Genomic DNA, 69,897 nt, shown 5'->3' with positions numbered 1-69,897 from the left:
GGAACCAACATGTGTTGGAGGGGATGTGAAGAAAGGGGAACCCTCTTCCACTGTTGGTGGGAATGCAAGTTGGTGCAGCCTCTTTGGAGAACAGTGTGGAGATTCCTCAAGAAATTAAAAATAGAGCTTCCCTACGACCCTGCAATTGCACTCCTGGGTATTTACCCCAAACATACAGATGTCGTGAAAAGAAGGGCCATCTGTACCCCAATGTTTATAGCAGCAATGGCCACAGTTGCCAAACTATGGAAAGAACCAAGATGCCCTTCAACGGATGAATAGATAAGGAAGATGTGGTCCATATACACTATGGAGTATTATGCCTCCATCAGAAAGGATGAATACCCAACTTTTGTAGCAACATGGACGGGATTGGAAGAGATTATGCTGAGTGAAATCAGTCAAGCAGAGAGAGTCAATTATCATATGGTTTCACTTATTTGTGGAGCATAACAAATAGCATGGAGGACAAGGGGCGTTAGAGAGGAGTAGGGAATTTGGGTAAATTGGAAGGGGAGGTGAACCATGAGAGACTATGGACTCTGAAAAACAGTCTGAGGGGTTTGAAGTGGCGGGGGTATGGGAGGTTGGGGTACCAGGTGGTCGGTATTATAGAGAGCACGGCTTGCATGGAGCACTGGGTGTGGTGAAAAAATAATGAATACTGTTTTTCTGAAAATAAATAAATTGGAAAAAAAAATAAAACAGACACATAGACCAGTGGAACAGAGTAGAGAGCCCTGATATGGACCCTCAACTCTATGGTCAATTAATCTTTGACAAAATAGGAAAAAATATACAGTGGAAAAAAGACAGTCTCTTCAATAAATGGTGCTGGGAAAACTGGACAGCTATATGTAGAAGAATGAAACTCGACCATTCTCTTACACCGTACACAAAGATCAACTCAAAATGGATAAAAGACCTCAATGTGAGAGAGGAATCCATCAGAATCTTAGAGGAGAACATAGGCAGTAATCTCTTTGATATCAGCCACAGCAACTTCTTTCAAGATACGTCTCCAAAGGCAAAGGGAACAAAAGCGAAAATAAACTTCTGGGACTTCATCAAAATCAAAAGCTTCTGCACAGCAAAGGAAACAGTCAAAAAAACAAAGAGGCAACCCACGGAATGGGAGAAGATATTTGCAAATGACAATACAGACAAAAGGTTGATATCCAGGATCTATAATGAACTCCTCAAACTCAACCCACACGAAACAGACAAACACATCAAAAAATGGGCAGAAGATATGAACAGACACTTCTCCAGTCAAGACATACAAATGGCTATCAGACACATGAAAAAATGCTCATCATCATTAGCCCTCAGGGAGATTCAAATTAAAACCACATTGAGATATCACCTTACACCAGTTAGAATGGCCAAAATTAACAAAACAGGAAACAACATGTGTTGGAGGGGATGTGGAGAAAGGGGAACCCTCTTACACTGTTGGTGGGAATGCAAGTTGGTGCAGCCTCTTTGGAGAACAATTTCCTCAAGAAATTAAAAATAGAGCTTCCCTACGACCCTGCAATTGCACTCCTGGGTATTTACCCCAAAGACACAGATGTCGTGAAAAGAAGGGCAATCTGTACCCCAATGTTTATAGCAGCAATGGCCACAGTCACCAAACTATGGAAAGAACCAAGATGCCCTTCAACGGATGAATGGATAAGGAAGATGTGGTCCATATACACTATGGAGTATTATGCCTCCATCAGAAAGGATGAATACCCAACTTTTGTAGCAATATGGACGGGACTGGAAGAGATTATGCTGAGTGAAATAAGTCAAGCAGAGAGAGTCAATTATCATATGGTTTCACTTATTTGTGGAGCAAAACAAATAGCATGGAGGACAAGGGGTGTTAGAGAGGAGTAGGGAATTTGGGTAAATTGGAAGGGGAGGTGAACCATGAGAGACTATGGACTCTGAAAAACAGTCTGAGGGGTTTGAAGTGTCGGGGGGGTGGGAGGTTGGGGTACCAGGTGGTGGGTATTATGGAGGGCATGGCTTGCATGGAGCACTGGGTGTGGTGAAAAAATAATGAATACTGTTTTTCTGAAAATAAATAAATTGAAAAAAAAAGTCATGTTTGACTGGGCAGGGAGTTCTGTGAATGAACCATAAATAGTAGGAGGGGAATGATAGCTTTGGACTGTCTGTATACAATGACTCATTCCTCAACCAGGCCAAGAACCTCTATCTTCATGAGTTGCTGTAGGAAGTACTGATTTTCTTGTGGGACATGGGGCTTTTAAACCAAGCTGTAACGTGTGGGTGGTTAAAAACTGTATTTGTTGAGTTCTACAATGCATCAAGATACTGTAGTAGGCAACGGACCTACAAAAGGAACAAGACCAACACAGTCTCTGCCTTCACGGGACTTTCTTCATAGACAAAAACCAACTTAAATTCTGGAGCAGGATACCGTGCCTGAAATCTTAAAAAAAGAATTCTTCATCTGGGATTTTTGAGAAGTCCTCCCATATAAGCTGCAGAAGTCCACACCTGACCTAGGATTCCAAAATCTAGATCGTGTCATCCTTGAATGCTGGATGGAGCTCTTGTCACTAGGGACTTACTAACAAACTCTGAACAAGCCATAATAACCCAGTTTTTGACCAGTCTGATCCAGTTCAGATGCCATGTTAACCCTCCAAATAACCCCAAGATCATTACCATCTAATTGTAAAAACAAAAAACACACCCACCAGCAACAGGACAGACCCCACTGTGCTCATTTAAGAGAACAGAGGTGGCACTCTGATTCCTAGAAACCTCTTCCCCCTCCCTTGAAGCTCCCCACCCCAAATCAGCTTGCTTACCAGTCCCTTAATTACCCAAACCCTATAAAACCCTAACAATGACCCAACTGGGGAAAAGGTGCCTTTAGAACGTAAGCTCCACCCCTGCTGTTCTCTGGCCATTGAATATATCACCTGCTTGCCATCAAATACTGTTTTTGTTGTTTGGCTATTTGGTGAATGGTATTGAGTCGGCAAAGAACCTACCCCTTCGGTAACATTCTTCCAGTTCTGCCCTTTCTCTCTCTTTTGTTGGTGGTGGTGGTTTGTTTTGTTTCATTCTTACATCTACCTTTAATCTAAACACCTTCTGTTGGCGGATGTTTTTCCAGAGCAAGTGAAGAGAAAATATTCAGATAGAACATTCAACTCCATGTAGAAAGTCACACCCCAGGATCTGATTGGCATGGTGAGGAATAAAGCTGAAGAAGACAAGGGAAATCATTATGGAAGTCATCCTTGGAGGGGAAAAATCTAGCCTTTACTTCCTGAAATGTTGTGCTCTCAATAAATGTGTGTTTCATTGGATTTCTCTTCACTGTCATGTGTTCAGCCAATTCTTGTCCCTGGATGCCCAAACAATGGGCAAATACTCCCTTGATGTTTTGTACACAAGGAGGCCCCTTCCAAAGCCTTTCCTCACATTCTTATACTCACTCATCCTGACCTTGCTCTTTAAACTCATCCAATCCTTCAGACCACCAGTTTCACCCAAACCATCAGATTTATCTCCTTTCTTATACAGGCTAAATCTCATGATCAACCATGTCAAATGATTTTCTTCCATACTTTCAACACCTTGCTCCCTCATTCTGATTCCATAACTACCTGGAAACACCTCAATCCAGAAACAATCCAACAATGGCAGGACTGCAGATTATCTGCTCAGCAGTCTCCACCAAACATATGCTCCTTATTAACAGAACCATCGTTGTTTGAAGACTCGGGACAGCAATATGCTTGGACACGGGGGCCAGATGAGATTGGTTTAAGCCCAATTAGTCTCAGCTAGAAGTGATCCCCCCAGTAGGGACATCTGACAATGTCTGGAGACATTTTTTGTTGACACAACTAAATAAAGGTGGGGAAGGCTACTGGCATCTAAAGGCTAGGAATGATGCTAAACATCCTACAAGGCACAAGACAGCCCCTATATACACACAACAAAGGATTATCAATCCCTAAACATCAGTAGTGCTGAGGCTGAGAAACCCTAGCCCAAACTAACCACAGAGACTGTATTCCTATTTCCTAGAAATTGTTGTAGGATGGGTGAATTTGGACCAATTCTAGATAATGAGATATAAGAAATACCTACTGGAAAATACTTTTTCTCCTTGATAAAAACAAAGACAGATCAAGAAGAGCCTGTTCATGTCTTCCTGTTTGGTGCTATTACACAATAATATGCTTGGAGAAAAGGTACCATGTAAATACTGAGGATGGAAGAGTGAAAAGATGAAAATAATCTGGGCTTTCATGACATTGTTGAGCAGTTCAATCAAACCTTGGACTTCCTCCTCCTATCTCTCCTATCAAGCCCTTATTTTTAAGCCACTTTGGGTCAGGTAATGGCACTTGCAGTCCAAAGCATCCTTCTTTATGAACAAACCACATCTCTTAACCACTTCTCCATCAGGGCAGTGAGATCCCAGACTCACTCATCTTGGAGTTATTATAAATATGTGCTTTCTGATCTAAACAAGACTTTCCGTGCTATCTGCAACTTGCTCTTCTTATCCTTAGTCAACTTCCCCTCATGGAAGGTTACAGTTTTTCACTTCCTCCCTCAATCCTCATCACCTTTCTCTTTATGTGAGGCAGAAGACCTTGTCTCCTACTTCACAGAGATAATAAACACCAGCTGATGGAAACTACCTCAGCTTCCTAATATTCTTTACAAATATCCACATCCATACCCACCCTTGCTTTCTTTCCTCAAGTCAATGCCGATAGTCCTCTCTTCCATTCTTCTACAACAGCAAAGGACTCTCTCCTCTTTTTTAAGGTTAATCCTTCCATCTATACTTTGCTCATCCCCTCCTGCCTGTTTGGGGACCTTTCTCCACTGGTACCTCCTCGCTCTGTCTTGAGTCTTCCCCTTCTCTGACGTCCTCTCTCCTGGTTCTCCCAGTGGTATTTAAATATGCTAAAAAGAGGTCAGGAAACTTTTTCTGCAAAAGGCCAAATAACAGATATCTTTGACTTTTAAGGGTATATATGTGTGTGAGTGCCCCTTAGAAATATAACAACCATTTCTAGCTCACTGGCCATACAAAAACAGGCTGCACTCAGGATTTGACACCCCCCCCAACCAAGCTATAGTTTGTTGGCTCCTGTGCTAAAGAAAGAGAAACAATAGATATTTCTCAAATGGCCACTTGTACATTTCTCAATTCCTCTCTACCCCCTACACTAACATAACTACTTCTTTGAAGCAGAAGTCTTCTGGGACCAATGACAGCTGGGTAAGAATGAGGGTCGTATCTCTGGGGGATCCCCAAAGGAAAATCTGGGGTTGAAATGTCTCCACTGTGCACCAGGTGGAGAGTCCCAAGATAAGCTGAAGAGTTCTCTAGACTGAAGACTAGACACCAATCATTCCAGGAAGAGTCTGGCACACAGGGGTCCATGGACCTCCTGGGATAGGCCAGCAGCAATCCCGTGTGTGTGTGTGTGTGTGTGTGTGTGTGTGTGTGTCTCCCCATGTGTGTGTGATCCCTCTTGTCTCCAAGAGGAATCCTTCTCCCAAATCTAGAAGGGAGCAAGGAGGTGCCAAAGAGATGGAGAATCCATCTCCTTCCATCACTTGGGAAGCTGCCCCTGCTTAAGAGTTCTCAAGCCCCAGGTTTGAGCCCCAAAAAGAAATGACAACATTGAGGGGTCTTAGCAAGTGGAAAAAGGATGGACCAGTATACCTGACACCTATCAAACAGAGCTGCGGGAGTAGGTAGACAACTTAAAACAAGGTAATTCCAATAAGAATTGAACTCAATAAGATAAGAACATAAGGAGATTTGAGTACAGCACCAAAACGCTTTATGGAACTAAACAAAAAGGGAATAATTAAAAAGGGAAATTTTTCTGGTTGGATTAAACAAAAGCGTGGTCACTGTCAGGAGCCTCATTAGTGGCTTAGAAGACCACGTGGAAGAAATCTCTCGAAGCAAATAGCAAAATGCCAAAAGACGAAAATTAGGAAGGAAAAAAAAAAAGTTTGTCTGAGAGTCCCAGGAGATCTGACATGAGAATAATAGGGGGTTGGGAAGAGTAGGAGGCAGGCATTCTAGTTCCTTCTACCCAAAAAATCCTCTCTGCTGCAATTACCTCTCTTTCTCCCTTTCTCTCTCTCTCTCTCCCTCTGCCTCTCTCTTCACAGTCAAAATTCTAGAAAAGTTGTTTATGCTCTGCTGTCCCCACTTCCTCCCACCCCCTCACTGCTCAGCTACTATGGTCTCATTTCTGCCTCCAACACACCCAGGAATGGCTCACCTTCCCAAATGCGTCCTCAGTGGTAAGGGTGGAGGTTTCTCAGTCTCTTCTAACTTGACATTTGGGTCACAGTTGACTCCACTTGTCCTCTTTATTTTATAATCAAGTATTTTTTTCAGGTTTTCCAGATTTATTTTTATTTTTTCCAGGTTTTTTTTTCCAGATTTATTGGCACCTCCTTGCTTCCCAATCTCCTCGCTCCCCATTTTAATTAACAGATAAAAGTTGTACAATATTATTTGATCTGCATATGCATGATCCCCTTTTCTTCTGGAAGCTTTCTCTTCTCTTGATTTTCCTGGGATTGCATTATCCTATAAGGACAGTCAACTCATCCCAGTCTGCCCAGCACTTGCCATCTTTAACACTGAGAGTCCCATGTCCCAGGAACCCCTCCATCCCAGGCAAACCAGAACCACAACACAAGCCCGTCTTCTCCTGTTCCAGAGTGTCTCAATTTGGGTTCCCCCAAGAGCAAACACTGAGACAATGATTCAAGTGTAACTAGTTTATTTTGGAGATAACCCCAGGAAACACCAGCAGGAGGGTGAAGAAGTGAGTCAGGGAAAGAAAGGCAGCCAGTACAAGATGTGTTCAAAGATTTGTTATTGAGCAGGCTACCACAGTAGGCAATGAAAGTTCAATCCCGGGGTTGGGGTGGGATACACAGGGGTGTATCCCCTGTGCTCTGGGTAAGCACAGGGGATACACCTCAAACTCATCTCATCTGAGGGGTGAGGAAGCTGGGGGATGTGTACACAGAGTCCAGGCTGTGGTTGAGAGCTCTTCCAGAAAGCATTTCTCTGCTGGCACTTCTCACTTGCCATGTGCCAGACCAGGAGGACTCTGGTGGCAAATGCTGGCCATTAGAAGTAGCCGAAAATGTGAGGATCAAGGACCTAAGTATGCCATGACCACCACATCTGCTGTACACAAGATTCCATTCTTGAACTTCAGCAAGAGTTCATGAACCACCTAAATCTAAATGCCTTCAGGGGCACCCAGCTGGCTTAGTTGGCAGAGCATGTGACTCTTGATCCCAGAGCTGTGGCTTCGAGCCCCACACTGGGTGTAGAGATTACTTAAAAATAAAAAAAAAATCAGGGCACCTGGGTAGCTCAGTGGGTTAAAGCCTCTGCCTTCGGCTCAGGTCATGATCTCAGGGTCCTGGGATCAAGCCCCCGCATCGGGCTCTCTGCTCAGCGGGGAGCTTGCTTCTTCCTCTCTCTCTGCCTGCCCCTCTGCCTACTTGTGATCTCTCTCTCTGTCAAATAACTAAAAATAAAATCTTCTTAAAAATTAAAAATTTTAAAATTTAATAAATAAATAAATGTATGGGGGTACCTGGATGACTCAATAGGTTAAGTATCTGAATCTTCATTTCAGCTCAGGTCAGGAACCCAAGGTCCTGGGATTGAGCCCTGTGTTGGGCTCCAAGTTCAACAGGGAGTCAGCTTGAGGTCTCTCTCACTCCCTCCGCCCTTCCCCCCTGCTTGCTTGTATACTTTCTCTCTGTCTCTCTAAATAAATAAATCTTTTTTTAAAAAAATTAAATAAGCAGGGACACCTGAGTGGTTCAGTCATTAAGCATCTGCCTTTGGCTCAGATCATGATCCCAGGGTTCTGGGATTGAGTCCAGAAGCAGGCTCCTTGCTCAGAGGGGAGCCTGCTTCTGTCTCTGCCTGCTATTCTCCCTGCTTGTGTTCACTCTCTTGTTTTCGCTCTCTTTGACATATAAATAAATAAAAAGTTTTTTAAATTATTAAATAAATAAATGTGTTCATAAGCATTTTTTTCTTCTTCAGTTCCAGATAATAACAACTCCATCTTTCCTGTTAATTAAGTTGAAAACTTTGGAGTAATTCTCTTTTTTTTTTAAGATTTTTATTTACTTATTTGACAGACAGAGATCACAGGTAGGCAGAGAGAGAGGAAGGGAAGCAGGCTCCCTGCTAAGCAGAGAGCCTGATTCAGGGCTCCATCCCAGGACCCTGGGATCATGACCTGAGCTGAAAGGCAGAGAGGCTTTGACCCACTGAGCCACCCAGGTGCCCCTGGGGTAATTCTTTACTCCTCTCTTTCACACCCCATTATCTGATCCATCCACAAACCCCATTAGCTTTATCTTCAAATGGATTAAATTTCTTCCTAGCTGGTCCCTTTCCTCTCTCACCCGCATTATCATAATAGTCCCAGGAGAGCCACACAGATTATTATCAGTAGACCCAGAACTCCATTCCTAGTCTCCTACCTCAGTCCAAGACGTCTGTTCCACCACACCACACTTGTCCCTTCCCATAAGTGCCAGCCAAGATAAGAGCGACAAGATTGGAGTCTCAGGAATAATTCGGGTTTACAGACAGTCCCTTGAAAGGTGGCAGATGGTGCAGAAAGAGATCAAGTATTGTAGGCACAGACTGAGTCCATGTAACAGCTCTGCAACATATTCACTAAATGACAATGGGCAAGCCTCAGTTTCCCCAGCTATAAAATGGCGTTGGTAATTGTTCCAACCTCACAGAGTCATTGTGAAGATTCAGTGGGAGCTCTTGTGTCTATCTAGCACACCATACATGCTTGATAAACTGTGGTTTTTGTTATTTTTATCTACCAAGAATGCCCAACCTTTGCTCTCCTGGACCCAAAGTGGTAAAGGGGACCTCCTTCACATGTATCTCTCTACCCAAAATTAGACAATCATGAGAGATGTGGAAGGGAGATAGGTTTGAACCAGCTCCACTGTGGAACGCCCCCAGCATGACTCAAAGATGTGACCACAACCTCATTTCCCCATTTCTCAACACACTGGGGGAAGATGAAGTTTCCTCTTCTGAGACGCAGAAACTTCCCCTGACCCAGATAAACAGTCACTTGGACCAATGGCCCCCTTGGGTAGAGGGTTTAGAACAGGATGCCCACCCACTCTGCAGTCTGTAGTCTACTTGGGGGGCTAGTTTCAGTACTGGTGAGTTGGGGCAGGTATGGAGGTGGGAGGAGACAAGTAGAGATGGAACAGGAAATGAGGTGAATGCTAACCTCCCCCCACCACCCTTCTGCTCAAAACCTCCTTGCCATGATCCCCTGCTCTCAGTCAATGCAAGAATTTTTCTAGTCATCAAGGATAGTTGTTGATCAATAAATTGATCAGTTTGGAGAATGTCAATCTACCTTTGGATACAATTCTGGGATTGTCCAAAGGGATTTCCATGTCAACTTCTGTTCAGGGGCAGGATAGTACCAGCCCTCTAGGGTGTGCTTCTCATTATCATAATCAGTGGAGGAGCACCAGTCAACTAGTGGGTATTAGAGGCTGAACTGCATCTCCCCCCAAAATTCATGTGTTGAAGTCCTAACTGGGGTATGTCAAGAATATGACTGTATTTTGAGGTAGCGTCTTCGAAGAGGTAATTAATGAAAATAAAGTCATTACAATGGGCCCTAATCGGATATGAGCTTCCAGAAAAGGAAGACATTAGGACACAGATACAGACAAGGGGAAGTCTGTGTGAAGACATGGGGAGAGGAAGGTCATGTAGAAGTCAAGGAGAGACGCCTCACCAGAAACCAAGCTCTTCAACAACTTCATCTCAGACATCAGCCTCCAGAAGAGTGAGACAATAAATTCCTCTCATTTAAGCCAGTCTGTGGTGCTTTATTATGAAAGTCCCAGAAAACCAACACAGTGGCCAAGGACCACACTGTGAGCTGACATTTTGAGTTCTAACATTTCAAGAGCTGATAGCCCAGCAAGGTCTGCTCAGAAGTCAAGTGAATTACTTCCTCAAAGATCTTTACAAACGACAAACAGCCTAAAGGCACAGGCAGGTAGATAGCTATGCTCAGTCCTGGGAATCTGACCATACACTGGGCGCAGTCCTGCCTTTCAGCTGGTCTGCCTTTCTAGAAGTTTCACAGGACACATCTTGGCAGAGGCCTGATTCTACCACATAGGTTGGGCAAACTGCACCTGAGACCTTGAGAAAGTTGCCTGTCAAGAATAATTTTTCCCCACCTGCTTCCCAGAAGCTGCTCCACATCAGACAGGCTCTCCTACTGGGAGCCCTGTCCAGGCACACCACGGTCCAGAGGAGTCAGGGAGTTTTCAGCTCCAACTCAGTCATTGTCAGACCCAGAGCCCCCAGGCCAGCACTGCTTCCTAAGAGCCATGATCAGGGACTTGGTGAGTTTCCTCAGACCTCAGAACTTGGAGACAATTTCTAAGACCTTGTCCCTCTCCAGTAAAGTACCTGCTACAGACTGCATTATGGGCCCTCACCCAATTCATTTGTCAAATCTGAACCCACAGTGTGATAGGCCTTTGGGAGGTGATTAGGGCATGGTGGTAGAATTCTTGTGCCCTTATAACAGGGACCCTAGAGAGCTCTCACCTCTTCCAGCATGAGAGAACACGGCAAGAGGATGGCCATCTATGAGTCAGAAAATGGACCCTCGTTACACACTATACCTTGATCTTGGACGTCCCAGCTTCCAGAATTTCAATAAATAAATCTCTGTTGTTTATAAGCCACCCAGTTTAGTTTTTTGGTGCAGCAATCTAACAAACTAAGACACCATCCTATTGAAGAAGCCCATGGGCATCAGGGTGGTTCAGTCAAGTGTCTGCCTTCAGTTCAAGTCGTGATCCCAGGGTCCTGGGATCAAGCCCCGTGTGGGGCTCCCTGCTCAGCAGGGGAGTCTATTTCTCCCTCTGCCTCTGCTGCTGCTTGTGTGCACTCTCTCTTGCTCACTGTCTCTCCCAAATAAATAAATAAAATATTAGAAACAAAAAAGAACAAGCCCTCAAATCCTCAACGTAGAAATGCTCTCACTTGCACCCAAGGGGCCTTATAATATCCAAGCTCCTGGTTCCATCTTAGCTATATCCATGTCGGCTCATGGAAAGGTGGTCCTCCGTGGAAGGGCAGAAGGTTTTCAGCTCCAAGAGCCAAGGAGCACCGGATAAAGAGTCACACCCACCCTCAGCTGTGAGGTTCAACAGGAACATTTCCGCTCACAGATCCAATACGTAGTCTTGTCACAAGAGAGGTCATTCCAGGTGCCACCTTTGTTCATGCTGGCACAGTCCTCATCAAAGAGGTTGTTGGGTTCCTCTGGGTCCCAAAAGCTGGAGGAAGGAAAAGTGGGCATGGGGAGGGATGAATAGGTGGAGCTCAGGGGGGTTTTCAGAGCATGATATGTGATACTGTGACAGTGGATACATGATGTCACACATTTGTCAAAACCAGCAGAATGAAGGGGAAAAAAAAAACAGTAAAATGCACAGCACTTAGAGTAAACCCTAATGTAAACGATGGACTTTAGTTCATAATAATGTATCCATATTGGTTCATCACTTGTAACAAATGTGCCACACGAAATGCAAGGGGTTAATAATACAGGAGACTGTGTGCAGGAGAGAAGGAACACAGGAAACATTTCTCTGTACCTTCTGCTCAAATCTTCTGTAAAAAACAAAGTCTATTAATAAAAGAAAGAATACGGTGGGGGCGGGGGGAGAGGAGGAAAGGCCTTCATGGTTCACGTCTCTTCCATCCTAATCATCTCTTCAGCTTTTCAGAATTACCTGAAGCTACCACATGATCCCCTTCACCCCAGCTTGTCCGCCTTAACTCAGCCCCACCTCCTTCTCGCAGGGGTTAATCTCCTGCTCCTGAATTCTGTTCCCGCATCTGGTCAGTTTCTGCCTCTTACAAAGAATCCTTCCTTCGCCCCTGCAATCCTTCCAACCTTCCAGGTATTGTTGTGTCTTAGATCACATTCCCTTAAAGCAGAGCCTGATTTGGTGATTTAGGTGCATGGGATTTATTAAGGGATGTTCTCAGGAGAGGACTGGCCAGAAGCAGGATGGGGCAGGAGGGGGTGTGGAGCTGGGATGTGGGTTCAGTCCGATCTAGCCCCAGCCTGATCCAACAGGCAGCTCGGGAATAGGAATAGCACCACCGAGTTATCTCAGTGTTTGACAAGGGATCAAGGCTTCTTTCATTGGCTATGGGCTGACCCCACTGGGAGTGGAGTAACCTTCTAGCTGAGCAGGCCCCCCATTCCCTGAGGACAACTCTCCAGAGAGCGTAACCCTGAGCCTTTAGCAGTCAGTGCCCCCTGCTGGGGGAGGGCTGCACCAGCCCATACAAGTCGTCTGAGCTGAGTACCCACAGCATCACACTTTGCCTTCTCTATTCACAGAGCTGTGCCTTCCTCCAGGAAGTTTGTTTGTTTGTTTGTTTGTTTGTTTGAAGATTTATTTATTTATTTCAGAAGGAGAGAGAGAGAGAGCATGAGCAGGAGAGGCAGAGAAGAGGGAGAGACAATCTCAAGCAGATTTCAAACTGAGTGTGGAATCAGACAGGGGGTTTAGTCTCATAACCCTGAGATCATGACCTGAGCTGAAACCAAGAGTCAGATGTTTAACCACTTGTGCCACCCAGGTGCCCCATTCTTCCAGGAATCTTTAATAAAAAATGAGATCCCCATCAGGACACTAATATCTCTAATATATACAGAGTCCTTAGAAATCAATAAGGAAAAAAATCCCAATATAGGGAAGCCTGGGTGACTCAGTCAGTTAAACGTCTGCCTTTGGCTCCAGTCATGATCCCCGAGTCCTGGGACTGAGTCCTGTGTCGGGCTCCCTGCTCAGTGGGGAGCCCACTTCTCCCTCTGCCTGCCACTCCCCTTGCTTGTGTGCAGTCTCTCTCTCTCTCTCTCTCTCTGACAAATAAATAAATAAAATCTTTTTTTAATTCCCAATATAAAAATATGCCAATGATATGAATAAACATGTCACAGAAAAGTTAATACCTGTGGCTATTAAACATATGAGAAGATACCCCATCTCAGGCATTATAAGAGAAATGCAAATTAATACTATATTGTGATTCCATTTTCACCTATAATTAAGCTATCAAAAATTACAAAAGCTTGATGAACTCTTGGAGAAGAAAAGCATAGTGAAGCCAGTGAAAGAATAAATTGGTATAACCACTATGAGGGGCAGCTTGTTAACATTTACTTAAAATACAAATACATGCACTCCTTGAAAAAGTAAAGTATAATGGCTAAGAGTATAGACTTTAAAGATACGTTGGTTGGCAGTGCCACCTGCTAGCTCTCTGACCTGAGGTAGGTTGGTTAACCTCTCTGTGCCTCAGTCTCCTCATCCTGAAAATAGATAATGATAAGAAAATGGAAAATGACAAGAAATAAGATAAAATAAAATGGAGTTGAAGGGCGCCTGGGTGGCTCAGTGGGTTAAGCCGATGCCTTTGGCTCGGGTCATGATCTCAGGGTCCTGGGATCGAGTCCTGCATCAGGCTCTCTGCTCAGCAGGGAGCCTGCTTCCCTCTCTCTCTCTCTGCCTGCCTCTCTGACTACTTGTGATTTCTCTCTGTCAAATAAATAAATAAAATCTTTTTTAAAAAATGGAGTTGAGGGGCGCCTGGGTGGCTCAGTGGGTTAAGCCGCTGCCTTCGGCTCAGGTCATGATCTCAGGGTCCTGGGATCGAGTCCCGCATCGGGCTCTCTGCTCTGCAGGGAGCCTGCTTCCTCCTCTCCCTCTCTCTGCCTGCTTGTCTGCCTGCTTGTGATCTCTGTCTGTCAAATAAATAAATAAAATCTTTTTAAAAAATGGAGTTGAAAACAGTACTTTCCTTACAGGATTATTAAAAAGATTAAACAAATGGGTTAATGTATGTAAAGTCCAGAGAGTCAGAGACAGACACAGAGATCCTGTTCATCCTCTTGGCATATCAAAAACTTCCTCTTCCTCCTGCCCTGTCACCACCCTTCCTTTGTTTCTTTCCCCCTTACCCACTGGCCTGGGGACCTGACGTATTTGAGCAGTTGTGCCAAAAGGAGATGTTGCAATGGAGGAAAATTTAAAAGGTACAGGGACCAGAAGCCCTATCCGCAAAAAAGCACCCTTAGGCCTCCTCTATCCGCCCTCGCCTAGGATTCTAGAGAATCTTCTGGCTCTAACTGCACAAAGACCCACAGGGAGCAGAGACCCCAAGAGCCCTCAATACTTGCCTCAGAGTGACAGGTGACCCATCCAGCCATTTCCAGTCCCCTTCACGGTCCCTGTCATTCAGCCCCAGCCAGTATACCCGTGGAGAGCCATGAGCCTTAGCCACAAAGTTCTGCAAGTACAAACTCCATTCAGCCATCAGTTTAATTACATCAAATATAAGTAGTCTAAAAACACCAACGAAGAGCTAGAAATTGTCAGATTGAATTTAAAAAAACAAGATCCAACTATATTCTGTCTACAAGAAATCCACTTGAAAATAATGACACAAATAAAATAAAATGATGGGGAAAGATAAACCATGCAAACATCTGGGCTCAAATCCCGGCTCTGACACTCGCTAGTTGTAAATGACCACAGGCAATTTTCTTAAATGTACTGTGCCTCAGTTGCCTCATCTGTAAAGTACAAATAATATGTACTATGTACAAAGCATTTTGCTATCTAACCATGGTAGCCTCAAATCATTGCAATTGCTTACAAAATGCCAATTCTCCTCCACAGGTGGAACTATTTCCCTACCACCTAGGAGGACCCATGTGACTTGCTTTGTGAGTACAAGTAAGTGGAAGCTTTCAGCGTTGCCTCTTCCATTTTCATCATTGAGCTACAGGGACTGTGTTACTTTAGCACAACATAACCTCTCCTGACTCACACCCTAACCTACAGGGTTGTAACTATGTTAATGTAAGATATAAGATGTTTGGAATAGAGCCTGGAGAATAGAAAGTGCTAAGAGATAGCCATTATTATATCTCCAGGTTAGAGTTAAAAACTGAGACTTAGCACAAGAAACACAAACAGGATTTAAACTCAAGTAGGGCGTGTCCTCACAACCTTGTTATTAAAAAAAGTCTTAGTGGCTCAAAAGCAATTCCAATTTCTCTCCATCCAGACCAGGGAAGGATATGTGAATCCCACTGATTCTCAAGGGCTTGGAATGGATAGATCACCTGTTCAGCAAAGCTACTGATGATGACCAAGTGAGAATAATTCTCCTGGCAGAACTTCCGGGCTTCATCCCATGACTTGGTGGTTGGGGAGAAGTAGTAACACTTTCCCTCAAAAGGGACCCAACCCTCCGGGCAGGTGACCCTGGTACAATCTGGAGACAGAACAGAATGCTGTCAGAATGGCCCCAGAGCCAGGGTCATGTACATGGTGTGCCATATAGAGTTGTGCAGGCTGTGTACTGCTCAACTCCAGGTAGCACCATTCAGATAGACTGCAGTGTGAATCAACCCCATGGATTTGTGCAATGTGCCAGCTCTGTCATGCCCCCCATCTCAGGGCAGTTCCCCAAGTCCCACTCACCTAATAAGCCCCGTAGTTCTCGGAGGGACTGGTTGGTGTTAGTTCTTATGTGGTCAATGTCTTTCTTCAGGCCAGCTATCCCTGCCATGCCAGTCACTGTTAGCAGAGATAGGCTGGAAGGTTAGAAACCCAAATCCCCATCTACCCACCCACCCACCAATGACTGCAAACACACAAGACAGAAGCAAGATCGGTGCTCCCCACTGCACCCTCTTTCTAGTAAGTGGTGCTAGAACTCAAAATGACATGTGCAGTGCCTAGAGAGGATCCTAGAGTGGCTCAGGGTCCTAGAGTGGTCCTAGGCATTGATCTCTGGGAGTTGGGGAAGAGTGGAGATGGTGGACTTCCTGGAGGAGGTGGGTTTTGGAGGAAGATGGTGATTCAGTATCTGTGAACAGAAGAGGGAGGCTCCACAGGCAGGCACCGCCTTGGAAGCCAAGGTACAGAGGTAAGTGTTTTGGGGAAGGCTGCTGTGGTAGAGATCAAGGTGCACCTCATGGAGCTAAAGCTCAAAATAGGGTGAGATCCAATGTCCAGGTCCTTGAATGCTAAGCCAAGAGTTTCGTGTTGGACTCTGGGCAGTGAGAAGCCATCACTAGGTTTTGAGCAGAACAGTGGCTTGATCTGAGATGTTCAGAGAAGGCATGCACATAGAATGGAACAATTTTCAGACTTCAACAAACATGGTGAAGGCCATGTCAACCCAGAAGACTTTGCTACAACTAATGTGTGTATTCTCCCTACTCCCACACAAACATGCCCTCTTCCAGCTTGACACCCTTCCCTCTTACTCACTGCCATTCCCGTCCATCTCCAGGTCTAGTCACTTTTACCTCCTAAATACTTTCTGCTCCACCCACTTCTCTCAATCCTCATGGCCACAACTCTCATTCAAGCCACCATCACCTCTCACCTGTTCAACTGCACCATCCTCCTCCCTTGTACTTATGATGTTGCCTCCTACCACTGGGCCTTTGCATATAACTGAAACCCTCAACATCTCACTTGATTAATTTTTTCTCTTCTCTCACTCAACTATAGCACTCTTTCCCTAGAGAAGCCCTTATTGAACCTCCCAAAGATAAGGTCAAGATCCCTAATTAGATTTTTTTAATAGAATGATTTTCCTTTGGACAATTCATTGAGATTTGAAATTTTATACTCATTTGAGTGATAATTTGGTAAATGGTTCTCAATACCTGACTGTGCTATCCAACAGAAATAAAATATAAACCACATACATAACTTTAAATGTTCTAATGGCCATGTTTTTAAAGAGTCAAAAGAATCAAGCAAAATTAATTTGAATGTTATTTCTTTACTTAACCCAATATATCCAAAGTAAAATTTCAATGAGTAATCAATATTAAAGATTCTTGTTATTAACATTGTTAAGATATCTTACATTCTTTTTTGTAGCAAGTCTTTGACATTGGTGTGTATTTCACAATTTCAGCACATCTCAGTTCAGAATGACTGCACTGCAAGAGCTCAATAGCCAGTGACTCAAGACTAATGGCCACCATATTGGATGGTGGAGGTCTAGACTCACATGCACATACACACACACACACACTCCACAAGAACAGGATCTGGGCCTGAGGTGCTCACTACCCTACCTATGCCCCAAAACCTAACACAAGTCTTGGCAAAGATGGGACTGGAAGTGGTCTTGGAGTTGGGTTTGAGGGCTCACATTGAGTGTTCAATATGTGTGGGATGAAGGGACAATTGGAACCACTTACCATTTGCTTGCCATGCCATCTGCTGAAAGGTTAATATCTTCAGCTCTTCTACCATCTCCTGGTCTACGAGGAAGAATCCATCTTGAGCTTAAGTCCTCCCATGATCAATGCTCTCTTTCTCCCCGTGCCCCATCCTCTTCCTACTCACACTTAATCAGGGTCACAGCCAGACCAGTGCAGGCCAGGACCAGGGACACCACCACCAGCAGGCACAGGTACACCACCAGTCTCTCCTCCTGATAGCACCCAGGACACCTGGACTTCTGACTGAGCTGGGACACTGGAGTTACTGGGGGACAAGGATGGAGACAGAGAGACCAGTATTAGTGCTTCAGAGAGTGAGGAAGAGACACTTGAGCCTCTCTCCAAAAGCAGACAGAGATCCATGGTCATGACTGTATCACCAGATGGGGTCAGCAAGAGAGGATCAGGGGGAAAGAACCGTGAAGAAGCCCAGAAGAGCACTTACTGTGCTCTGGGGCCACCCCTTCCCCAAATATAGCCCCTCCCCATCTCCAAATGAAGCCACATCTCCATTCCTATCTCCATTTCCAAATCCAGCACCATCACCATAACCTAACACAACTACAACCTAACCTAGAACACTAAAGAGAACTTACTGTGTGCCAAGCAACCTGTCACATCCTTGTTATCTTATTGGATCCTCTCCCTTATGACACAGATGTAATTATTATTCCCTTGCAAATAGGTAACCTGAGGGCTTGGGGAGGTCATGCATGACTTGGACCCAGTACTGCTTCAAACATTTATGATCCTTTTCTTATACTCTTCAGCAGCCCCTGCCCAAGCTGCTCCCCATTCTAGGACCTTTGCTTCAGAGGCAGAGAATGTTTCCCATACCTTATGCAAGTAGGAGGTGGAACCTAAAAATTATCAGTCAGGCACCCTGCATCCCTCAGGGTCTGGTCTAGACTCAGAGGGGAGGAGCTTCTGAAAGGACACATTTCTCTGCCCCCAGGGTCTCCCTCTGTGGCTAGAGGTCTGACTCAAGCATACATGCGACCATGAGAGGGAAGATAGGGATCCACAGGGAGGACATGAGGACTTACTAGCTAGGGATGGCTGGAACGGAGGATGCTCCAGACTGACACCTGGGAGAAAGGGGGAAAAAGGTTGATTCAAAGTTGCTGGGAAAAAAAAGCTGCTGAATTGGGGAACTGGAGGGAAGACTTCCAGGTGTCTCCTCTCAGGCTCCTTAAAAGGTCTTCCCACTGCTCACCCAGTTGAGGAGATGTTCGGGGGACAGGGGTGAGGTCCAGGCCTAGAAGGGGTCAGAAAGACAATGGTTATGCAGACCAGGGCTTCATCCAGGTAAGCCAAAAGACCCCAGTCCTAGATTCTCACCTTTGATCTTTGGGGACTTGCAGGGAAGTGGGGGGTTCTCCGTTTTATTTCCTGGGGGGAGGGGGAAGAATGGTTGCTCAGGCCCAGAGCAGGACAAAGCCAGCACTGGGTCTCCTGTACCCCCAGCCCCAGCTCACCTGCCCTCGGAGGCCTGGGTGGAGCCATTGAATCTGCAGAAGAGAAGTTCAGGATTAGAGCTGGCATGAGGGTCGGAAACAGATCAGAGGCAGGGATGGAACCAGGACTGGGATGAAATGGAAAGCTAGGGATAGGGTTGAGCATAAGAATGGAATTGAGGGTAGGGATGGGGACAGGGTTAAGACAGAGTGACCAACCATCCTGGATCATCCAGGACTTGCCCAGTTTTAAAACTGGTAGTCCCACATCCCAGGAAATCACTCATTCCTGGGCAAACTGGGACAATTGTTTACCCTAAGTTAAAGACAGGTGAGTTTGGGCTAGTGTTGGAGTCAAGGCTGTGGTTGGGATAAGAATGGGGTTGAAGATGGGCTGGGGACAGTGATGGACATGGCAGTAGGGTTGTGAGTCAGGATGCGATGGAGATAAAGATTGGGACTGGAGTTGCACTGAGTTAGGGGGAAGAAGTTACAGTTAGGTTTTAGTTCTGCTGGAGTAGGGTGATGATTTTGGATTTGGAAATAAAGATGGGGTAGAGATTAGGCTGCACTTAGAGATGGGGAGGGGGCTAACTTTGGGGAAGGAGTACTACTGATGGTCAGATGGTGTAGTCATCTTGGTGGTGGGTTTGAGAACTGTATTGGTACCAAGTGGGACCCGGGAGACAGACAAACAGCCAAGCGAGTTCACCTCCTCCCTCTGTCGGAGCCCCATGGTGCCTAGGGACCTCCCAGGTTGGTCTGATTCTGGATTAAGAAGTGAAGGATGCAGCACCCCACCCCACATGGAATGGCCCCTCTTCAAGGACACCAGCACAGCACAGTCAACCCTCAGAGGCCCTAGTGGGATTTGGCTTGGGGAAACCACAAAGCCTTCACTTTTTTTTTTTTAAAGCCTTCACTTTTATACCCACTTAATCAGATTCTTGTTGAGTCCCGGTCCAGGCACAAAGCACCCAAGTCTAAGATCTAGGTCAATCTGGGCCCAGAATGTGAATGCGAGGATGCTGGGGAGCCACTGGCCCACTCACAGTTTTATGAAACACCAGGCTTCATGTCTCAGGACCTTTACAACCCACCAGCTAGCTCTCTGCTGGACATCTCTTCCTAACTCATACCTCAAGTCCCACTCCAATAGCCCCTTCTCTGTGGCCAATCCTCCCACCACTCAATTCCCCCTGGAGATTTCCCCATTCTCTTTGTCCCTCCCTTCTCAGACCTGCTCCCCTGAGGCTGTGCCCAGAGCTGTCTCTCCCCTCAAACAGAGAGATCCTCAAGGGCAGCCAGAGACACAGATACTCCCACCAACATAGTGCCTGGCATGAGCTGGGTACACAGGAGGCTCACTGTGTGTCCATAATGTCCAGCTAACATCCCCTGGGGACCCTGATTTCCCCAGGCTATGAAACACACATTCCTTCACCCTGGCCTCAGAGAAGTCATCTTACCTGGCTTGGGAGGAAGGTCCTTGTAGGGTGGCGCCATATTCTCATAGTCATCACCGTCATCCTCCTCCTCCTCTCTGGTCCCTTCCAGAGGAAAAGCAGGTGAGAGTCCAGCCCATTCCCTCTTCTGTCCCTTCCCTCAGGCCCCCGTTTCCAGCCACAGGGTGGGGAATACTATAATCTGGGTCCCAACCATCCCTGACCCCCAGGTCAAGCCTGGCCAGGGCCATACCTGGCAGGTACTGGCCCCCAGAGTTGGTATACATGTACATGGCTGCAGCTAACACAGGATCCTAAGAGGCAGAGCCAGGGATGGACAGCTTCTGCCTCCTATGCCTCCTCCTCAGGTGCCTGTGGCTTCTCTCAGTTCCCTTTTTCATCAAAAGTCAAGTACATGCAAATCCACCTTAAGGGGAACCACCCAAACCACACACACACACACACACACACACACACACTCATACACCTTTTTCCCAGTTTGGATTCATGCATAAATGTGACAATGACAGCAACCCCTGCATTCAAGCACCAGGCCCTGGGTGGAAAAGATGGATAAGCTCCTTCCTTCATAGAACTTTCCATCAAGACAAGACAGACACTGAACTAGCCTAAACATAGAAATAAACAAATACAGTTTGGTTTTTTATTTCATTTCCAGCAGTCACTAAGCACTGTTTAAAAATAAAATGGAGTAATGCGATAAGATAGGGGCCAATGTAGAGATATAAAGAAGATACAAAGAGGTCTCCTGGAAGTGACAATTGCAACAAAATGTTGACGTGATAGGTGCTAAGTACTCCCGCATTCCACAGTGAGGTCAGAGGACACTGGTTCAGTTCTCTCTGACTGCGTAAGGACAGCAAGCACGTATTATTTCACAGTTTCTGCGGCTTGGAGTTCAAGAGTAGCTTGTCTGCGTGGTTCTGCCTCGGGACCTCTCATATGCAGTCAAGAGGCTCCCTGGGGCTGGGTCTCTGACGGCTGGGCTCCGGCTGAAGGATCTGCTTCCAAGATGAAGTGCTCTCCAGAGGGCTGGTTGAGCATCCCCCACAGTGTGGCAGAGGCCAAGCTGGACGCCACTGAGCCCTTTTATGATTTAGCCACCCAAGTCACAAACTATATCCTCTACTATTCTTTTCACATGGACCAGCTCAGAGTCATGGCGAGAGACAGCACAAGGGTGTTCACAACAGGATGTAAGGATCACTGGGGGCTGGTCACCACTGTCATACACACAGAACTTGCAAAGGCAAGTTTTTCACCCTGAGCTTGACATTGACTGGAAGTTATTTAAAAAGTGAAAATTAAAGACAAAAGTCTGTTCACCCCATGGGTAATGCAAGGGATGAGGTTTTGACTCATATCTAAAACAGCAAGAAGCAAAAGCATGGACTTGGGGGGGAAGGTCTACAAGAAGAGTGGCTTCTTCTTTGGGTTCATCACGGATGTGGGAGTTTCCTGTGAGCCAAGTGAAGGTGGTAGAATAACCAGGCTGGAGCCATTGGGAGAACTATTCCCAAGAGGGTAGCCTGCCTGTGCTTCTCCAGAGGACCGCCATCAGCCTTTGGGGCCAGCGGCCTTCGGATCATGCATCAGTCCTCTCTTCTCTCATTCCATGACTCTGGCAAATTGAATTTTTAGAAGATGGCAGCAGGGGCACCTGGATGGCTCTGTCATTAAGCGTCTGCCTTTGGCTCAGGTCATGATCTCAGGGTCCTGAGATCAAGCCCCGCATCAGGCTCCTTGCTCAGCGGGATGCCTGCTTCTCCCTCTCCTACTCCACCTGCTTGTGTTCCCTCTCTCGCTCTGTCCTCTCTCAAATAAAACAATAAAATCTTTTTAAAAGAAAGAAGAAGGCAGCTGCAACAGTATCTCTTTGTGCTACATGTTCTTATGCAATGTGGCCTTGCCACTCCGTCAAGAAGTAGAGTTCAGGGACTAGTGTCACTTGGGCACCCAACTCTTGATCTCAGCTCAGGTCTGTGATCTCACAGTTATGAGTTCAGGTCCTACATTGGGCTCCATGTTGGGTGTACAACCTACTTTTTAAAAAAATGTTTTTAATTAAAAGAAGTAAAGTCTTGTTCTCCCCACCCGCCTTTGAATCTGAGATGATGTTAGTGATTCTCTTATAACCGACAGAATGTAGTGGAAGTGATAGCTGGCATGCAGCCTCCACCTATCAGAACACACACTCCTTGCCACCATGTTGTGAGGAAGCCCAAGCCACATCAAGGCAACCCACTCAACAGTCCCGGCTGAGGCCAGACTTCAAGTCATCCCAGCCTAGGTGCCAGTCATATAGTGAAGGCACCTCCTGATGTTTCCAGACTTCAGGACAGTAGAGTCACCTCCAGCCCACTGATTCTTCCCGTCTGAAGACCCAGAACATTGTGGAGCAGAAACCAACTGTGAGCATACTGAATGTAAGGACCTAGTTAGCCAGAGCGACTCCATCTTGGTTAAAAGCCATTTTGTTGTTTGTGCAGTAAAACTTAAACTGACCCTGTCCCTCTCCCCCCAGAGAAACTTACGTTCCCCCCAGGGAAACCAGTAAAATATGGTCAGCTAGTTCCTAATAACAGAGCCCAGAATACAAGGCCAGGTCGGCCAGTTCTTGATAACAGAGCCCAGAATACAAGGACGAGTCAGGCCAGGTGGAGACAACCAATCAGTAAGAAACACACATACTTTTTCCCTAACCACCAAAGAATGTAAACCCCGCCGTTTGGGCACCAACCTTGAGCACCAATTCTGACCAGAGTAATAGGTTAGGTCGAACAGCTACTATAGGGTAAATTGTAATTCAATTGGCCACCTGTGTGTGACCTAACGTGACTACAATCTCATTGGCCACCTATGTGTGGCCAGGCTTTTGCTCTATAAAAGATAGTCTGGGGGCGCCTGGGTGGCTCAGTGGGTTAAAGCCTCTGCCTTCGGCTCAGGTCGTGGTCCCAGGGTCCTGGGATTGAGCCCCACGTCAGGCTCTCTGCTCAACAGGGAGCCTGCTTCCTCCTCTCTCTCTGCCTCTCTGCCTACTTGTGAGCTCTCTCTCTGTCAAATAAATAAATAAAATCTTTAAGAAAAAAAAAAGATAGTCTGTAAGATGGGGAGGGGTCGCCCTCTTCGGAGGTGGCCCTGACCGGTCAGTCAGTCAATTCTTGAGTCTAAGCTGGGAGTGATCGCTCTCTTCAGAGATGGCCCTGACCGGTCAGTCTGACTTCTAATGCTTAGCATAAAATAGAGCTTTGCATAACTTTCACCTTATTTCAGTCTTGTTCCCCTGATCAATCAGTCTGACTTCTAATACTCCTCATAAAATAAAGCTTTAAATAACTTTCACTTTGTCTCAGTCTCATTTCGTTTAAAGCAGACCTAACACTGAAGTGATTTTTTTTTTTTGCCACTAAGTTTGGGGTGATTTGTTTGATAGCCTAGATATTGGAAATCTGGCAACTCTGTTAGAAATTCTGGTTAGCTCTATCTTCATGATATACCCAACATCTGAGCCAGGCTCACCTCCCAGTCTGACCTTCAGCAGCTTTCACGGGGATTACAATAATAGCCTCCACCTGGTCTGCCTGCTTCTGCCTTTCCACATAGCAGGACCCAGAGAAGCAGACAGGTGGTCTCCAGAGGCTGAGGAAGAGAAAATTGGGTAGATGTTGGTTAAGGGGCATAAAGTTTCAGTTCTGTAAGATGAATAAATTCTGGAGGATTGGTGTACAAGAATGTGTACTGTGTACTCGAAATTCACTGTAAGGGTAGATCTTGAATCTTCTATGAAATGAAAGAAAGAAAGAAAGAAAGAAAGAAAGAAAGAAAGAAAGAAAGAAAGAAAGAAAAGAAAGAAAGAGAGGAAGGAAATAGAAAGAACAAATGAACTATCAGGTAATGGGCATGTTGATAGCCCCATTGTGGGGAATATTTCACAATATACATGTATATCAGATCATCAGTTTGTACATTGTGAAATATTCCCCACACAAATTTCCTGGCCCCCAGCCAGGAAACACCAGAAGCCCTGGAAGCAGCCATGTCCTTTCAGTGTCTGCCTCTGTGGTCACTCTGCTTCTCCCTGTGTGTGCCTGTGTTTCAAGCCTCTCTCTCCTTTCTCTGAAGTTTTATACCACCTGGTGGCTTTGGAGATGGAGGAAGGAGCCACAAGCCAAGGGATGCATCTCTAGAAGCTTGAAAAGGCAAGAAAACAGGTTCTCCCACTAGATCCTCTGAGGGAATGTGGCCTTTCTGATGCCTGGTTTCAGCCCCATCAAACAATTTGAATTTCTGACCTCAAGAACTATCAAAGAGTCCATTACTGTTGTATAGCCACTAAATTTAGGGTGATTTGTGATGGTAACCACAGGAAACTACTCCATACTGCAAGGGACAAGACCCCAATTCCCCCTCCGAGGGGCTTTCCACTAAAAGTAAATCATAATCACAATTCATAATGGGCTGAGCAACATGGAAATACCATCAAGACCGTATACACATTAGAATATTAGGCTGAGCTAATGTTCTGTTCTGTTGTTCTGTTGTTCAGAACAAGAGCAACTTAAAATAGAATTTCTTGCCTCACAGATCAATATAAGCAAACCACAGTCTCCACAAGCAGAAAGTCTTCACCAGCACATGAGGAAGGAGAGTGACATAGCCCTTGTTGAGGTTGGGGGGTGGCGGGTGGCAACAGACCAGCCTCCCTCTGCAGAGAAAGCTCACCCCAGGGGCTGGGCTTTCCCCTGTTAACCCTGCATGATGTCACGTGCAGAACCTCCCCGGCCTGCCTGAGGCGTAGATGCAGCCGTTCCCATTCTACAGACAGAGAAATGAAGACATCTGAGAAAGAAGGAGCCTGTCTGCTGAACACCCATAGGACCATCAGGCTCCAGATGAATGGGGGGGGCGGGGTCAGAGGGGAGGGAGAGGATGGAGGTGGGGTTATACCAGCCAAGTAGACTGATAGCATCTCTGTCCATCAGGGGCGCCCCTGGAGGTGAGTGGGCCCAGGGCAAGGAAATACAGTGATGGCTGGATGGTCTAACTGTGAAGGGGTAATGACACAGCCAAGGCCATCCTTCAGGACCTGCCACACAGTAGGTACTCAGGAACTAGCAGAGCAATCCAGTCCCATCAACTAGATATAACATAAGGCTGACCCCAGCTCTGCCCCATTCTTGCTGTGTGACCTCAGGGGAGTAGAACAACATCTCTGAGCAAACAAAGGTTGTCTGATATGTCCATGGGGAGTGTCGCGGCCAGCGCGACAAATCGACCAGGAATGTGAAGAGGATGGTTAAGAGACAAAGAGATGGGGGCAGGAGGAGCACTGAGGATGATGTCCACTGATTTTATTCCACATCTTATAATCATTTATAAGGCAGACCACAATAGGAGGAGTAATACATCAGTATCTAGTCAGATGACCGTAGGTTTCTATAACAAGTTTACGTTAACTATAAGCAAACCTTGTGATGTCAGGTAGTCTGGGCTAATGCTATTAGCAAGACAATCAACCAGGGAGTGGGTTATGCGAGGTACAGGAACAACAAGGACCAACTAAGAATTCATGACCCTCTATTTTTAATTTCTTGAGGAATCTCCACACTGTTCTCCAAAGAGGCTGCACCAACCTGCATTCCCACCAACGGTGTAAGAGGGTTCCCCTTTCTCCACATCCTCTCCAAACATGTTGGTTCCTGTTTTGTTAATTTTGGCCATTCTAACTGGTGTAAGGTGATATCTCAACGTGGTTTTAATTTGAATCTCCCTGAGGGCTAATGATGATGAGCATTTTTTCATGTGTCTGATAGCCATTTGTATGTCTTGACTGGAGAAGTGTCTGTTCATATCTTCTGCCCATTTTTTGATGTGTTTGCCTGTTTCGTATGTGTTGAGTTTGAGGAGTTCATTATAGATCCTGGATATCAACCTTTTGTCTGTACTGTCATTTGCAAATATCTTCTCCCATTCCATGGGTTGCCTCTTTGTTTTTTTGACTGTTTCCTTTGCTGTGCAGAAGCTTTTGATTTTGATGAAGTCCCAGAAGTTTATTTTCGCTTTTGTTTCCTTTGCCTTTGGAGACGTATCTTGAAAGAAGTTGCTGTGGCTGATATCAAAGAGATTACTGCCTATGTTCTCCTCTAAGATTCTGATGGATTCCTGTCTCACGTTGAGGTCTTTTATCCATTTTGAGTTGATCTTTGTGTACGGTGTAAGAGAATGGTCGAGTTTCATTCTTCTACATATAGCTGTCCAGTTTTCCCAGCACCATTTATTGAAGAGACTGTCTTTTTTCCACTGTATATTTTTTCCTGTTTTGTCGAAGATTATTTGACCATAGAGTTGAGGGTCCATATCTGGGCTCTCTACTCTGTTCCACTGGTCTATGTGTCTGTTTTTATGCCAGTACCATGCTGTCTTGGTGATCACAGCTTTGTAATAAAGCTTGAAATCAGGTAAGGTGATGCCGCCAGCTTTATTTTTATTTTTCAACATTTCCTTAGCGATTCGGGGTCTCTTCTGATTCCATACAAATTTTAGGATTATTTGCTCCAGCTCTTTGAAGAATGCCGGTGGAATTTTGATCGGAATGGCATTAAAAGTATAGATTGCTCTAGGCAGTATAGACATTTTAACAATGTTTATTCTTCCGATCCAAGAGCATGGAATGGTCTTCCATCTTTTTGTGTCTTCTTCAATTTCTTTCATGAGTGTTCTGTAGTTCCTCGAGTACAGATCCTTTACCTCTTTGGTTAGGTTTATTCCCAGGTATCTTATGGTTCTTGGTGCTATAGTAAATGGAATCAATTCCTCAAGAAATTAAAAATAGAGCTTCCCTATGACCCTGCAATTGCACTCCTGGGTATTTACCCCAAAGACACAGATGTCGTGAAAAGAAGGGCGATCTGTACCCCAATGTTTATAGCAGCAATGGCCACGGTCGCCAAACTATGGAAAGAACCAAGATGCCCTTCAACGGATGAATGGATAAGGAAGATGTGGTCCATATACACTATGGAGTATTATGCCTCCATCAGAAAGGATGAATACCCAACTTTTGTAGCAACATGGACGGGACTGGAAGAGATTATGCTGAGTGAAATAAGTCAAGCAGAGAGAGTCAATTATCATATGGTTTCACTTATTTGTGGAGCAAAACAAATAGCATGGAGGACAAGGGGCATTAGAGAGGAGTAGGGAATTTGGGTAAATTGGAAGGGGAGGTGAACCATGAGAGACTATGGACTCTGAAAAACAATCTGAGGGGTTTGAAGTGGCGGGGGGGTGGGAGGTTGGGGTACCAGGTGGTGGGTATTATAGAGGGCACGGCTTGCATGGAGCACTGGGTGTGGTGAAAAAATAATGAATACTGTTTTTCTGAAAATAAATAAATTGGGAAAAAAATAAATAAAAGGACACACAGCAAAAAAAAAAAAAAAAAAAAAAAAAGAATTCATGACCCTGACCACATTGTTCCCTTCTGTAGGGAGAGCGTGTGGGAAGTCACGAAGGCGAGCGCGCGACACCTAGCACAGACCCTTTCTCACTGTTACTCAACTTTCCTGTCCTTAAGCCCTTATCAAGGCATCAGGACTTTAAAGGAGACACAAGTCAGGGCCTGGTTTGATCCACAACTCCAACCATGCCGTAGCCTCCAACAGGGGAGTGGGGATTCAGTTGTGCATTCATCCATTCTACAGATTGTATTGACAACCTACTATGTGTTAAGCTCTAGTCTAGGTAGCAGGGATACAGTGCTGAACAAACAACAAACAAAAAAAAAAAAAAAAGAAAAAAATCCCTTGCAATAAAAAGGAAAATCACAGAATGGAAATCTTACTAGGCATGTTTTCAGACTAGAACCAAATTAAATTAGAAATCACAGAATGACATCTGGAAAATCCACAGGTATTTGGAAATTAAATAACACCCACAGATCAAAGAGGAAGTCAAAAATTAAAAATATTTTTAATTGGGGGTTCCTGGCTGGCTCAGTCAGTCGAGCCTCTGACTCTTGATTTCAGTAAAGTCATGATCTCAGGGTCGTGAGATACAGCCTCGTGTCAGGTTTCATGGTGGGCAATGGAGCCTGCTTAAGATTGTCTCCCTCCTTCACCCTCTGCCTCTCCCCTCCACTCATGTGCTCAATCTCTCTCTCTCTTTCTCTCTCTCTCTAAAAAACATGTTTTTAATTGAATGAAAGTGAAGGTGTACCATATCAAAATATGTGGGTGCAGCAAAAGTCATGTTAATGAGGAAATATAGGACACTAAGTCCTTATGTTTAAGCAGGTGATCGAGTATATTTGAAAACTGCTAAGAGTCCTTTTGTTGTTGTTTTCAAGTAACACTCTTAGAAACATCTGTTTTTACATGTGTCTTTAGCAGTTCTCTACTCATTACAGAATTGCCTATACATCCATTCACTAACACAGTTCACAACTGACCAAATAGGGAATACTCATAAAAACACACTTTTCCAAAAACAAAACAAAAGAAACAAACAAACAAAAAAAAAAAAAAGCCAACACACACAAAAAAAGAATTAAATGGCCCGTAGTGGATACAGTGGTGAAACACACACACACACACACACACACAAAACACATCTTTTCCCATGTGTCCTTAAATACATCTCTCCATGAATTACAAAATGGCCAGTCCATGCATTGGCCGATGTGATGCTCCTTCTGTTCTCCCTGAACAGTTAACACTTCCAGAACCATCTTTTTCGCATGTGTCTATAAACATTTCCTGACATGCATTACAGGATGTATGCCCAACTCATGCTCTCAAATAAGTCTGTGTTCAGAGACTAGATCTTAAAAATTCTCATCCCAAGGGGGGGGAAAAATTGTAACTCTGTGTGGATGTTAACGACACTTACTGTTAATTGCATATTTGCAATATAGACATGTGTGGAATCATTATGTTGTGCACCTGAAACTAATATAATGTCATATGTCATTTACAACTCGGTTTTTTTAAAAAGAAGGAAAAGGTGATCTAGAGAAGCCTGACAATTGAAATAGACAGGGGGTGCCTGGGTGGCTCAGTTGGTCAAACATCTGTCTTCCGCTCAGGTAATGATCCCAGGGTCCTGGGATTGAGCTGTGTGTCTGGCTCATGGTGGGGAGCCTGCTTCTCTTTCTGCCCCTCCCCCTGCTCATGAACTCACTCTCTCTTTCTTTCATGCTCTCTTTCTCTCTCAAATAAATAAATAAAATCTTAAAAAGAAATAAAGGAAGGAAATAGACTGAAGAGGTGGAGGAAGGCCATGGATAATATGTGGATATCTGGAGGAAGGGCATTCCAGGCTGTGCAAAGGCCCTGAGGACAGCAAATTCCTGGTGTGTTAAAAAACAGGAAATGTCTCCTTCTCCATGAGACTTTCTAAAACAACCAGCCCATAAACTCCATTCATTATAATTCTCCTTAATAGTTATTACCATCTGCCATTCCATATATCTCATTTCTTTATCTTGTCTATTGCCTGTCTTCCCCCCCATTAGCAGCTCAGCTCCACTGCCTGGCACACAGTAGGTGTCAAATGGGTATTTGTGGAATGAATGAGTAACTGTACAGCCTGCCAAGCTCTAACTAAGGCCACCCACAAGGCGAAGCCCCCCAGGCTCCCTCATCCCTCCAACACCAACCAGCCAACCTCAATACAGGCAGCTGCCATCCCAAGACAGCGCCCAGGCTAGATTAGATGCACTGTCCTGTCTGCCCTGTAGGCAGATTAAGGCCTTCCCCAGGGGCTTTCTAGGTCTTCCTGATCTTGTTTTTTCCTCCTCCCCCCTGAACTGAATTACCCAGAGCTTCCGATCTCCCATCCAGCAGACCGTGGTAAAGCGCAGATGCCACTCAGAATTTCCTTCTCCGCCCCCAGTCCCACTTGGGCCAAGGGTGTTCTGCTCACAAAATGTTAACATGGCACCTGCCTGGGGGCAGGCCAGATGGGGCCAGAGAGGAGGGCGAGGGAAGGAGGAAGGACGGGTGGGGAAGTTGTGAGCAGCGAAGCAGGGTACGTAGGGGGTGTGGGCAGGGGACACCGGAAAGTCTCCTTGTCAAATGACTGGTAGAGAAAAAAAAGGAAGGTTGGGTGGCACAGGTGACCAAGGCCCAGCCCCTTCCCCCACCCTGGCACAAACTGCCTGAAACCACCCTCACCCTCTTAGTTAGAGCTTGGCAGGCTGGACAGTTACTCATCCATTCCACAATGTCATCTCCTCCAGGTCCCAGCTCTGAGTATGGACAGGACAGACTGAGGCAATGGAGCGAGTCCAGGGACCTCAGGACAAAATGGGCCACGTCCGGCCACCCACCCAGAATCATCCGTGGCTTGGACCCCTTCAGCTTCTACCAAAATGACTGGTCCCAGGAGTATCTTGCTGTCTTGGTTGCCTTAAGGTTAACCTGAAAAAAAAAAAAAAAACAGCCCATTATTTCACAAGCAACGTGAGTGTGTTTGGGAATAGCAGAGAATTGCAACCTAAGATGAGCAGGCTGTGGTCATACCATAGGCAAGTCCAGAGAACCAAGTTGAAAACCACCCCTTTATAAAGGAAAGAGGGAGTTGGGAGGGGCTGTTATGAACAAAACTCCACTGGAGGGGCACGTGCACCCCAGTGTTTATAGCAGCAATGTCCACAATAGCCAAGCTATGGAAAGAGCCCAGATGTCCATTGTCAGACAAATGGATCAAGATGTGTTATAGCTATACAATGAAATATTATGTAGCCATTGAAAAATTGAAATCTTGCCATTTGCAATGACATGGATAGAACTAAAGGGTATTATAAGTCAATCAGAGAAAGACAATTATCATACGATCTCACTGATATGCAGAATTTAGGAAACAAAACAGAAGATCATCGGGGAAGGGAGGGAAAAATGAAACAAGACAAAGCCAGAGAGGGAGACAACCATAAGAGACTCTTAATCTCATGAAACAAACTATAGGTTGCTAGAGGGGAGGGGAGGGGGGATGGAGTAGCTGGGTGATGGACACTGGGGAGGGTAGGTGTTGTGGTGAGTGCTGTGTGTTGTGTAAGACTGATGAATCACAGACCTGTACCCCTGAAACAAATAATACATTATATGTCAATTTTTTTTTAAGTCCACTGGAATGAAATGGGAGTTCCAAGTAGTAGTGGCTTCTGAGGGGCTGAGTTGTGACTGTGCTTCACTGTCTGGGCTGTTGCCTCCACCCAGATGGGGTGGTAAATGCAAGATACCTCTTTTCCAGTATGGTCTGCAATTGACCAAGGATGGTAGGACATGAGAGCTCCCCCTGCTGGCCTCACCACTTCATTTTATTCAGCCTCAAACCTTTCCGTTAGAATGCAACCTGGACAAGAGAAAGAACAGCAAGCATGTGTTGGGCGCCTACTATATGCCAGGCAATGAGCGCTTTTCATGCAACCACCTAACTGACTCCCGCAAACCATTTCATTTATTCTTTTTTTGACTTGATAAGTGCTTACAGAGCACTCACTTTGAGCCAGCTCCGTTCTAGGTGTGGGAATACGACACTGAAGAAGACAAAATTCCCTGCTCCATGGAGTTGACATTCAAGAGGAGAGACAGACAGTAAACAATATAATCCAAAGGCAAAGGAAACAAAAGCGAAAATAAACTTCTGGGACTTCATCAAAATCAAAAGCTTCTGCACAGCAAAGGAAACAGTCAAAAAAACAAAGAGGCAACCCACGGAATGGGAGAAGATATTTGCAAATGACAGTACAGACAAAAGGTTGATATCCAGGATCTATAATGAACTCCTCAAACTCAACCCACACGAAACAGACAAACACATCAAAAAATGGGCAGAAGATATGAACAGACACTTCTCCAGTCAAGACATACAAATGGCTATCAGACACATGAAAAAATGCTCATCATCATTAGCCCTCAGGGAGATTCAAATTAAAACCACATTGAGATATCACCTTACACCAGTTAGAATGGCCAAAATTAACAAAACAGGAACCAACATGTGTTGGAGGGGATGTGGAGAAAGGGGAACCCTCTTCCACTGTTGGTGGGAATGCAAGTTGGTGTAGCCTCTTTGGAAAACAGTGTGGAGATTCCTCAAGAAATTAAAAATAGAGCTTCCCTATGACCCTGCAATTGCACTCCTGGGTATTTACCCCAAAGACACAGATGTCGTGAAAAGAAGGGCAATCTGTACCCCAATGTTTATAGCAGCAATGGCCACAGTCGCCAAACTATGGAAAGAACCAAGATGCCCTTCAACGGATGAATGGATAAGGAAGATGTGGTCCATATACACTATGGAGTATTATGCCTCCATCAGAAAGGATGAATACCCAACCTTTGTAGCAACATGGACGGGACTGGAAGAGATTATGCTGAGTGAAATAAGTCAAGCAGAGAGAGTCAATTATCATATGGTTTCACTTATTTGTGGAGCAAAACAAATAGCATGGAGGACAAGGGGTGTTAGAGAGGAGTAGGGAATTTGGGTAGATTGGAAGGGGAGGTGAACCATGAGAGACTATGGACTCTGAAAAACAATCTGAGGGGTTTGAAGTGGCGGGGGGGTGGGAGGTTGGGGTACCAGGTGGTGGGTATTATAGAGGGCACGGCTTGCATGGAGCACTGGGTGTGGTGAAAAAATAATGAATAATGTTTTTCTGAAAATAAATAAATTGGAAAAATAAATAAATAAAAATAAAAATATTTTTTAAAAAAAGAGGAGAGACCGACCGTAAACAATATAATCCAAAGGGATCTCAGGTTAGATGGGACTAGTATTATTGATCCCATTTACAGATGAATAAACTGAGTTTCCCAAGGTCATGCAAAGAAAGCAAGCTGGGATCATAATTTGCCCCCCTGGATCTCCTCCCAGCTCTGACCTCTGGGTAAGCAGTTGAAGCACAGAGAAAGGCGTTGGGGGAGCGGGGAGGAGAGACATCCAGAACAAGGCAGGGCTGCCTGGTACAGCTGTGCAGATTGTGCACTGCACAATTCCAGGAGTGTCATTCAGAAAGACTACAATGTGAATGCTGCCCCCTGGAGTCAGAAAGAGCACAAGAATCACAAATCTATGTCATGGTCTGGGGTCAGGTTCCAACTAAGACCTGGAAAGAAAGTTTCATTCACCATTGGTCCATTCTCCATAGGGCGTTTTTTCCACTTAATATCTTGTGGCCACTTCTCCGTGTCAGCACATGAAAATCTAACTCAGCAATTCTCCAAAGGGTGAACCCCAGATCAGCAACATGACCACAACCTGGAACTTGTTAGAAATGCAGATTCTGGGGCACCTGGGTGGCTCAGTCTTTTGAGCATCTGCCTTCAGTGGAGGTCATGATCCCAGAGTCCTGGGATTGAGCCCCACTTCGGGCTTCCTGCTTAGCAGGGCTTCTGCTTCTCCCTCTCCCTCTGCCTATTGCTCCCCCTACCTCTGCTCTCTCGCTCTCTCTCTCTCCCTCTGTCAAATTAATAAATAAATAAAATCTTTTTTAAAAAAAAGAAATGCAGGGGCGCCTGGGTGGCTCAGTGGGTTAATGCCTCTGCCTTCGGCTCAGGTCATGGTCCCCGGGGTCCTGGGATCAAGCCCCACATCAGGCTGTCTGCTCCGCAGGGAGCCTGCTTCCTCTTCTCTCTCTCTCTCCCTGCCTGCCTCTCTGCCTACTTGTGATCTCTGTCTGTCAAATAAATAAATAAAATCTTAAAAAAAAAAAAAAGAAGAAATGCAGATTCTGGGACCCTACCCCCATACTTCCTGAGTCAGACACTTTCAGGCTGGGTCCAGTTTTTATTCCATATGAAATGGGGACCCAAGGGAGGGTTTTAGCCAAGGAATGACATGATCTAATTTCCTTTCTGACAGGTGCACCCAGCCCCGCCAAGCACCCACTGAATGGTTTCTCTTTGTGTCCCCAGGCAGGTTTCCGAAGAGTAATAAATTAACACACCATTTGTTACAGTTGAATACTGAGGCTAAGTCCTATCTGGTAGTACTGAACAACCTGCTATACTCTAAAATTTGCATATATGTAAGCCCTAATGTAACAAGTGTGAAGTGTAATACCAATTCTTTACAGTGGCAATTAGAGGGATGATAGAATTGAGTCTTATTTTTACAAAAGTACCCAAAAGGACTTAAAATTTCAGCTTTAGGGGTCCAGGGGGAGGGGCCTCGGTCATCTGAGCGTTTGACTCCGGCTCAGGTCATGATCCTGTGCTCCTAGGATCAAACCCCACATAGGAGAAGTCTGCTTCTCCCTCTCTCTCTGCCCCTCCCCATGCTTGTGCTCTCTTTTTCTCTCTCTCAGATAAATAAATAAAATCTTTAAAAATAAAATAAGGGACACCTGGGTAGCTCAGTCAGTTAAGCGTCTGCCTTCAGCTCAGGTCATGATTTTTGACCTGAGTTTTGGGATGGAGACTGAATCAGGCTCCTTGCTCAGTGGGGAGGCTGCTTTTCCCTCTGCCTGTTGCTCCCCCTGCTTGTGCTCTCTTTCCCTAACAAATAAATAAGTAAAATTGTTTAAAAGTAAATAGATAATAAAAATAAAATTAAAATTCAGCTTTAAATAGTTTTATTTATAACTTTGAGTATTTAAATTAATCAATTAAAACATTTATTTTGAATAATTACATTTAAACTTTTGATGTTTGCTAATTATATCATCAGTACTGCGCAGGAGTTTTTTTTTTTTTTTTTAAGACAAATTCGAATGGGTTTTTTTGGTTATTATGTTGTTAGTCAACATATAGTACATCATTAATTTTTGATGTAGTGTTCAATGATTCATTAATTGAAATTTGAATGTTTTAAAAGAAAAACGGGTTTTTGAAAACACTCTATGAAAAATAACTTTCAGGCCACCTGGGTGATTCACTTGTTAGAAGTCTACCTTCCGCTACGGTCACGATCCCAGGGTGCTGGGATCAAGCCCCATGTTGGGCTCCCTGCTCCACAGGGAATCTGCTTCTCCCTCTCCCACTCCCCAGGCTTGTGTTTTCTCTCGCTGTCTCTCAGTCAAATAAATAAATAAAATCTTCGGGCGCCTGGGTGGCTCAGTGGGTTAAGCCGCTGCCTTCGGCTCAGGTCATGATCTCAGGGTCCTGGAATCGAGTCCCGCATCGGGCTCTCTGCTCGGCAGGGAGCCTGCTTCCTCCTCTCTCTCTCTGCCTGCCTCTCTGCCTACTTGTGATCTCTATCTGTCAAATAAATAAATAAGATCTTTTAAAAAAATTAATTAATTAATTAATTAATTAAATCTTCTCCAAAAATAATAATAATAATTTTCGTTTGTGCCTAGGGAGGGTGGGAAAATGCCCCCGGTCGACCCCTTCCTCGTCGCCCTCCCAGATTGTCTCCAGAAGCCGGAAGACCCTTTCTGGAGTCCACCTGATCTCTCCAGGGCACTGCTGCGCCTGTGCGGTCTCCGCCTGACCGCCAGGTGGCGCGAGAGAGAACGGAAGTCCTCCTGAGCCGTTTGTCTCCCTGATCCCGGCAGCAGCCTGTGCGACCCGGAAGCTGTGGCTTGCAAGGAGTAGTGCTTCCGGGTAGGAGCGAGGTGACCCCCGTCTGCTGCGGGAATCTGCGGCGACTGCAGGCATGGGGGCGCATCTGGTCCGGCGTTATGTGACCGATCCATCGGGGGAGCCCGACCCCCAACGGATGCCCACCTTTCCCCCCGACTACGGCTTCCCGGGGCGCAAGGAGCGCGGTGAGGCCCAGTGCGCAGGCGCGGCCCGCGGGAGTGGGACGCGGCGCCCAGAACTCCGGAATCGCGGGGTACCCAGGGTTGGGCTCGGGTTCCCGGCGCTGTGTCTGGGCTCAGCCCCAGCATCGTGGCCCGGAAGAGTCTAGAGGACTCCCGTGAGCCTGGCTGAGTATGGAGGCATCCCAAACAGAAGTCACAGTTGAAGCAAAAACCCCGGGGGCGAGAGTGGCAGTCTGGGGCCGAGAGGCGGTCGGAGCCGGGCTTGGTCCTGGAGGCAGTGGGGAGGCAGGGCAGGGTGTATCACGGAAGGGACGTGTCCGCTGTATCTCTGTCCAGATGGTACTGCTGTTCAGGTCATACACAAAACACAAGAGGGGCCCCCTCACGCCGCACATGTCCTGCTCGTTGCTCTTTTTGTGTAGCATTATCACAAGCATATCGAGAGCCAGCCTGGCCAAGTCTCAAGTTGGGCACCGTCCATACAGCAGACACTGACTAGAGGGAACTCCAGCCCTGTGGGAAAGATAGCGGAACCGGGCATATCTCGAGGGGGCGGCACCTGGGGTATCAAGGCAGGCTTCCAGGAGGCGGTGGCTGGAAGCGACGTCTGAGAGGGATACGTAGGAGTTGGCAAGATAAAATACAAGGAGAGGGGAGAGTCCGTGCTTCTAAGCAGAGGGACATGACCATACTTGCTTAGTCAAAAGATGGTGGCTGCTGCGTGGGGAGCGACAGGGAGACCTCTAAGCCAGTGGTATGCAGAGAGAACGTTAGGAGGTGGTGGACTCCTCCAGTGTCCCAAATCCTAATGGTCCGTCAGTCCCACGTGAACCTGCATCCGGTCAGCCCCCCCACCTCCTTATCATGTGAATCCTTTGCCCATAATGGCACAGGCCCCTGCTCCTCTTTCTTGCATGGCTAAACCAAAACTGGGGTCAGACCGGGCTTTCCTTGGCATCTATCCCTGTGCAGCCGAACATTACAGGAGAAAAACACGCAACCTGGCTGACTGCTCTCCCCATGCCTCCCCTTGCTGACCCTCACGCTACTGGTTTTCCTACTACCTTCTGTGGCACTAGGCTTGTTCTCGTGCCTTCCTAAACCCCATACCTTCGCTCTCAGAATTCAAGTACCTCCCTCCAGCTAGTCACTTATATCTCTTATTAAGAAAATACAAGCAACCAAAAGAGCTCAGCTTCCCTGCATCTCTGTGATGGCCTTTTCTCTCGTTCTACCAGATGATCTGCTCATGCACTAGCCCGGCGTGCGCCCCCGCCCTCCACCACTCCAGATGGACCCTTTGTGCCACCTGTCACATCCCCTTGCCTGTTGTCTGCCCCAGTCCTTCTCCTTGTGTAACACTGGTTTTCCCATCATCATGCAAACACACCTATTTCCACCGTTTCAAAATCCCTCCAGCTGAATCCCCACCACTTCACAGAAGGGGCTCCTGTCCAGCTTCCCACCCAGCCCCCACTCTGTCTGTATCCCTGAACCGGTTGTCAGTTCTCTGTTCTAACCCACTGCAACTGGCATCCAAGTTGATCGCTACCACTTCCTGGAAACCCCTCTTCACCTGGTGCCCAGGCGCCCGCATGCCCACACACCTCACTGATGGGCCCTCAGGATTCCTCCCCATGTCCCTTCCTTATAAATGGTGAGGTACCTTGCTGCTTGGACCTTCCATCTCCACCCACTCCCACCCAGCCCTGGGGGTCTCTGCCAGTCCCCTGGTTTTGGGTGCCTTGTGATGCTCCCAGTTTTTTTATCTCCAGCTGGGCCTAGACCCTTAACTCCAGATTCGTGGGCATCTCCCACTCAGCAGCTCCAGAACAGAATTCCTGACTTCCCCACCAAGCTTGCCCCTGGCTCTAGCTCCGGCCACATGCTTGTGTGGGGGGCCGAGATCCCTGGTGCATCCTGAACCTCTTCTCACCTCAGGGCCTTTCAACCTGCTGTCCCACCACTGGGAATGCTCTTCCCCCAGGTATGACTCACTTCCTCACCTTCAGATGCCTATCTAAGGGGTACCCCTTGCTTTACTTTTCTCCCTAATACTGAGCATTGCCAGACATTCTGTGATAAGCTGGTTCCACCTGATTGTTGTGTCTGCCTCCCAGGGCAGGCACCTTTGTCTAGCATGTTCCCTGCTGTATCTCCAACACCTAGCACACAGTAGGTGCTGTGTGACTCCTGCCTGACACCAGAGACCCCACTGCTGCTGGTGCCACACTGCTGTGCAAGCCAGCAGGGGGCTGCAGGTGGATACCCAGGCCTGGGGCTCAGATGAGGTTGGCGGGACCAAGTTGGGGCTCATTCACCTGTGGAGTGGGATTGAGCCACGGATGAGAATGAGCAGAGAGCTCCTAGCAAGAACCACTGGAAGCCACCATTTAATGTTTGGGCAGCCAGAGAGTGGTCCCAGGGAGCAGTGGGGAAAAGAGCATTCGAGAAAGCAGCAGGCAGGAAGTTGAGGAAGCATGGAGCCCTGGCATCTCTGGAGGCCCTGGTGAAAGCCATGTGTGGGCAGCGTGAGGGCTGGAAGAGCATGGGTGCAGGGGCAGGAGATGATGTCCGGCTGGGAGACAGAAAAATGGGACTGGAAAGCAGAGGGGAAGGAAGCCCACCAGCGGAAGGTGCAAGATCGCCGTGGACACCTTTTGGGGCTGATGGGGACGCCCCTGGACCAAGAAGATGTCGAGGGGAGTGGGGCTGGCCCTGTGGATGCAGGACGCCTGGGTCCAGGGCCCCATGTTGGGCTGAGGAGAGTGGGTGGTCATAGGCTGGGGTAGGTGTCCAGTCCTACCAGCCTCGTAAGGGTGATTTCACCCCATCGGATGTGCCCAGCGGCCATGGCACGAGGACCAGGAGTTCAGCTCCTCTGAGGCATGGGCCCAAGTGCTTCACATGTATTCGCTCACTGTTGACTCTGGGAACAGCTGGGAACATGACTCCACTTGTTAGCAGAGGAGGTGGAAGCTGCCGGCAGGGCGGGGCCAGGATGCAGGTGCCCCAGGCAGCGCTGGGGAGTGGCCCTCCGGGGGACAACACATTGAGAGAAGGTAGAGGTAGTTTCCGAGCGTGGGCTCTGCAGGGTGGAGCTGTCTGGAGAGAGCGCCTGGGGGAGGGAGCCCCAGGGAAGGGGACGCGGATGCACCCTGGGGTGATGGGGAGAGGGACCCTTTCCGTGTCTGGGCCTCAGCATCCAGAGTGGTCTTTGCGCACATCAGAAAGGACACTGCCAGAGGGTGGCCGTACTGCAGGCGCCACATGCCAGTGGGGGCTCCCGGGAGTCTGGTGTAGGGTTGGGGACGGGTCTCGGGCAGTTCGAGCCCAGCAAGCCTGCCCGCTCCTTGCAGAGATGGTGGCCACCCAGCAGCAGATGAACGACGCGCAGCTGGTGCTGCAGCAGCGGGACTACTGCGCCCACTACCTCATCCGGCTGCTCAAGTGCAAGCGCGACAGCTTCCCCAACTTCCTGGCCTGCAAGCACGAACAGCACGACTGGGAATACTGCGAGCACCTCGAGTGAGCCCCAGACCCGCCCCAGCAGGACACTGCCCCACAGGCGAGCCAGCCAGCCGGCTCCGAGGTTCTGGCCAGGCCCCAGCTTGGTTCGGAGGAATCTCAAGGGGCCGTCAGGAGGGCTGGATAGCTCTGAGGCCCCTGGAGGAATGGCCAGGCCGGGTTCCAGGTTGGAGGCCCAGCTTCAGCCCTGGGCTCACTGGAGTCAGCCAGGCAGCTCTGGCCCAGGCACACCCCACGCTTAAGCCAGGCACCAGGTCTTTCCCACTCAGAGGCTTCCCAGAAAGCTGTGGGGCACCTACTCCTGGTCCCTTCGGTCCGGGGCGTGGGAGGGCCTGGCTGGGGAGCCTGACCGCTGTTCACGTGCTCTGTTTGCAGCTACGTGATGCGCATGAAGGAGTATGAGCGGGAACGTCGGCTGCTCCAGCGGAAGAAGCGGCGAGAGCAGAGGGAGGCAGATGTGGCCTGAGGCCAGGGGTCCGGTGAGGTGGCCCCTGAGGTCGCCCTGTAGTGGGTCCGCCCCCACCCTGTGGACAAGTTGATAAATAAAAGCCTCCAGGCCCCTCTGCTGGAACCGGACCTCTTTCTGTGGTGTGGTCCCAAAACCACCACCCACCCACCCACTCCCCCCCACCCCGACCGCCACCGCCGCCCCAAAGAAAGCCTGAGTCCAAGTTTGTCAGGGAGAGGCAGGTTTTATTCCAAGTGCTGGAGAGCACAGTCCCCACTCCTCCCCCAGAATGACCTCAGAGCAGAGGGATGAGAGCCCAGGAGGCAGGAGCAGCTCAGAGCAGGAAGGGGATGATGGGCATGCGCAGGGGCGGGTAGTCTCGGAACTCCTTCAGGTAGCTGCGGTGCTTGCCCTTGGCCCAGATGGTCATCTGAGTGAAGCCCACCAGGGAGAAGAGGGCCACTGTGGGGCAGAGCAGGGGCATCAGGGAGGGGCTGCAGAGCCCTAGTGGGCTGGGCCCCAAGGAGCAAGGGACAGTGGGCTCACCTGGGAGACACTGTGTCATGATGGCAAAGCCAATCCAGGACCCCACCTGTGGGGAGAGCGGTCGGGGTGAGGGTGGTTAATGCCTGCTGTTCTGCAGACGCCTCGCCACCCCCCGGGGCCAACTCTTCCCCCCAACCCTTTCAGAGTGAGCAGGTAGAGATCAAACTCCAGTGCCAGAGAGGCCTTGAGTAAACAGGAACCTTATGAAGCCGCCCCCAGCCCCCTAGAGCTGCCTTAACCACGCCCCAGCACCCAGAAAGGCCAGCTTTTCCATCTCCATATGCTCCAAATGGCTAAAGCAGTTACAGAGCCAGGCACTTCTATTAGGGGCTGGCCCCTCCATGTGGGTGGGACCCCAGCCCCTGGAGGGAGAGGAGAGGAGAGCAGGGCAGGCCCTCACCTCGTAGGTATAGTTGGGACAGGACACCAGCAGGAAGAGCCAGGTGAAGGGGTTCTTGGTAGGGTAGGGGATCTTCCTGGTTTTGGACCCTGGCAGGCAGGACAGGAGGGGCAAGTGAGACCCTCTTGAGCAGCCCGCTCACCACCACCCTCTGTCTCGGACAGGCCACTCACCAGCCGGCCGCAGGTCCCGCAGAGCCATGTGGATGGAGAAGTTGCCAAGCTGGCAGATCTGTTGGAGCGGCAGGGTCAGCCCGGAGCCCCCCAGACTCCCCACCCCATTCCCCTCCTCCCGGCCTGCTTACCACGAAGATGGCGAGCGCCAATTTCACCTGCTGAGCTCCGTAGGCTGAAGGGGAAGCAGAGAAGGGAGGCCTATGAGGGGAGAGCCTGGTGGGGTGGGAGGCTCCAGGGTGGGGCAGGGCAGGTCCAGGGCCACTTACTGGGGGGTGTGTAGAGAGGGTGGTTGATGTAATAGGCCATCCAGGCAGCGAAGCCCCAGTAGTAGGTGCAGTTCTGAAAGCAAGCAGGGCTGGGATGAGGCCTGGCCCAGCAGAGGGTAGGACGGGACATGTCCCACAGCAGGGAGCGGGGGTGGGGGTTACCCCAGGGCGCTCACCTTGAAGATGTTGCGCAAGGGCATGGTGCCGTGGGAGAAGCGGTGCACGAAGAGCGTCTCCAGCAGACGCTTGACGTAGTGGAATGAGTGGCAGATGCAGGCGAGACTAGGGTGCGGGGGAGCTGGCTCAGCTGGGCAGGTCCAGCAGGCCTCTCCCCCGTCCCCCACTGCCCCCTTCCACCTGGCCCCACTCACTGCACCACTGTGTGCCGGCTGGACGTGAAGTCGTATTTGTGGCCATAGATGAAGGGCACCCGGAAGTAGAAGAGCAGGTAGATGAAGAGGGGCCCTGCGTACTCGGTCAGGAAGACCTGAGGGTATGGGGAGCAGGTGAGTCCCCCCAACGTGGCTGGCGGGAAAGGAGGCCATAAATAGGTCTGAGACTCACCGTCACCCAGCTGATCTGGGCCCCTAGGTCCCGGAAGTAGAGTGTGGCCGTGGTGCCCACGGGCAGCTTTTGTAGAACATCCTCATCCTTCAGGGACTTGCCCTCTGCAGAGACAGGCCAGGGCTCAGGGCTGCCCAGACCTTTGCCCACCGCCACCCGGGAGCCTAGGGGCAGCCGGGCAGACAGCTGTACTCACTGGGGTCCAAGCGGAGGGACTGGCGGGCAGGGTACCACTGTGGATCTGTGGGGAGAGCAGGGCATCACAGCACACAGCACAGCAGAGCCCAGGGACCCCACGTCTCCAGTCCTGGGACAAGGGCTCTGAGGCCTGTGCCTCCGGGACACAGCTGGAAACAGCCCAGGCAGAGGCAGGATGTTGTCCTTCCGAAAGCCAGCAAGGGCGTTCCTGCCAATGGCCACACAGGGACACCTGCCCCAGGCAAGCCAAAGAAACCTGGGCCACACTGGGGGCATCTCTGCAGAACCCTGGGGGAGAGGAGTGCAGAATCGGGTCCCACCCAGAGGCGCCTGCCCAGAGGGGTCATGGAAGGCAGCGCAAATGGGCCCTGGACTTACGGGTCTTGGTGAAAAGGTTCTTGATCTCGGCAATGGTGGCATGGGGTTCCACCTGGGGGAAGCACAGGCCGCAAACAAGTTGAGGCAGGGTGGGGTATGATCAAGGACCCTTCCTGATAAGGGGGTTGGACCGGGGGCCTAGGAAGCTGCTATGGGAGGGGGACGGGTGGAGTCCAAGCCCCCCCCACCCCATGGCCGAAAGGAGCAGCAAGGGCCCTACCAGAGCGGGGTAGCTGTAGGCCTGAGGCTTGGTTTTACCAAAGGCGGCCAGGATATCCCTGCTTCACTGGGCCTGCTTCTCTGCCTCTCCTCCTCACCCCACTGACAGCTCCCCTCAGAAAGAAGGCCTCTAGGGACCAGAACTCCCACCTTCTTCCCAGGCCCCAAAGCCCTACAGGGTCCACCAAGGCCGCTTCGTCTCCTCCCACCAGGAGCCAGCTCCTGGCCACACCCAAGGGCCATCGCTGCCCACTCCACCCCAAGCTGGCAACGACAGGCCTGGGGACAGTGTCCCTTGTATGCCTGAGGAGCAGGTAGGGAGTCCAAACACGTTGGAGGGGCACAAAGGGTCCAGCTGGACAGCTCCCATCTCCTCAGAACCAGAAGCCCCAGGAAGGAATAGGGACCCGGGCCCAGTGCCCTTGGCCCAATACAGCTGGCACCAGGGTCCTACCTTGTCCAGGAAGCAAAGCTTCTCCCGCGTCTTTGCGTCCAAAATCTCCACCTCGAAGAAGAGAACGGCCTTTTTAGGTTTTTTGGTCACTTTGGTGGGTGCGATCCGGGGGAGGCCATTGAGGCCGAGGCTGGGGCCCGGGCTGAGGCCCTGGCTGGCCTCCCGGGCCACCATGCTCATGTTCAGGTCCATGCTGCCCTGTTCTGCCCACCGCAGCCAGCGGCCCCAGCTGCCGGCCGTCAGCCCCCACCGCGGACCTCCCCACGCCAAGCGCTCTGGGCCGGGCCGGCGTGATCAAATTCTGCCGCGGTGCTGGAAGGGAGCCCGCGCCTGCCCTGGCACCGCTGCCTTCTGTGCCGCTGTAACCCGAGTGCCCCGCAGCCATGGCCCAGCTAAATATAAAACTGCCCCAGACTCAGCCCCCCAGGAGCCGGGCCACATACCTCCTGGGGGCAACCCCCGGGGGCTGGGACCCCTGAAACTGAGGCTCTCCAGTGGACACAGCCCCCAGGGGGCAGGGAGACCCCGAGGCAGGCACAGAGGCGCCTCCCGCCTGGGCCCAATACAGGGTGGATTCAGGTATGGGAGGAGGGTGAATGGCCCGAAGGCAGCCTGAGCCCCGGCACCCAGCTCCGGCCCACAGACTTCACTTGGCTTGGAGAAATCCCAGCTATTTTGAGAATCCGAGAGATAGATCATCCATTTCCCCTTCTGAGCTGTAAGAGACACTGCGGATTATTTTCCTTGTGCATTTATGTTCCCAGGGAGGTGACAGATTCCGGAATTATTGGTGCAGAGAGCCTCTCCCTAAGTATGGAAAGGGTCAGAAAACCAGGAAGTTTCCAGCTAGCATCCCGATCCTGGACTGATGAGCCCTCGGCCCCTGCCTCCCTGACCTCGCTCTCCACTCATTTCTCACTAGGTTCACCCAGGCCTTGTTCAAGGCCACCTCTGGGGCAGTCTTCCCACTGCATCAACCCAACAGAGCACCCCTACCTAGGCCCCAAACCCAACAGAGCACCCCTACCTAGGCCCCAAACCCCACAAAGCCCAGAGCACCAGCATGGTGCCTCACAGGGCCCCAAAACGTGGGGCCATAAGAGCCTGGCCACCCCATCCCCCACCCCCCACTGCTCTGCTCTGAGCCTCCAGAGTGTGACTGGTCTATAGCAGAGCAATGGAACAGAGCTGGCGGGGAGAGAGCCCTCAGGGGAATCTGACCCACCCGTCCCTAGCAGGTCAGAGAAGGCACCAGAAGGACCAAGAGGAGCAGTGAACACATGAACTGCTGGAGCTGGGGGGAGGCCCAGCAATGGCCAGCTGATCCCAAAAGGCCCAAGTGCTCCCGTGGAGGGCTTGGCACAGATGCTATTAGACATGGGGCCATGGCTGACAGGGCTGGGTCTGACCTCAAGTCAGCCACTGGCCAGCAGGTGCTGGTAGAGCCCCTGTAGCCTCACCCCTGGTAGAGCCTCAGTCAAAGGCAGCATGGGAAAAGGAGCAGGACCAGAAACCCAGGGCAGGGCCCCAGCCAGGGCTCTCTGAGGGCACAGCCCCCATCCACAGCCCAGGCAGAGGGGCCCACCGCAGCCAGCACCCCCAGAAGGAAAGGGCTCCCCTTATCCATCCCCCAATGACAGGAGGTGTAGTGGGCAGCAGACAGGACTGAGTCTGGCCCTGCTGTGCAGTCCCTGGGTGACTAGACCCTCCCTTCTCGCTGAGCCTCAGCAGGGGGCAGGTAGGAAGGCACGTACCTCCAGGAGCTATAAGTCTCATGAGACAATTCGAGTGAAGCACCAGCATGGTGCCTCACAGGGCCCCAAAAAGTGGGGCCATAAGACTGGGCATGAGGAGACCCGGTAGGAAGGGCACAGGCCCGGGTGCAGATCCCAGCCCCCCTAGTGGCTGGCAGCGTGTGGGCCTATTGGCCCACATACACTATGCCTGGCCCACACCATGGACAGGAGAGGGCCCAACACCCATCCCTGGCCTATGCCGCCTACTGATGCTGCACCAGATGGAGGGTACCTGCTGCCGACTGCAGGCTCGGCCCGGCTGTGTGGGCTTGGGGGGCATGTTACTGAGCCCCTCTGAGCCACACGGATAACAAAACCAAACAGAAGGGCCAGAAAAAGAAAATCGGTCCTACCACCCAGAGTGCCAGGCCCCACGAGGGGACTTATGGGAAAGGGAAGGGGCACATGCAGAATGTGCCAGAAAGGGCTAGAATAGCAGGGCCTTGGGCAAGCATAGGGCCTGCCCCGTGGCTGCAAGTATATTAATAGTTCCTGGGTCCCAGGGGGGCAGTGCCCACATGCCTCTGGAGCCCGTGTGGGGCGGGAAGGCAGCACTGCGCCTCCTGGGAGAGGAGGCCTCCGAGTTCCTGCTGAACCACTCAATAGCTTAAAATACAACCAGCCCCTCTCCCTGCTGGCCAGCTGCTGGGGGAGGGCTGAAATCCTACTCTCTCCCCCAACCTGGGCACCAGACCAGGGTCCCAGGGAGAGTCGGGGGCCCCCGACTGGCTGCCGGGAGAGGAAGCTGGGTGGCGGGAGGGGTGGCCGGGAGAGGGGCACACTCCCAGCCGCCGCAGCCACAGACGCGCCCAGGCCAGTCCCAGGCTGGAGGAGAGGAGACTGCGCCCTCCCAGAGGTAAGTCTGGCCCCTGGGGTGGCACCCAGGGGCCCAACCCACCAGGATGAGGGCTGCCTCTGCTCAGGGCCACTTTCTTGCCCCCAAATCCCAGGATCCAGCAGCCTTCACCCTGGAGGAGGTCTGAAAGGCCCTGAGGGGTGAGGGGAAGTGCGACACAGGACCTCGTTGTACAATTTCTGCAATTCCCCATATGTCTATAATTATTCCAAAATAAAAAGTGAAATAAGTTATGCTAGGTGGCAAAAAAAAGAAAGGAAAAAAAGTTATGCTAAGTAAAAGAAGGCAGACACAGAGTCACATATTTATGTAAAGTGTCCAGAATCGGCAGACACAAGGAGACAGAAAGACTGAATTGCCAGCGGCTAGGAAGAAGGCAGTGAGGAATGTTGCCTAATGAGAACCTGGTATCTTTTAGGGATGACAGAAATATTCTGCAACTAAATCGAGATGGTGGCTGCAGCGGGGCAACCGACAGTGTGAATATACTCGATGCTGCTGCACTATTTTCACTTTTAAATGGTTAATTTTTTTTTTTAAAGATTTATTTATTTGACAGAGAGAGAGAGAAAGATATCACAAGTAGGCAGCGAGGCAGGCAGAGAAAGAGAGGAAGGGAAGCAGGCTCCCTGCTGAGCAGAGAGCCCGATATGGGACTCGATCCCAGGACCCTGAGATCATGACCTGAGCCGAAGGCAGCGGCTTAACCCACTGAGCCACCCAGGCGCCCCTAAATGGTTAATTTTATGTGAATTTCACCTCAATCATTTTTAAGAGGAGGGCTAACAAACAGGCCCCAATTACCCATCTAAAAACAGGTCCCAGGGCAGGGAGCAGCAAGGGTTCCTCACCACATCCACCCACCCCTTCACCAAGGGCCGAAACATAGAGGACCTGGTCCTGTGCTTCCCAGGCTCCAGTCCCAGAGCTTACCCGTGCACTGCACCCCTCCCCACCCCACTGCCAACCCACCCCCTGCCCCGTGCTGAGCATGCCTCCCACGTCCTATGCTTCTCTCTCCCCCTCCCCCGGCTCCCTCGCTCTCTCACACACATACTCGCCTGCCAGGCCTGACGCCAGCCCGGGATGGGAACCCAGGGTAGGCCTAGCCCAGGTCAGAGTGTACAGGCAGCTGCCGAGCACAGCCCGTAGGCAGAGTTCCTGAGCAGAAAAGGGAAGGTAGCAGGCCCAGACCTCATCCCTGGGGAGAAGATAGGCCAGGGGAAAGGAGAGATCTGCCCTCCTAAGAGAGCTAGAGGCAGGGTAAGGGCTAGGTGGAAGGGGTGTTACATTTGATAGATGGGTGAGGAGGGTCACTGGCCCAAGGTCCCAGCACTGACAACAAGCAAGGGGTGTGGCACCAAAGCCTCAGGCACAATGGACACAGAGGACAAGGATAGGGCAAACGTGCTGGCCTGAGACACGGAGCGTGGCTCTGCGATGACAGTTCCACTAGCCTGGGAGGAATTCTCACCCAGGCGCCTGAGATTCCAGGGTCCAGCCAAGAGCAACTCGTGGCATGCCAAAAGGTCAGGGCATGGGGGGTGGGGAGAAGGAGCAGGGTAAAGGGTGGGAACACAGCCCACCCTGAAAGAGCCGTGGGGACCAGGCTGCAACATTCCCCAGCCTGGAGAGGAGCACTCAGAGCCACTGCTGAGCAGCAGGGCCCATGGCCTTCACTGTCTTCATGGAAATAAAAGATGTTGCAGATCAGCCCAGCACTAGCAGAAATGAGGGTGACATTTTCTGAGCCCTGTTCTGAGCCAGTACTGATGCCCAGGGCAAGACTCAGGGATGAACCCCACCTAACAGATGAGAAACCCAGCGCAGTGGGAAAGCAGAGCAGTTATGCAACTACAGGAGAGGCTCAGGGCCTTTGCACATGCTGTTCCCACTACCTGGACTCCTTGCCCCCCAGACCCTACAGGCCTTCTTCCTTTACATCCTCGGGCCTTCAGACAAATTCCCAAGTGAGGTCCTTCCTCAGAATAGCAACTCCCACAGACCAGCTCCCGAGGGCAAGGATTCTTCTCCATCATTTCCCAGCAACCAGAACAGCCCAGCAAGGAGCTAGCTAGGCTCAGTCAACAGCTGCATGAGGCAACTGGGCTTGCCCAAGGTCACACACACCAGGACCTAAAGCTCCCTCCCCACCACCCTCTGAGCCAAGGCCCTTCCCTGCTCTGCCTTTACCACAAGTCAAGGAGCCACGCCCACCTTGCCAAACCCCAGAGCGGAAGGGTGGAAGCTACTGCCTGGAGCTCTCCCTATTCTAGGACAGGACCTAGCTCCTCCTCTGTGAGGCCCACAGACATGCCCCTCCAACTCCAGTGACCCTGGGGAGCCCCACATTCTGACAGCTGGACCCCCCTCCCAGGCTCTGGGGCACTGCTCACCAAGGGAAAGGGTCAGTGACCAAGCCAGCTCCAGCTCCTGGGGAACCCTGCTGTCTTTCTTCACCAGCAACCCCAGAACAGAAGGGGATCCATGCTGACAGGCTCTACATGGCCTGGGCCCTTAGAGGCACTACCACAGGCCCAATGGCCCCCTCACAAGGAAGGCTCAAGGGCCTTCTTGGCTATTAGCACATTCCCCAGGATCTGAGGTCCAAAAGAACCACCTATTTCCTGGCTGTGTGGCCTTGGACAAGTTATTCAACCTCTCTGAGCCTCCATTTTCTCATGTATAAAGTGGGCTGCCCTCACCTGCCATCTCACAGGATTACTTTAAGATTTACAAAGCTAATAACAACCACAAAAAGTACATAAACTCGCCCAGCCTAAAAGTCATCCTGTGAAGAATAAATACTACTAGACCAATACTGGCAAATAGTACAGGCAAATAATCCTGACCAGGCCATGAAGGGGCCCAACCACAGGACTCCAAGGTCAGAGAGGTGGTGTGATAATGCTCCACCCAGCTGTTGACAGTATCTGGGAACCCTAACAACAGCAAGACCCCAGGGCAGGAGAGGGGCGGGGCTGCAGTGCTGTCCCTACAGTGGTTCCCAAACTGAGCTGTGGAGGCGGCCCTGCTCTCCACTGCCCCCTTGTGGCCGTGGACTCCACTCCCACCTGCCGGAAGACCGCCCCGCCAAGCAGGCAACTCCAGGGCAGGATGGGGGCAGGATGGGACCAGGACGGGACCAAGAGAGGGAGCACTAGTTCGGGCTCTGCCACCTACTACCTAAGAGGGTCTTGGCAGCCACTGTCCCACATACATTCATTCCTTCCTTCATCCATTCCTGCCTCCCTTCCTCCCGCATCTCAGGCACTGCAGTGAACAAAACCAAGCCCATGCCTTCACAGGACGGCCCCCCAGACTGTGCATGCTGTGAGGGAGGGGGGACAGACAACAGTGACATGTTCTGTCACCAACAGTTGTGGAGAAAAGCAGAACGGAGCAGGGGATCCAGGGTGGGGGGAGGAAGACCATTTTCCACAGTGGTCAGGGAAAGCTTCCCTGAGGAAAGGGCATCTGAGCAAAGGCCAGTGGACGTGAGGGAAGAAACTGTGCACACGAGGCAGAGGGAACACCAAGTACAAAGGCCCTGTGGCTGGGCCGGGCTTAGCACGTCTAGGAGCAGGAAGGCCCAGGTGGCCAGAACTGAGTGAGCAAGAAAGAGTAGAACATGAAGCCACAGAAGGGATAGGGCAGGTCACAAAGGGCCTTGTGGGCCCCAGGGAGGGCTCTGGCTTTTACCCAGAGTGAGGTGGGTACCAGGGAGGGTTTGTAAATAGAGGAAGGAGGGGATCGGGTGCTCGCAGGCACCCGCTGGGAATTGGCAATAATGTGGACGGGAGCAGGGACATGGCCATGGAGGAGTGAAAACTGCTGGAGTCTGGACAGACTGTAAAGGCAGAAGCACAGGGTCTGCTGATGATCTGAAGGGGGACAGGGGGGAGGCTGAAGTTTCTAACCTGAGCCCCAGAAGGAGGGGCGGCGGGAGAAGTAGGCACCACCCGAGCCCAGGTGTGAAGAGCCAAGTTTTGCAAATCCTGCTCCTGCAGGAGCTGGGGAGCCCAGGCACCACTGCCCACACGGCCTGCAGCCCAGGGGGAGATCAGTGTCCCTCGTCAAGCCTCAGTGTTCCCATCCCTACCAACACAGCCAGGCCCACTGCTCCCCAGTCCCCTCCCATCTGCGAACAAGACTCAGCGGCCTCAGGGCCGAGTCCACATCCCAGGGCCCCTTGGAACAAGGGGCAGGCACAGGCCTGAGGGTCGCCCTGGCTTCCAGATCGCCCTCATCCACTCCCACTTACACACCTGGAGCTTCTGTGCCTCCTAAGATGGGACTTGCCCAACAGGTCTGTGTCAAGAACAGCAGGCCTGGAGCTGCAGCAGCGTCGCAGGCCCCTCCCCTCATCCTCGCCTTCCAACCGCACAGCAGCCGAGGGAGCAGGGGCTGTGAGCTCCACTTCTTAGACGAGGAAGCTGAGTTCCAAAGGGTGAGGGGCACACCCACCTCAGCCCAGATGCACACTCCTGTGTATTCAAGGATGGCCAGCGCCTGCCACAAACAGGCCTCTGGGGCCACACCCCCACACAGCACACACTCTGCAGGGGCCCCGCGGAGAGATGGCACGAGGCAGCACACCCTGCCTCCAGCAGGCTCTCTGGGACCCCACAGGGGTCTGCCTGCCAGGAAGAGGCCATGCATCTGGGCCATCATTTGCGGGGCAGCCAGGGCTGTGAGGGAGTGTGTGCCCTGGTGGATGACATCTCCTGGGCCCAGGGCACAAGAGGGCTGCTGTGGGTGCAGGCCCTGCTCAGTGCAACTTAGGACTCCGGGCAAAGATGCAAAGGTCCTGAAAGGTCCTTCAGCTGACTGGCCCAGGCAACTGGTGGCCCCCACAGACCCCCACTCAGGGTCCAAGGGCTGCTACACCCAGAGGACGGAGGTCTGGCCCCCAAGCGGCAGGGCACCCAGCCCGCCCACCCATTTCACAGATGCAGAGGCTTGGACACATTTGCCTGGACTCAGCGACTCGAGACTTGCAGCTCACTTTCCCTTCCACTTTCCAGAAATATCGAAGTCACACTGCTCATGCCAGGGTAGCTGAGAAGACCCTGGGCTCAGCTGCCAAGAAGCCAGCACAGGCCGCACCTGCTCCGCCAGAAATACCTCCTTCCCCAGTGGCCTCAGCTCATGACCCCATTTCTGAGGTGCACAGGGCAGCTGCACCAGCCTCCCCAATGTGCCCCGGTAGGAACAGAGCATCACCAAGGCTGGGAAAGGCTGGGAGACCCTGACCCACTCCCAGGCCCTCAACCAGCCAGTTTCCATCTCCCACCCCCACTGGCCAGACAAGAGGAGTCAGTGTGTGACTGCCAACATCCCTAGGTTCTGGGATGGGGGCCAAGAGACGCTGGCAGAGCCCCATGCAGCCCAGCAGCATCCTGGAGGGCATTCTCTGGGTGCTCGTGTGACCCCAGGTTGCTTGCTGCAACCACACAAAGCCCCACCTGAAGGGGACACTGAACCAACATGGCAGGGACTCGATCTCAGGCCTGTTGACCAGCTGCTCACTGGCACCCACAGCCCACGCAGCTCCCTGAGCCGGCACAGGCCGCATCTCTCCGGCCTCCAGGGAGTACTGGCCCACCCAGAGCAGAGCTGCTAGGGCCTGTGCCATCTGGACGTGCCTCTGGAGTAATGTCTATCAGATGCCTACTTGTGCCAAGGACTACGCAAAGACCTTCACGTGCATAGCACACCCAGCCTCACACGGTCTGAAAGCTAAGGACTGTGACCCCCGTTAGGCAGCTCAGAAACAAGTGGGCCCTCCCCCCAAGGCACACAGCCAGGAAGTGCCAGAGCCAGTGCCAACCCGCCGGCTTGGGCCCAGAGCCCCCACTCACCACCACGATGTAATACCACGGCCACGCTGAAGAGCAGGGTTAACTGCTAAAAGGGGAAAGGGACAGAGGGGCCCCTGGATCCAATCCTCTGAAAGGCACCCCCCTCCCTGCTGACGCTCCAACGCCAGCACACTAGTCTTGGAAGGTCCAGACCCTACAGAACGTGCCACCTCCACCAGGAGTGTCCCCACAGGGATCCCAAAGGCTGAGACTGCTCCTCCCCAGGCCTCAGCCTCCTGTGGCCCCAGCACACTCAGGGTGCCAAGGCAAATGTCGCCTTCTGACATCACAGGAAGGGCCCAGGCAGGCTCGGCAGCTGTCTTAATGCTTCCCGCACGGTTTCCTGTCGTGGGCGGAGGCCATCAGGGGTGAAAAAGCAGGGCCTAGGAGGGAGCAGTTCCCAACACTGAGCAAGACATAGTTCTGCAGAGGCCTGGGGCAGCCCAGCCTTCCCTGCCTGAGCCTTGGCTTCTCCATCTGGTCAGTGGGAATGTGAGAAAGAGGACCTCACACAGATGAGTCCTGTGGCACATGTGGCAGAAGTTCTGCCCCGAGGTCCAGAACCCTGCCCGCGCATGTGATTCGGCTGAGGAGCCCTGGCCGGGGCAACCTAGGAGCAGCACAGGGTCTCCGACGGGGGAGCCGGCACCCAGAGCTTCAAAAGCTCCCAGGTGACTGATGGGGACAGCCACCTCGAGCAGGCCTGCCTTCCTCAAACAGGCCCTGCCCCCTGGAAGAAGCCCAACATCAATCCCTTGAGGGACTCGGCAGGCCCAGCCCCTCCCAGTGGGGCCCCAGCCTTTTCCCATAGTGGCTCCCCAACCCCTCCTTGCCCTGCCCCCGGGGGCTGTGAACACCAAGCCCCCAGCCATCGCCAGCTCACACTGACTCTGTCCGACTGCCACTATCAACTCCATTTCATACATAGGGAGGATGAGGCTCAGCCCCACAAGTCGCCAGCCCAGTGAGCCCTGGCGACAAGCTCCAGCAGCAGGACCCCATCTGTTTTTGCGCCCTAGAACTGAACGCTCTTCCTCCAGGGCTGTCCCTGGCCCCAGACCCTCGGGGAATGGCCCAGGTCTGCACCCCTGCACCGCCCGGCCAGTTGAGGTTGGTGACCATGTCTGGTCTCTGCATCTCTTGAGCAGGAAGGTGCCATCAGGACAAGAGGCCAGACGTGGCAGGAGACACAGCCCTGCAGACACAAGCCGATGGGAGCAGCAGGAGGAGTTCATCCAGGCCGACCCCCGACCTGCGTCCAGCACTTCTGGCCCAGTGGGGCAGGCAGGTTAGTCCACCCCGGAAGCTCTTCTGGAAGAGCCCACTCTAGGATCCCCAGGGCCAGCCTTACAAACACAGCCAACAGCTAATGCCTCCTGCGGGCTCACCATGTGCCAGACATATTCTCTACACAAATTATCTCTTTTACTACTAATCCTTTGGGGAAACTGAGGCTCATTCATTCAGTGCATAAATATTGGCTGAACAGTGGCTACATGTCAGGCACTGTTAAAGGTTCTGGGGATTCAGCTATGGAAAGAGATCTAAATCCTTGTCCATGTGCAAAGGACATTTTTTGGGGGGGACAAAGATAAATAAATTTACATGTAATATTAGAAGATGCCATTGCCCCAGGGAAAGCAGCACAGGAAAAGGGGACAGGCAGTGAGAGGGGAAGGGGGAGTGTACAGTTTTATATCAAGTGATCACGAAAGGCCTACAGAGGAGACGTTGAGACAATTCCTGAACGCACTGGGGAAAGAGCTCCTGAGAAATCTGAGGACAGCATCAGGCAGAGAAAGCACCTGTGCCAAGGCCCTGAGGTACAGCATTCTTGGTGTGTTCAAGCAACAGTGCAGAGGCCTGTGTGGCTGGAGGGAGTGAGCAAGAAGGGGAATGGGGCAAGGTGACAGGCTGTGCAGGGCCTCAGAGGCCACATTAAAACTTTGGCTTCTATTTCTTTTTTTTTTTTTTTTTTTTAGATTTTATTTATTTATTTGACAGACAGAGATCACAAGGAGGCAGAGAAGCAGGCAGATAGAGAGGAAGGGAAGCAGGCCCCCTGCTAAGCAGAGAGCCCGATGTGGGACTCGATCCCAGGACCCTGAGATCATGACCTGAGCCGAAGGCAGCGGCTTAACCCACTGAGCCACCCAAGCGCCCTTTGGCTTCTATTTCAAGTGAGATGGGAACCCTGAGGGCTCTGGGCAGAGCAGGGATATGACCTGACTTAAAGAATCCTTCTGGACTATAGGGGAATAGGGTGGAAGCAGGGAGCCCAATAATATCAAATTAAAAGATGGCTTATACCAAGGGGTCGGCAAACTATGGCCCACTGGCCAATTCTGGCCCACCGCCTGTTTTTGTACAAGCTAAGAGATCTTGACATGTGGAAATTACATGAAATTCAAACTCCAGTATCCACAAAGTTGTATCAAACACGGCCACACTCCTTGTTTAATGTATCATCTAGAGCTGCTTTTCTCAAAATGATTGAGTTGAGAAGATGTCACAGCGGTTGAATGGCCCACAAAGGCCAAAAAAAATACTTACCATCTGGCCCTTCATGGATAAAGTTTGCCGACTCCAGACGTGGGCCGGGGGCGGGGGGGGGGGGCTGCATTCCAGAAGTACTCTGAAGGCTGAGCTACAGATTTGCTGACTTCAGGACGCCAGGCATGGAGAACAAGCAGAGTCAAACAGCCTAGGAGTAGGGTGATTAGAAGGCTGAAGTGCCATTAACAGGAATGGGGAAAAGCAGGTTTGAGGGGGAATCTGGAGCTCAGGTTTGGATATTTAGTCTGAAACACCCATTAACAGCCCCCACGGAGCACTCCAGCTCACTGAGAAAGCACATAAGGCAGAGGTTGGGGGTCCTCTGGAAGTTCTACGAGGCTTTTCTGTTGACTGAGAAGTTCCCATTCACGCTCTCAGGAAATGCTTACTGAGCCCCTCAATGTGCTGGACCGGTGCTAGGTGCTGAGCTTGATGAATGGAAAGACCTATGTGTGATTCCAGGGTGCTGGGATAGAATGGTGGGCACAGCTAAGTGGCCATGCTCCCCCACCAGACCTGCTCATGCTCAGGGGGAACAGGGGCAAATCATCTATCACCTACTCAAGGTCAGGATACACCAGGTGCTGTGAAGAAAAGTAAGCAGGGCAGTGGGCCCAGAGCACCGCAGGAGGTGGTCACGGAAAGCCTCTCTAAGGAAGTGAGATTTGAGCCACCCCTAGAATGAAGCCAAAGGAAGGACCAGCAAGAGGCTCCCTGTGGGAAAAGCAAAGGCCCTGAGGCAGCACAGTTTGGGAGGGCTGTGGAACATGAACGGGCTGCTGCAGAATGAACTTGAGGGTGAGCAACTGAGGAGAAGGCTGGAGAGGAGGGAGGCCCAGACAAGCATTCTGGAAGTCGCTGGAGTGCCACAACCTGCTTTGGTTTTGAGAAAGATCCCCCTTGCTGCCAGGGGCAAGTGTGGAAGCAGACACAGCTGTGAGTCTCAGAAACAACCCAGGCCAGAGACCTCAGTGGAGCCTGGACTAGGGCACAGAAGCACCAAGTGGGGAAAAAGACTCTGATTCCTGGATCCTGACACACCACTGACTCAAACCAAGTCGCCAGTTGGGGTTGGGGGCACGAGGGAGGACTACATAGGTAAATACCAGATGTATACATACACCTCAATCAAAAGATGCAGCCCAACTTAAGGAACAGGAAAACACCAGGAGGGGAAACTGTGCACCCTGGGATGCACCGTGGAGGGAGGAGAGCAGTGACAAGAGGATGTCAGCTGAGAAGTACAGGGTTTCTGGAATGTTTAACAGGCCTCCCTGCATCTTTAAATGGAATGGTGAATTAAGAGGAAAAGCTTGGCTCTGGCAGTTGACAGAGGGGTGTGGGACGACCCCCCTGGCTGTCTTCCCACCTGCAGCATTACCTGTGAGCACCACCTTGAGCCCTACAGGCCTCTGCTGGCTCCACTCACCCCTCGGGTCTGCAGTAAAATGAAGCAAGGGACAAGGAACCCAGGAGTTCTGTACGCACGTCCTTCCCCGTGCCTTCTCTCTCCAGGGTGCATGTTCCCAGGCCGAGTCAGGGAGACTGGCAATGACTGCACTTCTGTGTGCCATCCACGGACACCCCCGGTGGGCCAGAATGTGGCACACAGTACGGTCCCTACGCCCACTCCTCAGACTGTGCCCGGGTCTGTTGTTCTGTGGCTTAGCACTATCCATGAGATCCCCACCTTATCCTTACATGAAAACTCAGAATTCAGGTAACTCTGGGCCAAAAGGGGATTGGGGGGGGGGGGAGGCCAGGAGCCCACTGGAACTGCCAGCCCCGAGGAGCAGCCGCACACCCGAGCGTGCAAGGGTGTTTGCTCATCCTCGGACTGCGGTGCTGTGGGGGGTGAGGGCAGGGGGCGGTGCATCGGGGATGTGGCAAACTGCTTGAGCCTGCCCTGTGCCTTGCTCTGTAGGCCAGGGTCTCTAACAGACATGCACATCATCACTCGTTCCAAGGTATGCGCTGAAGTCCCCACCAGGGGCCCAGGCTTACAGAGATGGAGGGATTGCCACACACAAACCCTCAGTAGGTGCTAAGTTTTACGTGCAGAAAACTGAAACAGGAGAGGCCCCAGGGTGGTGAGCGTGGCCTGGGTGGGTCAAGGGGAACCTCTTAGAGGGGACATTCAAGCTGAGCCCTGAATGATGGGATTCCCAGATGGGAAGGGCAAAGCCACCTCTCCTGAAACACTGGTATTCAGGACAGGGGTTGCACAGCTCAACCCAGCCCTGCCCTGCGGTAGATGGAGGGCGGATCCCCATCCCCAGCCAGGAGATTAGTTAGACTTCAGTCTCTGCAGTAAACAGTACTCAGTAACATACTCTTTCAGACTACCTGTATCTCCTCAAGAATTCTGATTGATACGCCCCCACTCCCCACCAAGAGATATGTTTCCCCAATCGCACCTTCCCCCAACGGGGAGTCAGACTCCTGAGGGGTCCTGGGAAACAGCTGCTCCCCACAAGAAGAGTGGAGGCTCCAGCTCCGTGAGCCCCTCCAGCTCCGACCTGCTTCCTGATGCTGGCACTCCAGTGCCAGGGCTCAACCGCCCTCCCCCAAACTCGGCCGACCCGCCCCCAACCCGAGGAAAGGCACCATTCCCACGGGCCCCGTCACAAACTGGCATGGCCCCAGCCAGTTTTCCCTGGTCCCTTTAAGAAGGAAAGAGTTCGGAAGGACCCAGACAATGACACAAGCCCTGTAGTCTACAGGGCCCACTGAATGGCCTAGGGACACTGCTTACATAAGAGCCTGGTTCGAGCAGGGACAGGGACAGGACTGTGCCAGCATGCCAGTCACTGTGACCTACTGAGAGGCCCTTTATCCCTCAGAGGGCTGGGAAAGGCTCGTGGCCCATCTCTAACGAACCACGGGACTAGAGGAGGCGGGGTGGTGGAGCCCCAAACACCATCCACCACCCACTAGTCAGTAATAAGGAAAAACTACTCTGTGCATTTATGTAACAAAAACCTAACACAAGGGCCCCTCAAGGACTTAAAAATAAACCACCCTCTGAAAATTTTAAATCTTAGGCAAAATCAACAGAAAAGGGACTTCATCACTCTCAGGATAAAGTCCACAGGTCTCTGCCCTGTTGACCTCACCTCTTAACATGGGACACCCACAAAATCTGGCCTCCAGGCCTCGGCACTGCTGCCCCTCATCCCTTCCCTAAAAACCTTCTCCTTCGGGCCTCAGCTTAGATGGAAAGACCTTGAGGGCAGAGGCTGTGGCTACTTCAGCCCAGTATTCCTGGTGCAGTAAAGGTAGAGAGAAATACCCCGGAACAAATGAATGAGTAAATGACAGATGGAAGCAGACAAGTGGAACCCCACAACAGGAGAACGCTCGGACCAGGACAACCTACCAGCACCCTGTGCGGTCAGGGGCAGGCCGCAGGCAGATGCAGTGCCAGCAGCTCACGGGGAGAGCGAGTGTGAGGAGGAGCAGGATGACATGGCTGGGCTGGATCTGTGGCTCGAGGCCAACAGGCCATAAGAACCCAGCTTCCCCCAATCAGGACCACTAAGGACTGGCTCAGCCCAACCCATGAGACAGAGTCCTCAGCCAGGTCCCAGCAGCAGCCCCACACTCACCCTCTGGCCCTCCAGGATCCTGACCACAAGGAGAAGATGCGTTCATTCATCCAATCATTCATTCAACAAGGACGCACTGGCCAGATGCTGGGGAAGCTGCAGGAATGAGACACAAGGAATCCCTGCCCTCACGGAGCTCACAGTCTGACCGTGAAGAACCCAGATGGAAACGCAACCACGGCCAGAAGGAAGAGGAACAGGGTGCTAGGGAAGGGGCGGAGGTCATACCCCAGGGAGGATGGTCCAGGAAGGCTCTCTGCATGACTTTGAAGCTGAGCTCTCAACAGTAAGGAGTGACCAGGGAAAAACAGAGGAAGAGCATTTCTGGCTGAGGAACAGGCATGTGCTCAGGGCAGGAATGTGGCTGCGGGTGTTTGAGGAGATGAAAAACAGAGGTGTAGTGATGAATGAGGACAGCAGCGGACAGAAGACGCCAAGAAGTCTCTGAGGGATGGTTTTGAGCCACAAGTGCTAAGATCCTCCTACTTACATGGGGAAGCCCCAGTGGCTGCCGCAGGGGGGGGGGGGATGGGGCATGGCCGGGCGGGGTAAGAACACAAGCTGCCCGCTTCTGAGTGAGGAGGCTATGACTGACATCAGATGACCAGGCCCACCTGAAGCACCCACTTCTTGGGATGGTTCTTGGTCACAGTAAGGCAAAAAGTGGGTTCTTTTTTTTTTTTTTTTTTTTTTTAAAGATTTTATTTATTTATTTGACAGAGAGAGATTACAAGTAGGCAGAGAGGCAGGCAGAGAGAGAGAGGAGGAAGCAGGCTCCCTGCCGAGCAGAGAGCCCGACGCGGGACTCGATCCCAGGACCCTGAGATCATGACCTGAGCCGAAGGCAGCGGCTTAACCCACTGAGCCACCCAGGCGCCCCAAAAAGTGGGTTCTGACTGTGATGCCGTTCGGCCAGGGATCTGCCCATAGAGAAAGAATAGATCGTCCCAAAATGGGACTTCCAGCGTGTGTGACAGCGTATCAAGACTGACCACTGATCACGGGCTTCTTCCTCCACCTTCTAGGTGTATTATTTAGCATGAATCCATCTCCAGCAGCACGTTCAATGAACCAAGCCTCATGGCCTGTTCACAGGCAAGTTTGAAGTCATTCAAAAGAGGTCACATGCAGAAAGCATTTCAGGTAATTTGACTGACCATCTGTCCAATGATTTGTCCTTAACCACCTAATGCTCTGTATCTTGACTGCGGGCCACAAAGTGTGCTGGGCACTTTACACCCCACAGGTAGCCCTCCGAGATAGGGGTCTTTATTCTGCCTTCTCAGGTGAGAACACTGTCCCAAGGGCAGCCGTGGTGGCCACCAAAGACCACCATGTCCTTCCCGACCACATACTTCATTCTTCCTCAGTGCACAGGCACCGGGGCCCACCCACAGAGAAGCCCACTTTGGTCCAGCAGAACCCTGGCTCTGCCACTCACTGTGGGACCAAGGGCGCTTTGTTTCACCTTTTTTTTTTTTAAAGATTTATTTATTTATTTGACAGAGAGAGATCCCAAGTAGACAGACAGGCAGGCAGAGAGAGAGGGAAGCAGGCTCCCCGCCAAGCAGAGAGCCTGATGCGGGACTCGATCCCAGGACCCTGAGATCATGACCTGAGCCGAAGGCAGCGGCTTAACCCACTGAGCCACCCAGGCGCCCTTCGCTTCACTTTTTTGTCGTAGTTTCCCCATCTGTGAAACAAGTTGAGTCCCTATCTCATAGTTTCACTATGAGGATTAAGTGAGTTAACAAAGAAAAAGCACTAAGAGTATTACATTAGTAGTGGCTTGACGACAACGATGATGCTCTGGCTGTCCCTGGGTATTAAAACCTCCTCAGCTGTCACTGGCAACAGCAGCTAGAAGGTGTTAAGACAGAGGCTGAACTCAACCAACCAGCCCCCCAGGCCTCTGGCCAAACCTGTCAGTGAAAGCACAGGTTGATTCCCAACCAAACTCAACCGTACTGTTGAGTCCCCTTCTAGCACAGTCCCCACTCAGGGCTGTCAACTCTCCACTTAAACTCTCCTCAGGAACCTGCTATTCAAGGGGTTCAAGGGAGTCCCACCACCCGGCTGGCACCCACACCCACACCCACCACTCCCACCACTCAGATCTTCCCACTCACCTCCCCACCTCAGCCCCCGGCTCCACCCCGCCTCCTCTGCCTAGGCCCCGCCCTCCCGCCCTCCACCCCACCTCCCTACCTAAGCCCCACCCCCCCACCGCCCCCACACCCCCTCACACCCCCCTCTTCCCACCCCTCCCAACCCCAGGCTCTTGGCCTGAGCACACCGACACAAGGAAAGTCTTTAAACTTCTCCGTGGTTTTCTGGGCTTGACAGTACAGATGGAAGTCTCACCTCTAGAATTCTGAGGGTCAAGTCCATCCAATTTTAAGGCTGAGGCAGACCCACTGTCAGCAGCCCACGTGTCCCCTCCCATTCTCCCTCCAGGGATGTTCTGTTCTTAGAACAATGGAAGAGCCCAGCCCAACCCCGCCACCAGCAGCCTCTGGAAGCATCAGCAGGGCCAGAAACGAAACAGCCAAACTCAGGGCTAAAGCCCAGCTACACTGCAACTTAATTTGTTTCTCTTATGTGTAAAGTAGAAGTAATACTCATGCCCACCTGATTCCTCTTCTATGGATGAGGAATCAGACAGACCTGGGTCCGGATCCCGTCTCTACCACGACAAGATCTTGGGGCAAGTTCCCTCACCCTTCTGGGCCTCGGGTCCTTTATCCACAAATGAGGGGACAAAGAGTACCCAACCTCTTAAGTTTCTGGATGGACACAATAGATGTGACCTGTCCCTGCTATTAATCCAGCAGGATTATCCAGCCCAAGAAGAGGGGATCACAACCAGCATCCCAGCCTATCCGCTAATGCAGAATCAATCCCAAAGGCATTTTTGGAAGGCTTGTTCTTTCTCTGCAGCAGGCAGAAAGGTGTTGAGAGTAAAGGGGCCAAGCAGTCCCTGTGTCAGAACACAACAAACACCTTTCTGCAGACAGGCACCAAACTGAAAGTACAAAAGTCAAAGAAACGCACACATTAAATTGGGTTCAATGGCCAGAAAAACCCTAATTACCCCTCACCTATTCCAAAAGTACACAAGAATTCACAAGAAAAAAAGTACAGAAAATAGCAGACACCCAAGATCCCATCTCCCAGATTTAACAGATATTTACATTAGATTCCTTTTTTTCCCCCAATAAAACAGACATAGCTGAAGCCTTCCTCAACCTCTTTCCCCAATCCCTCCTTCCCCAAGCAATGGTTCCTCTGTGTAATTCCCACATATTTGACCTCTAATTGCAATTTATCCTTTTATTATGTACATATTCATGAACATTACATATAAAGCTCATTTGGTACTTTTTAAACGTATAGAATCTTTTGCAACTTGCTTTTTTCCACTCAACAGGATGTCTGGAGATCTATTAAAGGAATGGGTAATCAAACAAGATTTTCTTTCATATAATGGAACTGTGCATTTTACGCATACCCTTTCATGATAGATTCCCTGCAATTTCATAATGTTCTTTAATACTGGCCTTTGCTTTCCCAACTACGTAGGTTTCACTTGCCCTCAAGGAGCAGTCCCAGAAAGGCTCAAAGAGGATAATCAAGCTGTCCTGGTCACATAATCATTTGCTAAGTGGCAGAGCCAGGATTCCACCCCAGGCCTGTCCAGAGGCCACACACCTATGATATAATGACAGGTCAGTCTACTTTCTCCTTAATTTTTCCTTTCCTGCCCAGTTTTCTGACTCTAAATAGAGATCGGGACCAGAACTCTACTTCCAGAACTTTCACATACTTATTCCTGCAGAGAAAGCTGAAACAAAACTTGCCTCAGGCAGGGTACCATGTTGGTCTGGAATTATTTGCAAAATAAGCACCAACAGAATTACCCTTTTTGTGGGGGTGGAAGATCCTAAATGGGGGCAGTAGGGACCCCAAGGGGATGAGGCTTCATCTCCATGTACCCAGCTAAAGGGAATGGGCAGTGATCTAGGCTCAAGGAGACTGCGAGGCACTGATCCTCCCAGGAATTAAGAGGCTCATTTACAAGATGCAGCAGCTGTTTCTCCAGTTACTACTGGGATCACTACTTTGACCTCCCATCTGCAATGACAAAAACAGCAATAAAAAATATATATCTTGTAGCCTGGGATAAGCAGGATAAGCAGTTCTCCTATCAACCCTGCTCTGAACCCAAGACAATCCCAAGGCCTGCTCTGGCCTTCCAAGGAAACGACTTCAGCCAGGTCCCAAGGGTGACCTGTTCTATCTGCTTCATCTCAGTTAGGCTGAAGGGATACTTTTTCCTCCCGGATCACAGAGGGGAGACTGGCAATGATGCTAAACTGTAAATGAAACAGCAACAAATCTGCCCTCCAGCTGGAACCCTACCTGCCATAACATCAGATACCAGCCCTTGTGAATTCACTGCGTGACACGTGTCACACCTCATACGGTTCAAGCATCACTTCTATCCTTTGTAAACTGCACTTTATAATCTCGAGGTCTCTCTCAGAGCCACAAAGGTCTTTTGAGGGAGGCTATGCCCTCAGTAGACAGGGGGTCACTTGGGGTGGATGGGGTGGAAGGATGCATAAGATCCAGAACAGAAATATACTCTTTGATGTAGATCACTGAAACTTTTACTCAAACTGTTAAATGTGAGTGAAAGCACCCCAGCTATTTTTATTGATCTGCAACAAACACCTGGAGTAACTAATCTGCTTGCTGTGAAACTGGGCCAGGACACAAGGGCTCCTCCCACACAGAAACTGTAACTATCACCTCAGACACTACTTGGCAAATGTTAGCAAAGAATAATTGAGAACACAGCTAAATACCTAGCTTTTTTTTTTTCCTCCAAGGTCACTTTGGGGATTTTGTTTGTCTGCTTGTTTAATGTTGTTTTTAAATATTTTATTTATTTATTTGACAGACAGAGATCACAAGTAGGCAGAGAGGCAGGCAGAGAGAAAGGGGGGAAGCAGGCTCCCTGCTGAGCAGAGAGCCTGATGGGGGACTCGATTCCAGGACCCCGAGATCACGACCCAAGCCGAAGGAAGAGGCTTAACTCACTGAGCTACCCAGGTGCCCTGTTTAATATTTTTTTTTAAGATTTTATCCATTTGTTTATTTATGAGAGAGCGAGCGAGCACATGCAGGAAGGGGGTGCAGAGCAGAGGGAGAAGGACAAGCAGACTCCACGCTGAGCATGAAGCCAGATGCAGGCAGCCTATCCCACAACCCCGAGATCACAATCTGAGCCAAAACTAAGACACCCAATCGAATGAATCACCCAAGTGCCCCTCCAAGGTCACTCTGAACAGTGGGTTTGAAGCTCCACCTTCCTTCTGGGAGGGAAAAGATTTCAGTAAAGTAAAACATGTTCTCCAGTCCAAACCATGGGCCCTCAAGCTGTTCTCAGCTTCTGGAACAAAAGTGATGATGTCAAGGGTCCTCAGAGGCTTACTTTATCTGAGGCTTACTTCATCTGACTGCTAAGTAAGAAAGCTAAAACTACATTTTGCAAAATGTCACATGGATGTTCCATCCTGCATCTTTTGAACTCTGGCTTTTTCTCTAGGATTATAAGAGGGTTTGAGAGGAAAAACTAGATTACAACTTTATTCTATAATCAGAGTTGAATGGGGTATCAGAGACTATTGAATTCTACCTCCTCATTCTTGGTATTATGTCAAAAATGAGTGAGAACTTCTGGGATAAATGTTTCAAAGATTCTGGGTAAATTACCAAAAATAATAATTATAAAAGGGACAAACGAGGTAGTGGTATTCAACTTGTAAATAAAAACAGGGAATCTCTTTCACTTATATGTGAGACTATTAATGTGGTCAACTTCACAGAGACAGAAAGCAATATGGTGTGGGTGCCTGAATGGCTCAGTCGGTTAAGTGTCCAACTCCTGATCTCAGCTCGGGTATTGATCTCAGGGTCACGAGTTCAAGCCCAGTACTGGGCTCCATGCTGGATGTGGAACCTACCAAAAAAAAAAAAAGGAAGGAGAGAAGGGAAAAAAAAGAGAAAAAGAAAGCAGTATGGTCGTTGCAGAGGTTGTGCAGAATGGGGAATAAGGAATTACTGTTTAAACGGGACAAAGTTTCAGTTTTGCAAAATCAAAAGGCAAGAATTCTGGAACTGTATAGTGGTGAGGGTTGCACAACAATGTGAAGGTACTTAATGCCACTCAACAGGACACTTACAATGAATGATTAGATGGTAAGTTTGATATTATGTGTATTTTGCCACAGTTTTTTAAATTGAGAAGAGAAAAAAGATATCTCTACCTGCTAACTTTCATTTGAGAACCAGCATGGCCTAGGAGCTGGCAACTAAGACTCTGGAGTCCTGAATTCATCTCTCTGTTCTGCATTTACCATCTGGGGGCCTTTGGGCAAGTCGTTCGACATCTCTGAGACTATTTCTTCACCTATACAAATGGGAATAGTAACAGCCTCCAATTTCAGAGGCCTATGAGAATAACAAAACAAAGTAACAGAATCTCATAGCACAAGAATAATCCCAAACTGAATTATTATTATGCGTATAAATAAGTTTATTACTTAATGTTACTTAAAAGTCAGTAATGATCAAATAATTAAGTTATTAATATTATATTATCAACTAGGTCGCTAGGCGCATTAGAAGACTTCGTTTTAAGGGGAAAAGAAGTCCAAGTTAGGAGTCAGAAGACCTGGGCTTCCAGGATGGCTGTGGCCACCAGATTTCTCCCTGGTGCAGGGGTTGACTAAGATGATCTCTTATATTACCAAAGAGCAAGATCAGCTTTGCTGCTCGGCGGGGGCCAGCCCTGGAACTGCACCTCCCTCACCGCCTAAGCTTCTCGGGGACGTCCAGGTCGAGGGAAGGGGTCCAAAGTTCGTGCCGGAGAAGGCTGACTGCAAAGCCCCTTCCAAACTAAACCTGAGGAGGTGTCATGGTACAAGCTTGTACAACACAACCACGAATCGGGAGCAAGCGTCCCGTACTTTGTTCCTCCCCTGCCAAGTCTGTCCCTCCCCGCTGGGGGAGCTACAAGGAAGCTGCCAGCATCCCGGATCCTGCAGAGACCCCAAGAAAAAGAAACCCTCAAAGAGCCTGGGTTGCAGAATTATAAATACCCTTTTGCACATGCGCACTGCAATTTACGAGTGGCCCGGGGCACAACGCGCGCCCACTGCGCCTGCGCCGTCCCGGTCGCCCTTAGGGGCATGGGAGCAGAAAAGGGGTCCCGTGGTCCCGCGAAGAAGAAAAATGAATTAATCTGCGGCGGCCGCTCAGTGCGGGTTTCCTCGTTCCTTACCTCATAGTGCTTCATGGTTCCCTCACACGGCCCCTACTGCGCCTGCAGCCGCTGCTGACTACCTGCGCGCAACAAGGAACAGACTCCTTCACGCGCTCGCGACGGCCGCCCGACACTAACCTCGGTTCTGCGTCGGCCCCGCCCCTCCCTGCCGCGCGCACCCCTACAGCCAATCAGCGCGCGGGGAGCTCACCTTCGACCCCGCCCCGAGAGGCTGGTCTTGAGCAAGACCTAGCCGCTCTCGCCATAAGGCTGGCCAATCAGCTTGCGGAACACACCGAGGGGGAGGGAGCGCAGGCCCGACAGGGACGAGCAGAAAGGTGCTTGGCCACCCACCAATCAAAGTGGGGCCCCGGAGCCGCGCGCCCCTTCCCCGCCCCTTGGTGGCGTCGCTGTGGAAACCAAGGGAAGCGACGGTTACCTTACAGCTGGGGGCGGGAGCAAAAAGTTGAGTGACAGGGAAGACAGCGTCCGCATGGCGGGGGGCGCGACTGTGTGAATTCCCAGGTGGGCAGCCCCATAGGTTATGGGGAGCAACCTGAAAGGGCTAGGTGCTGGGGGCGTGTGCTGGGGGCCTGGATGGAGAGGCCTCTCCGGCGAGGGAACCCCCATCTGTCATGAATGGAAGGGAAAGAAAGGGGACATGTATGACGAAAAGCCCCCGGGGATCCCCCAACTTACAAACTGAGTCCTCGCCCCATTCTGGGGGGTGCAAGCCCAGCCCCGTATGCCAGGGGCCCTCACCTGTCTACCTGTGCTATCCAGTATGGTCACCACTGGCCATGGGTCTAGTGAGCCCTAGAAACGTGGCTGGTACAAATCAAGATGTGCTGTAAAGGTAAAACACGCACCGATTTCAAAAGACTTAGTATAAAAAGGAGAATGTAAAAAAAAAAAAAAACAAAAAAAAAAACCACCTCATTAATAACCTTTTATGTTAATTAAAAGTTGAAATGATATTTTAGATATATTGGATTAACGTAGACTATTACAATTAAGTTCCTTTTTTAAAATGCCTATTAGAACATTTAAAATCAGGATGTCTGGGTGGCTCAGTCAGTTAAACATCTTCCTTAGACTCATGTCACAGTCTCAGGGTCCTAGGATTGAGCCCCATCCATTTCTTCCTCTCCCTCTGTGCTCTCTCCCTCTGTCTCTCAAATGAATAAATAAAATCTGAAATTAATTAATTAATTAATTTAAAATCACAGACCTGGTTTGCATTTGTGGTTGTCTGTATTGCGTCGCACTGGCTCTACTGGGCAGTGCTGGTCTGGGGTCATGCCATGCTTTTGCTCCTTTGATTATTTGTCGTGAGCAGGCTGGAGAAGTTGGATGCCACCACACACACACTCACACACACAGCCTCCTGCACACACTCAAGATTTCAGGACAGAGTTAGTAGCACCTGGCACACTCCCTCACCTTCTCTACTTTCTCCTCATTCCAGACCCCGCCCCTGAGCCTTCATCAACTGTGGAACCCTCTGGAGCTTAGAGGCCTGACATCAGAAATGTGGTGAGAAGTCATCAAAGGTAAATCACTGATTCACAGGGGAACAGGGTGGGGCAAGGTGAGTCAATGCTTAACACTTAGTCATCCAGGTTCAGTTCTGGAAACTTCTAAAGCTACAGCTTTTGGGGACCTGTGACTTCCAGTAAAGGAATCCAAGGCTGTGGTCTTGAGAAACTCACTGTCTTTTTCGCCAGGCCTATCTGGGCAAAAGAGATGAAACCATAAAAGCGTTTTATAATTGTGCTTTCAAAAACACAGATCTTGGGGCGCCTGGGTGGCTTAGTGGTTTAAGCCTCTGCCTTTGGCTCAGGTCATGATCTCAGGGTCCTGGGATCGAGCCCCACATCGGGCTCTCTGCTCAGCGGGGAGCCTGCTTCCCCCTCTCTCTCTGCCTGCCTCTCTGCCTACTTGTGATCTCTCTCTATCAAATAAATAAATAAAAATCTTAAAAAAAAAAAAAACACAGATCTTTTCTCTGTTGGCAGTTAGTGTTCACAGTATCTTAAGATCCTTTGTGTCCTGACAGGCTTCACTCCTCCCTGCCTTCATTGAGGGGGACAGGAGGAACAATCACTTAGAAACAAAAAGTTAAAATCTTACCAAGTTGACTTACTTGAGACATCTAATTGTGAAGTGCTGAGAGGCACAGTTGAACCCCTAAAATCCACCCAAGTTTTGCTACTTTGCCCTGTTAATTTCCAGCTTCTGTAAAGCTGGGTCGGTCAATGTGTCTTCTCTGTTGCTGTATTCCAGCTAGTTAAGGTGTGTGGGATCCAAACTGATGTTATTCTAGACAGAGTCCATGTACATCCCTACAGACTCAGAACATTCTGGAATTTACCCTTCAATACTGTTTTCCTGAGCCCCACACTCACTCAATAGGCACAAAATCATTCTGTGAACCTACTCTGCTGTGTGCCAACAAGGGCATACCAATAATTTCCACCCTCTCCTCACCCACAGGAAGCTCATAGAAGGGCAAGATCCAGCTCAGAAAGGACAATACCCCCTTGTTTTAGATGGATATTGCAGGTGCAAGCACTCCTTATTGGTCTCATCTGGCTTCCAGTAACCAGGTTGTCAGCAGAAATAATATCCATCTTCAGAATGAAGACTGGCCACTTTGTTCAAACCATTCATGAGTCTGGCTTCTTTCACTAACAGAACCCACTATGCCTGTCCGTTAGGGACAGCTAGACCCTGCTTCTGTCCTCATCACCCCCAATACAGTGGCTAATTCATAACAGTCACAGCTAGTTTGCTGAGCCAACTGCCAAAAGCCCTTTATGGCAATTTCCAAGGGGGAAATTCCAGAAAGGTCTCGTGCTGTGGCAGTACTGAAGGATGAGTGGGGGGCTCCTTTTATCTCAGATTTGGGGGAACCCATGATCATTTGAATGTTGAAGTTCTGGTGTGTCTGTCTGTCTCACAAGCTCCTTTTGTAGTTCCCATGTGCAGGTAAGGTAGGATCTTGATTTCTCTGGGAACCTGGCTTGGCTTGTTTTGGGGTATGTGATGGAGCTGGTTCAAGCTGTGTGAGAGAAGGTGAAGCCTAGACCAGACAAGCCAGGGCTGGTTAGCAACTTTCCTCTGTGTCAGGAACCCCAGAGAGAGGCTTCCCAAGTTTTACCCAGTCTTGCCTTTTTTGTTTTTAAGTCCATAGAATTTTTTTTTTATTGAGCTGTAATTCACATACAGTGAAATTTACCTTTTTTAGTGTACAGCTCTGAATATATACAGTTGTGTAACTAACATCACAGTCCAGATACAGAACATTTCCATCATCCCCCCACAAATTCCCCTGTCTCCCTTTGTAGCACATCCCAGCCCCCTACAACCAGTGATCTGCTTTCTGCCCTAACACTTTTACCTTTTCCAAAATGCCTTATAAAATGGAGTCACAACAGTACGACTCAGACAGCCTTTTTAGTCTGGCTCCTTTCACTAACATAATGCATGTGATGTTCGTCTGCATTGTTTTCTGTACCAGTAACTCAGTCCTTTCTTATGGCTGAATACTATTCCATCATGTGGCTAGGTCACAGTTTGATTATCCCCCACTGAAGCACTTTTAGGTTTTTTTTTTTTTTTTAAAGATTTTATTTATTTATTTGACAGAGAGAGATTACAAGTAGGCAGAGAGGCAGGCAGAGAGAGAGAGAGGAGGAAGCAGGCTCCCTGCAGAGCAGAGAGCCCGATGCGGGACCCGATCCCAGGACCCTGAGATCATGACCTGAGCCGAAGGCAGCGGCTTAACCCACTGAGCCACCCAGGCGCCCCGCACTTTTAGGTTTTAATGGCTGTTGATAATTACAAATCAAGCTTTGATAAACATCCGCTCATGGGCTTTTATGTAAACACAGGTTTTTATTTCACGTGGGTATTCCAACCGGGGTGGAATTGTTGCTTTCTATGGTTGTAGTGCTTTTGAAGGTCTTTTTGATGAAGACAAGCAGAGTTGAAAACAGTAGTGATCATTTATTTAAAATGAAGGCTTTATCATCATCTGAATCACATTGTACACAAGCTGAGTGCGTACCATAAATACTGAGTGTGCTAAACACTTTACATTTCAGCATTTTGCTCACTGGGTGACCTCATGCAGCAAGTCACATGACCTCTCAGAGCCTCAGTTTTCCTACCTGCAAAATGCAAGTAACATTAGGCCAACCCCACAGGATTATTGCAAGGAGTGAATGAATTAATACATATGGAACACGTAGAGCCAGACTGGCACATAGTAGGGCTGTGTCAGTGCCAGCTGTCATTATAATGTTCATTTCCTGACCCCTCTTAATTTCATCCTCATAGCAACCCTGGGAGTTAAGATCTATTCTTATCTCCATTTTATAGAGGACACACCTAATGTTCCAAGAGATCAAGCACATTACGCAAGATCACACAGGCTGTAAATAAGTAAATAGTGGGTCCCAGATTTCAGCTGAGGCTGACTGACTCCAGATTTACCTGTTTTGTTCCTACATCAGTCAGGGTTCTCCCAAAGAAACAGAACCAGGATATATGTGTTTGTGAGTATGTGTGTGTGTGTGTGTGTGTGAATAAAAGGTGTATTTCAAGGCATTGGCTTACATGATTAGGGGTGC

General features: G+C 49.9%; 4 protein-coding genes across 4 annotated transcripts in view; 2 read left to right on the top strand and 2 right to left on the bottom strand.

Moving 5' to 3' along the window:
- Positions 1 to 3,341, top strand: part of ADGRE3 (adhesion G protein-coupled receptor E3) — a 48,630-nt gene extending 45,289 nt beyond the window's left edge. Inside the window, exon 16 of the mRNA XM_044255306.1 lies at positions 3,146 to 3,341. Within this exon, the coding sequence (XP_044111241.1) occupies positions 3,146 to 3,154 (9 nt within the window). The 3' untranslated portion in view covers positions 3,155 to 3,341. The remainder of the gene's footprint in view (positions 1 to 3,145) is intronic.
- A 7,707-nt stretch (positions 3,342 to 11,048) lies between these two features.
- CLEC17A (C-type lectin domain containing 17A) lies at positions 11,049 to 20,694 on the bottom strand. Its single transcript, XM_044255303.1, has 12 exons — positions 20,588 to 20,694; positions 20,359 to 20,439; positions 18,911 to 18,943; positions 18,774 to 18,824; positions 18,649 to 18,690; positions 18,479 to 18,520; positions 17,557 to 17,697; positions 17,409 to 17,471; positions 15,664 to 15,759; positions 15,303 to 15,454; positions 14,352 to 14,461; positions 11,049 to 11,430 (listed from the first exon to the last, which is right to left on the bottom strand). The coding sequence occupies exons 1-12, from the start codon at positions 20,625 to 20,627 to the stop codon at positions 11,298 to 11,300; spliced, it is 984 nt and encodes a 327-aa protein (XP_044111238.1). The 5' UTR covers positions 20,628 to 20,694; the 3' UTR covers positions 11,049 to 11,297.
- A 15,186-nt stretch (positions 20,695 to 35,880) lies between these two features.
- NDUFB7 (NADH:ubiquinone oxidoreductase subunit B7) lies at positions 35,881 to 40,169 on the top strand. The gene is made up of 3 exons (XM_044253824.1): positions 35,881 to 36,073; positions 39,430 to 39,598; positions 39,974 to 40,169. The coding sequence occupies exons 1-3, from the start codon at positions 35,962 to 35,964 to the stop codon at positions 40,062 to 40,064; spliced, it is 372 nt and encodes a 123-aa protein (XP_044109759.1). The 5' UTR covers positions 35,881 to 35,961; the 3' UTR covers positions 40,065 to 40,169.
- A 101-nt stretch (positions 40,170 to 40,270) lies between these two features.
- On the bottom strand, positions 40,271 to 65,410 carry TECR (trans-2,3-enoyl-CoA reductase). Its single transcript, XM_044253823.1, has 13 exons — positions 65,279 to 65,410; positions 43,248 to 43,298; positions 42,575 to 42,626; positions 42,195 to 42,239; positions 41,999 to 42,102; positions 41,806 to 41,921; positions 41,611 to 41,716; positions 41,435 to 41,507; positions 41,297 to 41,340; positions 41,166 to 41,223; positions 40,993 to 41,081; positions 40,593 to 40,638; positions 40,271 to 40,508 (listed from the first exon to the last, which is right to left on the bottom strand). The coding sequence occupies exons 1-13, from the start codon at positions 65,291 to 65,293 to the stop codon at positions 40,381 to 40,383; spliced, it is 927 nt and encodes a 308-aa protein (XP_044109758.1). The 5' UTR covers positions 65,294 to 65,410; the 3' UTR covers positions 40,271 to 40,380.
- Positions 65,411 to 69,897: the final 4,487 nt, after the last annotated feature.

This window comes from Neovison vison, chromosome 6, assembly GCF_020171115.1.
Source record: "Neovison vison isolate M4711 chromosome 6, ASM_NN_V1, whole genome shotgun sequence".
In the NCBI taxonomy this organism is placed as follows: Eukaryota; Metazoa; Chordata; class Mammalia; order Carnivora; family Mustelidae; genus Neogale; species Neogale vison.
Note: the sequence above shows the minus strand (reverse complement) of the source record. Positions and strands in the feature narration are given on the sequence as shown.

Coding starts and splice junctions, on each gene's coding strand:
- NDUFB7 (XM_044253824.1), top strand. CDS start 35,962: ATGGGGGCGCATCTGGTCCGGCGTTATGTGACCGATCCATCGGGGGAG. Junction 36,074..39,429: donor CCCGGGGCGCAAGGAGCGCG/GTGAGGCCCAGT, acceptor CGCTCCTTGCAG/AGATGGTGGCCACCCAGCAG. Junction 39,599..39,973: donor GAATACTGCGAGCACCTCGA/GTGAGCCCCAGA, acceptor CTCTGTTTGCAG/CTACGTGATGCGCATGAAGG.
- CLEC17A (XM_044255303.1), bottom strand. CDS start 20,627: ATGTACATGTATACCAACTCTGGGGGCCAGTACCTGCCAG. Junction 18,944..20,358: donor GGACCTTCCTCCCAAGCCAG/GTAAGATGACTT, acceptor TCTCTTCTGCAG/ATTCAATGGCTCCACCCAGG. Junction 14,462..15,302: donor TCAGTAGCTTTGCTGAACAG/GTGATCTATCCA, acceptor TTGTACTTGCAG/AACTTTGTGGCTAAGGCTCA.
- TECR (XM_044253823.1), bottom strand. Junction 41,922..41,998: donor CCCAGATCAGCTGGGTGACG/GTGAGTCTCAGA, acceptor CCATACCCTCAG/GTCTTCCTGACCGAGTACGC. Junction 41,082..41,165: donor GCGGGACCTGCGGCCGGCTG/GTGAGTGGCCTG, acceptor CCTGCCTGCCAG/GGTCCAAAACCAGGAAGATC.